Source organism: Mya arenaria, chromosome 13, assembly GCF_026914265.1.
Source record: "Mya arenaria isolate MELC-2E11 chromosome 13, ASM2691426v1".
NCBI lineage: Eukaryota > Metazoa > Mollusca > Bivalvia > Myida > Myidae > Mya > Mya arenaria.
Window position 1 is genome coordinate 7877629 of NC_069134.1, and position 72089 is coordinate 7949717.

The 72089-nt window shown below is 36.0% G+C and overlaps 3 protein-coding genes across 7 annotated transcripts; 2 read left to right on the forward strand and 1 right to left on the reverse strand.

The window, feature by feature from the left end:
• The first annotated feature begins 245 nt into the window (after positions 1–245).
• On the forward strand, positions 246–30026 carry LOC128213066 (transient receptor potential cation channel subfamily M member-like 2). 5 transcript variants are annotated; one of them, XM_052918579.1, is made up of 34 exons: positions 246–306; positions 2204–2336; positions 2554–2663; positions 3155–3320; positions 3654–3834; positions 5702–5865; positions 7098–7278; positions 8633–8691; positions 10499–10626; positions 13254–13450; positions 14762–14862; positions 15195–15329; positions 15648–15698; positions 16387–16498; positions 16768–16886; positions 17406–17506; positions 18364–18589; positions 20866–20984; positions 21162–21252; positions 21511–21639; positions 22198–22455; positions 22928–23102; positions 23482–23635; positions 24110–24309; positions 24791–24923; positions 25085–25169; positions 25396–25435; positions 25642–25883; positions 26194–26279; positions 27083–27280; positions 27484–27583; positions 27844–27978; positions 28168–28281; positions 28567–30026. In XM_052918579.1, the coding sequence occupies exons 2-34, from the start codon at positions 2283–2285 to the stop codon at positions 28681–28683; spliced, it is 4461 nt and encodes a 1486-aa protein (XP_052774539.1). In that variant the 5' UTR covers positions 246–306; positions 2204–2282; the 3' UTR covers positions 28684–30026. The 5 variants fall into 5 exon arrangements, with proteins under 5 accessions (XP_052774539.1, XP_052774542.1, XP_052774543.1 ...); XM_052918581.1 differs by lacking the exon at positions 246–306 and adding an exon at positions 335–366; XM_052918580.1 differs by lacking the exon at positions 246–306 and adding an exon at positions 474–490.
• A 685-nt stretch (positions 30027–30711) lies between these two features.
• Positions 30712–33957, forward strand: LOC128214910 (neuromedin-U receptor 2-like). The gene has a single exon (XM_052921616.1). It carries the CDS (start codon positions 30733–30735, stop codon positions 32017–32019), a length of 1287 nt encoding a protein of 428 aa, XP_052777576.1. The 5' UTR covers positions 30712–30732; the 3' UTR covers positions 32020–33957.
• A 2066-nt stretch (positions 33958–36023) lies between these two features.
• On the reverse strand, positions 36024–37190 carry LOC128213843 (uncharacterized). Its single transcript, XM_052919903.1, has one exon. The coding sequence runs from the start codon at positions 37188–37190 to the stop codon at positions 36024–36026; it is 1167 nt and encodes a 388-aa protein (XP_052775863.1).
• Between the last annotated feature and the right edge of the window lie 34899 nt (positions 37191–72089).

The window sequence follows — 72089 nt, forward strand, 5'->3', positions numbered from 1 at the left end:
CTAGTCAGTGCAGCTATAACATTTATATCAGTGATCTTTAGATATGCGTATGCATCTTGCTCAAGGCTCGGAGATGAAATTATTGAGACAAGCTTAAAAGTCTTCAAACACTTCCCGTTTCTTTCGACATTAGATGACTACTGTACATTCACAAAACGAAGCAGACCGACAGCCTTTCAACGCTTTGAGCGATTTGATTTATACTGTCAATTGCTGTTGTCATATCTCCATGTAAACACACAGAACATTACCGGAAGTCTACTTTCATTTTAGATTGATTTACCTGGTCCATGTCTATAATGACAGGTATGTTCATGTAGAAATGTATTTGATAGTTAATTAATATATGAATAACCACACAAACACGTACGTTAAGTTTTAAAACAAAAATGAGCTTTATAGTAAATATGATATTGGAAAATTCACGCATGGATAGTTTGTTTTGATCTAAACAGTATTGTGTACTATTTTATAGGCGATACTAGTGCAGGTAAGAATTGATTCTATTTGGATCGTACCGGGCTAAGGGCATTTCACAATGCAAACGAACAGTGGCTCAAATTTTGGAAATAAAATGTTAGAATTCTTGATAATGATGATGTGTTTTCACTATGACTTAATTAATTGTTCATTATTTCGTCACTAGTTAAGAATATATGCAATTAATAAACATTGTGCCGGTGTAACATTAAATTTTGATCCCGTTGAAAATTGACCACAAGGCCTTATATTTTTATAAGTTATTAAACAATTGACCCTGACATCATTTCAACATTTAGTTTTGATCAAAACAGTAGCTGAAAACTGATCAGCGTTAACTTTTAAACAGTAGTGGGTCATCATTGTTTAACTGCTACGAAATTTAGAATATATGAAGGAGGTCGACTGTCCGACCGTAGAAGAAAACACCTCGGTGCCTCTAGAAACAATTAATTAACCAGCGATTTCCGCAATCTTACTGGCTAGGTTCTGACCACACGCAATGGCGATCCGCAATGCACCTGCAATTTAATAGACCTGTTTTAAATGCACGGAGACCCACAAACCTTGGATTTCCAGAATGCATACGGACTTCAAAATACATGAGACATTTATATGAGCGGGGAATGGAACCAGTGAGTTCTAGCATGTTACCATCCGTTCAGGGGTTTGCTTTTAACACTTATGAATTTGCTCTATAAATTGAAAATACTTGCTTGTCACCAAATATGTATTTTAATAGACGAACTTATGTATTTTAAAGAATGTACAAAACAAGCATTGTGTGATTGGTGATTGACACATACTTTTGAAAATCTGATTCTTTAATAGAGGTCCACGTTATTGAAGTACTCTATGGAGTATCCTATTCTCTTAATTATTGGCTGGAAACTCGGATTTCCCTTACTTGTTGCAAATCTCCATCATTTCTACTTGTCATGTACGTTTACCATTCAAACTTATTCAATTTGTAAGTATTAAACGACCTGCCTTTTCAAGATGTTCGCTACGCGGACCAAGAAAAAATAGTTTGTTCTTCGAAAGATAATAATTGGATTGTAACAACACCGCTGTTTTTGTTTCACAATATTTCTACATGATTCCAAGTGAAAGTTTAAAATTTTAAGAGATCGGAAGTGGAACCTGGAGTGTCCACGACCTTCTGTGCAACGCCAGCTTCGGGGTCGGGCCATGTAATGCTTCAAATTGGCAGTGTCATAAACCGTTGCCGCCCCATCCACGCTCTTCAATTAAATTACAGAACACAGAACAGATTACAGAGAGTGCGATTTTTTTGTAAAATGATTTGAAAAATAAGCTTCAGATATTTTTTGAAAATTTGTTTGTCTTTTAAACAATATATTTTCTTTATCCATTGGAATTCAAAATTATACAATTCGTATCTGTATGCGCGAAAATTAAGCACCATCTGCGAGAGCTGAAGCTCTTTAAAATGATCACGATTCACTCTGTTCATGATTTTTCAAACGAATAAATATCTTTCTATTGAACGAATTTCTATTTTTTGCTGAACAAATCGTTTCAGGAGTTTTACGGGTATTTAAGCCACAGTGCAAACAGCAGATATATTCTTTGTTTATTGCACATGTCATGCTAATAAAACCTTTGCTTCTAACTTACTTACGTACGTGCTTAGTACTTAGTACTAACCAGTGTTATAAAACTGATAACAACTAATAATATAAAATGTATTTTTGACCAGGTAGTTGCTTGGTGGGATCATGGAATCCGAAGTGTTTTCAATCTCAATAGGGCTTGTGTTATGATGTGAAAGGCGAACAATGTCAAGCGCCAAAGTTGAGCCACTTACGTCCGCTAGTAAACCATTTCATAAGGTGATATTATATTTCGTTTAATCTGCATATTTTCATATACGTGCTATCCGTACTATTACGTGCGTTTTCTCAATTTTAAGTTTTATTATATGATATTTATTACTGCATTTGTTTTCTATTTAATTTCCGACAAAAATACCCATACCTTAAGCGTTGAAACAGTCGAAACATTATCACTTGTTTTTTTGTATGTTTATTTAATCTTTTACCGTTTAAGATTATAGCCCTACATGGACTTAACTATGAAACCCACTGGATACGTGGCAACATAAAAGAAAGGGAATGTTCTGTGTTTGTGGAAAGCCAGCTCAAACAGTCTTCTCAAGGGTACAGCATTCATATTCTGAATATATTCTGAATATATAAACAATTCACAAAGTGAAATATCACGCCTGTAATGTTGTGAGCATAGAAGCTCCGCCTGTATATGTTAATCAGTTACAGCCCGGCTAAGGCACGAGGTATTAGAGAGACAGTATGATTCAGACTATTGATGTTCTCACATGAAATACACTTGTAGAATACTAGTATATGTAGGAAAACTGAAGTGTCTTTATTACATATCTACAACAAAACACAACAATATCCAAATATATAACAAAACATTAGGAATTCTGGCGTGTTCAAAACTTTAGAACCTCCTATAAAGAAATACACAAAAAATCTGGAAAATACCATATCTTTAATGCATTTAACTAGTTATTATATGTGGAAAACGTGCAACTTTGTTTTATCAGATAAAATGGAAAAGATGTACAATATACTGTGTGTTATGTTTGTTGTCAATAATGAATATCGTAGTGAATTTACTTACAAAGGGAGCGGGTGTGTCAGTGTGGCTTAGCATATGCAGATCACGCCGAGGGAATAACGGAAGCCGGACCTGACACACTTAAGTACATACCCTTCGCGCACTCGAAATCAACACCCACCAGAGCCTTTGGCGATATTGACTTTGTCGAATATGGGGGCCATTTCAAAAAGGTAGTTTTATTTCTGTTTGTTTCAAAAAATGTACAATTATCTTAACAATATGTCTTTATAGCAGTGGCATAAATACGTAGTTCATCAATCTTCCATGTTATATTGTTTGTTTTAGTTCGAGATGTGCACATTGAAAAATAGAATCCATAGCGATATGATGAATAACGGACATGTGCATTTTGCAGAAAATTAGCGGTTGTATTTATTTTATCGCTTTAAATAAATAAATAAATGAATAGCGTTTTGTATTCCGGACGGCCGGGTGGGCTGTATACAGTACCATCGCCATTTACTCCAAGATATTTGCCATACAGTAAGAGTTACCTGTTTCAGTATGTTCGGCTAGATGTAGACACATCTCCGAAAGATGTCGTCTATTTGTTGACAGATGTGTGGGAACTCGGGAAGCCACGAGTACTCCTGTCGATCGCGGGCGGAGCGAAATTCTTCCGGTTGAGCAAACATCTCAGGGATGCCTTTTGTCAAGGCCTCATGCGATTTGTTCACACCACAGGTCAGGCCATGTTATTAACTTAGAGTATGACTTACGGGGCCTACCCTAGTCACCTGTAAAAACTGTAGGAAGATCTTTCTCACGGTTTGAGGTCTATTAAAACACGATTTGGTTTAAAATCAATGAGTTTTGCTTTACTTCAATTGTTCTAACTGATTTGGAAAGTTTAACACACACATACGCACGCACGCACGCACGCACGCACGCACGCACACACACACACACACACACTAAATTTATAGGATGTCTTCGATACTGATTAATCGGTTTAGGTGATACTAAAAAATCATATTCTATTTTGTTTGATGGACACCTGGGACCAATAAATTACTCCCAGATGGAAACAGAAGAGGAAATAGTGTCAAACTGGTGAAAAATGGTAAAATCTTAGATTTGGTAACATTTGCCACTGATACATTCTCGGCACCCCAGCGTATCATAACCTTTATGTCCTTTGCATGTTCTTCTTAGATCAAATGTATCATTATATGCGTACTTTCAAAAACAGTTAAAACAATAACGGAAAGCAAGAACAGTTGATTTCAATCCGACATGACTCGTCTATATGGCGATCTTAAGGCCGTGACAAAGCTCTATCTACAACATTTCCCCACATAGCTAGGGCAGGCTTCAACATTCTTATTTGATTACGTTGCACAGATAAAGATGTTAAAATTATAGATTTGTATAAGCCAATGTCAAACAAACAGGAGTTTAACGACACCTTTACTTCCAGACTAATGCAAAAGTTTATCATTATGCCCCCCCCCCCAATAAAAGGGGATACCTGTTGTTTTCTGTCTGTCCGACAGTCCGTCCGCCCGTCCGGGCCAACGTAGTGGTGCTGAGGGGTTGAATCGATTAGGGTTAGGAGTTTCTTTTATTGTGTTTTCTATTGGAAAACCACATAAAAATACTTAAAAAAAAGGAAAACCACATAAACAAGAAATGTTGGAATGTCCGTTTATCTGTCACAAATAGTGTCCAATCTGTATTTCTTGAACCGTTTGAAGGATAAACTCGCCACAAGTATTCACCATATTGAGACAATGTGAAGAGGGCATGTTACAACCATCTCGGTTCTAGGCCAATGTTACAGTTTGAGACCAATGGTCATATAACAATAATATGACTTTATTTCGCTCCTAATGTATCGAACCCCTTGAAGGAGTTTCAAATAACTCGTCACAGATGTTAACCATTTTCAGACGATGTGAAAAACACATGTTTCAACCAGCTAGATAAAATGTCAAGGTCACACCAAGAGAACAAAGGTCATACGGTTACATTTTGTTTCTGCTCAATATCTCTTGAGTCGTTTGATCGATTTTGAAATAACTCGCCAAAAAAGTCCACCATACTGGGACGATAAGCAGAGTAATATTACAGCCAACTTGGTTCAAGTACATTTCGTGTCCGCTCAATATCTCTTGTATCGCTTAAAGGATTTTGAAATAACTCTCCACAAGCGTCCAGTATATTGAGACGATTTGCAGAGCTCATGGTTTAACAAACTCGGTTCGAGGTCATGGTAACACTTAGAGGTCAAAGGTCATACGACTTCATTTCCTGTTCGCTCATTATTATTTAAACCGCTTTAAGGATTTTGAAATAACTCGTCACAAATGTTCACATTATTGAAACGATGAGCAGAGCGTGTGCCACAACAAGCTCGGTTTAAGGTCTAGGTCACACTGAGAGGTCAAAGGTCATATGACTACATTTCATGTCTGCTCCATATCTCTTGAACCTCTGGAAGGATTTGAAATAACTTGCCACAAAAGTTTACCATATTGAGACGATGTGAGACTGCAGGTTTTTGATTACAAAAAACAACCGTTTAATGTATATTGTTTTTGTTCTTTAGATTCATGGATATTTACTAGCGGCTTCCAAACTGGCGTTAATCAGTACGTTGGGGAGGCGGTACGAGATTATGGGATCATGACATCTCTGGAAAAATCCTTAGTTACCGTTGGCATCGCTCCCTGGGGATGCATACAAAGTGCGGACACACTGGTCAATAAAAAGGTAGCGTATTAACGGTCAAATAGTAGTTAAATGAAAATTTAAACAAGATCAACCCTAACGTATTTAGAGTTTCCTTCATGAGTAGGAGTGCTACTTGGCCTCGTACTGAGATGTGCAGTGGCGTTTTAAGCCTGCTCAAATTCCATGTAGTCATTACAAAAGCGGCATAGCCGCAAACAATTACCTACCGGATTCACCGGAGGGAACTATAGATTAACCATCCATCCGTCTGTCCTTCCGTCCAGATAACCGACATACCGAAACAATGTCTCAAGAAGTACGCACACTAAGTTAATAAAACTTGGTGTGTGTATAGAGAGCCATAAGAACCAAATATTGCTAACCCACGAAAGAAGAGAGAGAGAGATTAATATGAGGATTACCCTTATTTGGACAAACTATGCTGCTAAGGAAATGGGAATTATCAAGCTACCAAATAAGTAAAGATTATGCTATAGAACATATTTTGTCTGAAGTGAAAATGATCCATGATAACATCAAACAATTGTTAATTTGAGTACTGAGAAAAAATGTGTTGTTGCTATAGCGACATAAAGGTTTATTTTCTTTTATTTATACTACTAATTTCAGATATTTTTTTAACCGACTGGGGACTACTATATTGCTAGCAGTACTAAGTGACGTTATTATAGTAATACCTGCGGCGTACGGTCGGGTGGCATCCGCTCAAAAACTTAAGAAGTCAGTCCAATCATCACACCATTTGGCCAGAATGTGTATTGGCATAATATCTTTGACAGTTCGATAACCATCCATATCGCTCGGGTCATTCGAGAGTTTTCGTTATTTTATTACAGAAATTACATTAAATTGCCCGCTAAATAACTTTAGAAGCACCTAAAATCGGTCTTGTCCGATCAATTGATTTAGAAGACTGCTCCAATAATCACCAAATTTAGTCATTATGTGTATGGGCAGAATATCTTTGTAATGTATGATAAACAGATATGTCACCTTAGTCACTCCAGAGTTATGACCATTGAATTTGAAAAAAAAATAACGCTGTCTTTACAGGGTTCTCTGTCTATATTTGGCTTAACGTACAACCACTTATCACCGAACTTGGTGTCTTAAAATAACGACGGACGCATTTTGTAACAGTTGGCGCTCTTGTTACGGCATGTAATGCATCAATTACTTTAAGTTTCGCTAACTCTAAAGTATTATATGAAGCCATTGAATTATTATACAGATTCGTTATAATGTTGTAGTCTACGAGTGGGTTGTATCCAGCAAAGTACAGACAAGTAAAGTCAAGGAAGCGTGTACCTCTTGATCCAAATCATACACACTTTCTTCTTGTTGATGACGGGACAAATTTGAAGTATGGTGTCGACATAGAATTTCGTTCCAAGCTTGAGACATTAATTTCGGAAACAAAAACGGACGACTGTAAGTACATATGATATATTTTATCTTTAAGAAAAACATTGCACGGCCATCCTTGTTTGCTTTCATGTAAAAGCTAAAAATCGACGATGAGTCAGTTTGTGGTAGTAGTACTGAACTGTTTTGGTTGTCGTCTGCTATCTAGGGACGCCTTGTAGTGGCTGCCGTATTAGAAATGTAACCCCGTACAACTTTGCAAAACGAATACATGTATACTTTCTACCTGAATGATTTGTAACGTACTTTAACTCATTTATAAGTCTGCGTACCGAATTATGCCAATTTGCAGTTCCTGTGTGCCATGTATCATACTGAAGCTAACCAAATTATCCTTATCTAACAAGCCAATTAAATAATGCGAACAAATGGAGAGAGCCAACCTTATGACCTATATTTCCCCATTAATAAAACCAGCTAAAGAGGCAAGCAAATAGGGGATATTACGATAGGGCGATTTTCTGGTCACGTGAGACCGCAGATCGAGGTGGATTCGTGTTTACTCATCGAAAGAGAGGTGATGCAGGTCACCAGAAAACCATCCTATCGTAATATTCCATTGCTTATATACCTTACTATTTATTCCTTTATTATTATTTTTTTTCGATTCAATTTGATTAAAATTTACCGCCATCTGTCAAATGTACAAATATGGAATGACTTGCGCGTATGAATATTTTACATATTGAAGTCAAAGGAGGCTACTCCAGCCAAACAAATCGGAAGTTACAGAATTCACTTGTCGCAGCATGAACAGCAAGCATAAACAGTACTTATTTAACGAGTACAAACAAATCGTTACTTTCGGAAGACTTATTCACTGCCATTTCAAACCAGTGAATGTTCATATGAGTTTTTTGTCATTATATGCAGAACTGAGAGAAGTTCTTGAATCAATCGCTATTACTATCTATGACGCGAACTCGCCTTCTTCGTTGAATTTGGCGAGCTGCTCATGTTTATGATTATGTTTTTTTAGAATGGATCGAAAGTGTTCTCTGATTCGTGTTTATCCTCATGTATCGTTGAATACCATGCTCCTGAATATTTACATAAAACTGATGGCGTGCTGCATTTTCACTGTTGGATATGGAAAAAGAAATCGATAGGCATATAATAAATATAATAAAGATATTCAAAAGGATTTCGAAATGTTGTTGATGAACTTGTTAGGAAGGGTTGGCGATGCCTTGGACACTTTTGATAGAGAAGAGTTTCGTAGACGTTTAGAAAGTGTAACTCATTGTTTTCAAAGGTGCAAAAAGAAATTATTGTAGATGTTGCTGTTATCATGGATACAAGTGTGCGCGTAATATACATTATACAATTCTATCTTTGTATATTAATACTATATTTTCAGATTGTATGAATGTTCAGAATGTAACCATCTTAATGGAAGGAGGGCCACAATCACTAATGGTAAGATAACCATTTTTTGTTTTAAATCATAAAGTCAGTCGGAGCCACCTTTTGATGGCAGGTGAACGAAACCTGTGATTTTTTTTCAATTTTAACCACAGCTTCCTGAAATTTGGACTGCAGTTTCGGCCAGTCGAGCTATGCCAAATGGCGATAAGTGTCAATGGGTCAATGAATTCACGTCTAGTTCAATTAAATAAAATCGTGCTTTAAATGTTATTATTTATAATATAAACATAAATGCATCAATAAAAGTGTATTGTTGAATAAAAAGTTTTCACTGAAACACGAGAAAAGTATAAACGTTGAGACTTGTTTCTCTACAAGCTGCTGTCGGAACGACTGTCTTCGTGGTCGGCGATAAAACCTTCGCGTGAGGGGCTCCAACAGATGGCCCTGTAGCAATGGGGATATTTAGAAAAAAATAACATGCTAATAAATCTGAAAAATAAAAAATAAAAGGAAACAAATAATTTGTTGATTTCTGTGTAAAATCGTATTTTATTTCACTCGTGATGATATGTTTTTCTTAGTTCTGGCTTCTATAACTTTAATGTTGATATTTATTTTTTTGATGTTTACAACACATTAAAGTTATGGCGTAACCTTCATGGTAAAGTCGACCAGAATCAATTGATTGTAATGATGCAATGCAATCACATGACCATGATGACGTCGATGGATTCTATTTATAGTATCGAAATCACATTGTTCATTTAGTTGAATCTTATTGCAGTAAGGCTGAAAATACCTTTTGATAAGTAAAAACAATTGATTTATTCCAAATTTGTTATAAGTTATTTACTAATTATTCGAAATAGAAAAAATAACAGCAAAATAAACACTACATTTGTGAGGTCAAATGTAGGTCATATGGGTATTTTCTTAAAATCTTGGTGTCACGTGATTAAATTTGAACACAACTATGACCTAGTTAAGGAATGCTTGTAATAGTAAATGTAAATGTGTTTGTGAACTACATTTTACTTCATTTACCTGAGGATACAGTTATTTTGTATGTACAATGCATACAAGTGAAATAACAGCGTGACATAAAAATGTCACGAATTCTGGTAGGGTTTGGATACGGCGTTCTCTTCAGCGAACACATCCAAAATGGTAATATATAACATGTTCGCTGAAGTTCTTAAGCTATGTTTTTCTATGACACTCGTGAAATAAATACGATCTTACGCTGAAACCAACAAATCCTATGCAATAGCGCAACAAGCAACATTTTTTCAAATTTCTTCAAAACAAGGGTACTGTTTATTTAGCGACTCACAGATACTTGGAGGAAGTTTTGTGCATGCTTGTCACGGCCGGCCCCGGCATGCAGTATTCAGCTTTACGCGCGGACGAGAACCAGTCGAGTAAAACATGGCGGTGAATCTTTTACTCGGTTGTTTATAGAGTGAAATATTCTTTTAATTAAAGAAAGCGATGCAAATAAACATTACCTTATACATTCTAGATGTTTATCACGTCTTCTTCTCATGTTCATATATTAAACAATGATTAATTGATTCACCGCGATCCTCATGACTGGTTCTCGTCATCCGACGTCGGAGCCCAAGCTCAATCCGACAACTAAACCTGTACACCTCTAATATATAAAACGATACTATAGTTGAAGTAAATAAAGTCTTTAATAATTATCAATTCAGTCGTATATCAGTAAAATTGCTATGGACAATGTATAGGTGTTCAATGATTGTACTCGCGTTGTTTAAATACCATATAATTAATATAAAATGTTCGTATAAACACTATCTTATTGATTATCCAACTGATGCTACATTTTCAGAGTATGTTGTCTCAGTTAGAGTCTGGAAGACCGGTTGTAGTGGTCAAAGGGACGGGGAGAGCCACTGATTTAGTGACATATGCATACGAAAATGCGACTGAGGACCACACCGACCCCAACAAGACTATGTACGTAAATGCAGTTCATGACTGACGTTTAATTACCTTATATTTTTTATTTGAATGTCGCTTCTACAGTCCTGCTGGATTATCCCATACCTTACGATTAGTATCCATTGTTTTAGGGATACTAAGATATATTGCTTTGCTTACGTCTTTTAGCACACCAGGTCTTCTAAACTCATGTCTGTCAACCACACAGGGATTGGGATCGGATGCTTTATAAATTGATAATGCACTGCGTAATATCATATCGACGGAAAATCATCGTCCTTAAGAATAATTTTTAATATGATGTGCCTCCTTCGATTAATCACGTGTTTTATTGCACTGTTTAATGTTTCTAGCAAAATAATTACCTCATCATTCAGTTGTATTTAACTTCTTTTAATAATAGAACCAGTTACGAAATTGGAGAAAACAAAACAAGTGTGCCCGTTTGTCTCTTTCAAATTCACAATGACGGGCCTCATTTGTTATGTTAACAAGTTGACAGAGAAACTGTGTAAACTACCTGAAGATAATTATACCATTTAACAAAGAAATAGTACAATATGTACTTGGAAATATACAGTCGTTATTTATAAAAGAGACAATATCTTACCTGCACCAAAATCGCGTGCATAAACTAATCATTATAAATTTGTACCATAAAGGACAGTCATTTTTTCGTAATTCCACCTAAACGCTCGAAAATAAACATATACAGCTTTGCTTTACGACATTCAAAGAATGACTTCCATAAAAAGTGCATTTTTGATTTTTTAACTAAGAATTATTCGAAATGTTAAAAGAAGACGTAATCACTTGTGCATAGAAGGATTTATTTTATATATAGAAAACCGAAGTACTGATCTTGTCAGACGGATGATATCTTATCTTATAAAACAAAAAAGAAAATCTGCCTAAGAGGCTCAACAATACATTGTTTTCATTGAAAGGTATGTTTGTAAATTATCTGACAGATCTGAATTAAAAAGTCGATATTATAAAGTGACAATCTTGTAAATAACCGAAACTTAATAGTGTCAATTACAAACTTAAGCATTCATTTCAGCATATTTAGATCTTTCGCATTTTCATTTTGAATTTGTTAGATTTTTACATGTTTTTTTTTATAAATGTAGGATATCGTTACTTGACGCTTTTTCAAATTCTGTATATGTTAAATTCCGCGTCTAAACATTTATCCTTCGAGACCGATGTGTAGTTCTACCGACCGAGTTTATACACCGAGGAAAATATGATTTCACAGATCAGACAATGAAGAAGAAGAAGAAGATTTTATTAACTATAAGCTTACAGCCCATCAGTTACATATAATATAAACATGTACAGTATATAAACATTACCGATAGAACAACTTTCAAAATCAATCATAATGTATAAACAAAGTAAAGTTATATCACATTTGCTTAAAATACTGAAAAATAGTTAGTGGAGAAAAGTGTCTTATGTCTAAACTGACGCACTTCAAAGCCCTTATAGACAAAACAACATAGTTTTCTAATAGTAGTTACATTTTCGCTAGAAATCAGTTCGATGAATTTAGGAATATTTGGATTGCGCCAACAATATCGCTTAATGTATAAGATTCTTAATTAATGGTATAAAGGACATTCTAAGAGAAAATGGAATTCATCTTCAAGTGTATTACAACGTTGGCATTTTCGTTCATTTCTTGGATTTATTTGGGGCTTGTGCCATCTGCCCATTTCTATTTCTAATCTGTGTGATGCTACTCTTAGTCGTGTTAAAGCTGTTCTGAATTTATTGTTTTGTATGGTGTCTAAATATGACTGATAATTAAAATTTGCAAATAATATGTATGTTGACGCTCTTGATGACTCTCGTAATTCTTCATTCCATTTTTGCATGAAACAATCTCTAACCCTCATCTTAAAGGTGTGTATAAAATATTTTGTATTTACAACCCCTTGGGTAAGCCAAACTTCAGCGAATCCCATAGATTCTAACAGATTTTTAACTTTAATTGCCCAATTTCATATCCGTTGCGTTGTCTTTATGTCCAATGTCCAATGTCTTTATCGCACTACTGTTTTATAATTCCCTTTTCGACCCCGCCCCTGTTGTTTTACCGATTTCGTTCTGTATTTTGCGTCATCGAGAAATAAAAAACCGGAAGACACAATGGAACTTAAAACATATTAATGCCTTGGCTGCAATTGACCAGCCGACTTTATTTGATTAACGACGCTTAAATATATAAAAGTAAAAAATGGAAGTATAGCAATTAACGCGTTTGGTGTTTGTCAATTAAAAACCATATATACATTCACAAAACGAAGATATTAGTATTATATCTGGATCATAAACACAATTGAAATATACGACATTAATTTGCTTAATAGTTTCGTTAATGTTTTGATTTTACAATAGTCGATATAAACCATGAAGTGTAAATGTGTCATAACTGAGAACGGTTTGTAGTTTTGCTTTCGAATATGCTATAAGAAATTAGTACTATCAATGTAATATGAAATATCAAAATTATAGTATAATATTGACAGATGATTGATTATCTAAACGTTTTGTATCCATCCTTTTATCCAGGGTTAATTTCTAAGTTTATCGTTGTCCTTCACAATGCTTAATTACTTTCAACCGTTCTATAGACGCTGCATGGATGAAAGTGTCGTATCCACACTGAAATCGATGATTGGTTATGAGTACGGAGAAAAACAACTTGAACGATCCTTCAACTGCATCACAGAATGCCTTGCTTACTTCAACCTTATCACGATCTTTGATGTAGAGAATGCAAATGGACATAGAGAATTAGATGTTGCAATTGCTCACGCAATTCTTAAAGGTATTTTAATCATTTTTAAACAGTGCTGTTTTCGAAACAAAGCCTAATCTTATTTTATTTAGATTTTCATAATTTCTAAAATAATAAAACAATTAAGTGTTTGTATTTTGTACATACTGCATTTACATAGATTTACGATTCAATATATTTATGAAGTAGAGTAAACATTTAAAATTTTCTTGTTACATGATTTACTTAATTAGCATAATTGATCAATATATTAAATTTACTATATAGAAGTGGCTATAAGGCATGAGCTTGACTGTAATGGAGTTCCTGTATAGTCATAAATTGCACTGTTGTATTTTAATGCCCCCGAACGTACGTGCGTGTCAGACTCAGTTTCTCCCGTCCGGCCTGTTACTTTCTCTTGTACGGACAGCTTTTAAAATAACCTGAAACACGTGTTCGACATTCTAAGAAAACTTGTCGAGTGCTAGACCCGTGTCCCTACCTCTAAGGTCAAGTTCACACTTGCTGTTTGTTCAGAATGGAATGCTGCATATAAGGATTTAGAGAGTATGTTGTATCCGGCATGTAACTGTCTCTCTAATGGACAGATTTTAAAATAACTTGCAACACGTAAATTAAATCGACATTCCGAGAAGAGTTTTCGTGTGTACGAGACCCGTGCCTCTACCTCTATGGTGAAGTTCACACTTGCTGTTTGTTCACAATGGAATGCTTCATATAAGGATATAGAGTATATGTTGTCGTATCCGGGCTGTTACTTTTTCTCGAATGGACAGATTTTCAAATCACTTGCAACACATGTTCGACATTCTCAGAAAACAAACTTGTCGAGTGCTAGACCCGTGTCCCCACCTCTTAGGTCAAGTTCACATGCTGCATTTTGATGATATAGAGTATATATTGTCGTATCCGGGCTGTTACTTTCTCTTGGATTGACAGATTTTCAAATAAGTTGCAACACATGTTCGACATTCTAAGAAGACTTGTCGTGTACGAGATCCGTGTCCCGACATTTAAGATCAAGTTCACACGCTGCATATAAGGATATAGAGTATATGTTGTCGTATCCGGGCCGTTACTTTGTCTTGAATGGACATATTTCCTTTAGACATTTCAAGACAACGTGTCGCGGTGCACGACCCGTTTCCCCTTTTAACGACCTTTGAATCACACAAGAGTATCACTTCTGGGGGCATTCTTCACTTAAAGTGACAGCTCTTGTTTTATCATGCTTGCGAGTTTAATTAAGGCTTAAAGAACAGGGAAATGTCTCACATTTATGAATGATTTTGCTCTGTTACTGTACCGTTTTGTTAACAAAGTGTTTCACTTTTGAAGCTCAACCGGAAGTTGTTACTCGGTTTAAATTTGCCCTCATCATGGACAAATTAGACTTGATGGAAGATGATGTCTACAGCAGAGAGAACTGGCTTGATAATGTAAGTAACAATATCATTTGATAATTGTAGTGTATTGGTGAATGGGTTTGCCCATTTACATGTTTATTGTATGGGTACATTTTTGTGTTCCTTGTTTTTAAACGTTTCTTACAGTTGAACTATCTTTAATGCGTATACTTTATAAAGAATCTCATCAAACATACCATCATGAATAGTTCTGTCTTCATATTCAGTCTTTTACCTGTTTCTTTGCGAATAAATAAGTCGTATCTTGGTGGTGTCTTTCAGTTTTTATATTGCAGTTTTTGTTAAGGGTTTTGTTATTCAGATCATATGAAAATCCTCTGTTTGACGCTCTCGACATTTTGCAGTGGGACCAGCTGGATGAGGTGCTTTTGATGGCCATAGAATTGAACAGAGTTGAAGCCGTGAAGCTGTTTCTTGACCGTGGTATCAACATGGGAGACCGGCTTACCAGGGATAAACTTTTTAGGCTTTACAAAAATGTAAACACTAATGCCCTTTTCAATATTAATGATTAAAATCTGGAAAAAAGTCTGGAGCATTAAATATTGTTGTATTGATTTGTGAACATATGGTCTGTCATAAATCCTAGATGAATGATCAGAAAGTTTACGGTGGTTTTTAGTTTAAGATCTGCCATTTGTCTTTAAGATCTTAGTAAAAACTTTGCACATTCTAAAGAGGAAAGATTCTGACAGTATCTGGTATATGTAAATATTTTCTCTACTAAATGTTTGATGTTCATAGGCTACGCATTTTAAAAGGGTCCTCATACATTGGGTATTATACTTTGATTTAAGAAACCAGATGGTTTGCTGAAAACTATGCTCACAAGTTGCAAAAAAGACGATGTAAGTATATCCACTTGAAGGAACAGACAGTTCTTTTAAAGGATTTTATAAAACATGTATGTAGCTATAAATACATTTGATCCTTTATCAAAGAAGTACATCTCTTAAAGGGACTAGACATCAGATGATACTATGGCAAGAACAAAAGAAAATTGTCAAACACTTGTATAAATCTGATATCGTTATGTACAACGCGTTAAATCTTACTTACTGATCTATCACATCGCTTATGACACACGTGTCATTCACAGTTTGTGCCTGTTTATCCAAATCGAAATTTACTGGGTGTGTCTACCAAGTCCCAGTTAATTTAGAAATAGCGTCGGTATGTGTATCTGTATTAATCACGTGACTTTCACATGCTTAATATACACACAGTAAACTGGGAAATTATTATTTGCTATTTTTAAACATGTAAACTCAACTGAGTCGGCGACAACATTTTCTTGTAGGCATGAAAAATGATGTAATATCGGCCTCATACTAGCTCGTTCTGACAAACGTAGGCTTGTTTTATTGAAATAATGTATTTGCCGATTTTGGGACCATGATGTCCCGTCCCTGTAAAGTAGAATGGAATGCTTTTACTTTGAAATTCCTACAGTTGGCTGCTAGGTTTATAGCTTATTATGATATTATGATGACACATAAAATATATATATCTTTTAATAATGAATTATAATGGCAGGGGCGAGAAGGTATATCCTTAGATGATGTCGAAAAGCTGATACGGGAACTATCAGGGGACAAATTTGATGTGCTGGGACCGTACTTAGACAACCCACCAAGACACATGTTCGGTATAATCTTCATTATAAAGTATTATGACTTTGCAATGTTATCTTTTTAACAACTTTATTGTCTTTAACAAGAGGTGTGGTAAAAAACAAGAACATTTAAATGGTTGATTTTGAAATGTTTTATCATTTTTTCTTGATAATGAAATAAAATATGAAGCGTTGTACCGTATCCTCAGAAATACTGTCCATTACCACACAGCTCATGTTTTATCTGAGTATGGTATCAAGGTCGCACTCGCGAAAACTACTTTCAAACTTTGGCTTTGTAGAAGGGGAATGGGTTGATGACTTCCTGCCAGTGGAAAACAAACCGTATCTCCATCTGTTTTTGTGGTCTGTTCTTCTTGATAGGCAAGAACTTGCCAAACTGTTTTCGACAAACGAAGAGGTAAGTGAAGCAAGTTATACTCATGCCCACACAATTTTTTTTAAACCTTTTGCTTTGCTGGTGGACACTTCTTGCAGGCCAGATCTGCATTTCGGATTTCTGGTGATGGAAAAGCCGATAGTATTTCCGTTTTTGTGCAACAACGCACCATTAAATTACTTTGAATATTTAAATTAATGTAACTTTATTTTTAATGGCCTTTCTTAAATTACGATGAATTATTACATAATTCTAGGGCGGTATCTAAGGAGAAATATTTTACCTCAACATTGCATTCAAATTAAACCGGAATATTACACCAGTAAGCAGCAATACACACACGCGCGTTTCGATGTGGTAAACAATTGATGAAATATAAGGCACATGGAAGAAAAATAATCATTTGTGATCCAGATAAGAAAATCCGACCACCGGACTTAACATTTGGTGAGACTTTCCGGTCCGGGATAGTATACCATTTGTATATATAATTTCTCATTTTTTTCAATAAGATATAATACTTGTTTAATTCATGATTAGGGGCCAACGTTATCGGCACTGGTCGCCCAGACGATACTCCGGTCGATGTTGGAACGCACAAGCGATGGGCAGTTAAAGGCAACAATTGCAAGGCATATCGAGTATGTGTTATATATATTTGCTAGAATCTAAAACATTTTGACCGATATTCTTATAACTGTTCTCTAAATATATTATAATTATTATTGTTGTTGTTGTTGTTGTTGTTGTTGTTGTTGTTGTTGTTGTTGTTGTTGTTGTTGTTGTTGTTATTATTATTTTTATGCCCCCTTTTGAAAAAAGTGGGGTATATTGTTTTGCACATGTCGGTCGGTCGGTCTGTCTGTCTGTCGGTCGGTCGGAATACCAAATGGTTTCCGATCAATAACTTGAGAACGCTTTGACCGAGGGACCTCATACTTGGTATGTGTATTGGTCATCACCAGCAGATGAACCCTATTGATTTTGAGGTCAGTGGGTCAAAGGTCAAGGTCAGTGTGACCTTTACATGAAAAACGGTTTCCGATCAATAACTTGAGAACGCTTTGACCCAGGAACCTCATACTTGGTAGGTGTATTGGTCATGACCAGCAGATGAACCCTATTGATTTTGAGGTCAGTGGGTCAAAGGTCAAGGTCAGTGTGACCTTAACATGAAAAACGGTTTCCGATCAATAACTTGAGAACGCTTTGACCCAGGGACCTCATACTAGGTAGGCTTATTGGTCATGACCAGCAGATGAACCCTATTGATTTTGAGGTCAGTGGGTCAAAGGTCAAGGTCAGTGTGACTGTAAGCTGAAAAAAGGTTTTCTGATTGTCCATATTTTATTTAAGTGTCCAAATCCTACTAACAATTTGGCTCCCAAGGGGGCATAAATGTTTCACTAACATCTCTTGTCTAAAAATAATCCTCGTTTGTTTGTTTTTTTGTTGCGGTGTTGAGTATTTGTCATTAAAATATTTCAACACGTTACAGGGAGTGGTCACTGATTGCAAACGGTGTCCTGAACCTTGCTTTCTCGTCCAACGTTGAGCGAACTCAAGGGGTGTTACTGGCTTACAACTACCTTTACGGTTTTGACAACTGCATGTCTTACGCTTTGAGAAAAGAAAACAAGGATTTTCTCGCTCAACCCGCAGCTCAGATGGTTCTCAACGGGATGTGGCGTGGGAATATCAAGATCGACACACCGTTATGGCTGGTAAGAAAATAAACATCAATACATATATTGAATATGTCAATCATAACATAAACTTACTTTTGATAAAATATCTGGGTTTATAGTAAGTTAAACGTAAGTAGACCTACCGTTTGCAAACAAAGAAAACCGTATCCGCCAAAAAGTTTAACAAATCGCAATCGTAATGACATTCGGTTACATTTTACCGCCACAACAGCGGCGCTGAACAATGTACAGTCATATACATACAGCAGTAATGGGCCATAACCATAATAGACCAATTGAATACGCATTGGGACATCACCATGGTGATGACAAACCTGTATTTTAAGCTCGATATTTCGAGGAATAAGAAGACTATACCACTCGCACCGGCGTCGGCGTCGGCTTCTGAGTCGGCGACGGCGTCAGTTTAAAATATTAGGGCAAGTTGGCATTTCCACTTCCAATACCTTCCATTCATTCACTTAATACTGTACACATATGTTCAGGACCACCATACAACGAGGTTACATAACTCTGCATTATCCTAAATACAAATTATGGCCCCTGATTGACTTAAGGACTGAGATGTAAGTTTAAGGGCACTTTGTGACAAGTAAACGTTTTTGGGTAAGTTAGGATTTTTACTTATAACTTATATACCCTTCAGTCAATTGACTTAATACTTTACACACTTATTGACGACCGTCTTACAAAAAGGTTACATAACACCATTTCAGCCTAAATAAAAAAGTATGGCCCCTGGTTGACTCATTCAATACACTTTATACTTCACATGCTTGTTTACGGCCATTACACAATTAGTTACTAACATAACTCCATATTATCTAAATACAAAGTTTGGCCCTTGATTGACTTAAAAAGTTTGGTGAAATTTTTGGGCATCTTTTGGTTTTTAATACTCAGATATCAAATGATGTTCATTAAGAGCGTTTTTTGTAGATACCAAACCAGTTTCAGTTTCAGTTTCAGTTTCAATGGTTTTAGCAGTTTCGAAATCGGTTTTGGTAGTTTGTCTGAAGTAACAAATGCATGGTTTTGTATACAGTTTGCCCATTGTAAGGTATTGTTATCTAAAAGATTGAGTTTCAACAAACGTGGTTGATCACTTTCTACCATGTTGTTTTCAATGTTAACTAGTTTTCGGATGGAACAAAGCGATGAAATCGCCTCCGGTAGGGGTTTCGATAGCTTCAAAAACCGGTTTCGGTTTTCGTTAAAAAACGATTAAAACACTGGTTTTGGTTTTATTTGAAACTGTAACAGCAAATACACAGTTCGTGAAACCGATATAAAACCGAAACCAGTTTATTTACTACAAAAACGCCCTAAATGGCATTCAACTTTTCACAGTAGCCATCACACAATAAGGTTACACAACTTATATTACCTCAAATTATGACCCTTGATTGACTTTTTATTGCTTTTGACAGACACATTCTTATATTTTTAACCAAGGATTCACAAAGAGCATCCTGTTTATTTAAATAACGTACGTTGTTCTAGCGGGCCGATGGGATGAGGTGCATGTTATCGAATAATTTCAGTTAAGTTGTACATAGAGTGACCAAAACTTAGTATATATGAAGACTTTATGGAGACCTCTCGTGGAATTGCGTTTGGGGCCCTAAGAGTCAAGGTCAAGGTCAGTCTTACTAAAATATGTAACCGTTTGGTACTAAAAAACTTCAGTTAGGATTGACATATTGTGACCTACTTAGCATGTTTGAAAAGCTTATGGAGGACTTCCATGAGATTGCATTTGGGGCCGAAGGGTCAAGGTCAAGGTCAAGGTCACTGTTACAAAAATAGAAAAAACCCATTTGAATCTGAATCTCCCAATGAAGGTTAAATCTTTTCTGTCAATCATTGAAGACCTGGTCTCGTCGCATAGGAGTTTTTTATTCACTTTTGACAGAAACAGTTTACATCATTTTTGTATTAATTTCTTAGACAAAGCGGCATATAGTCGAGCCTGCTGTCCTACGACAGCTCTGGTTATGAAAACTGTTATTAACGATACTCATTTGTATAATGGTCCTATTTAGAACAGTTGACTTTCGAAGAAACAATACTAGCAACAAACACAATACTTTGCCATACGTTTTACTTCCGGATTTGAAAGACACACACGAACTAGAACAATAGTGATAATTATGTATGGAGCTATATGTTACATATTGTGTAATTCGATCACTCAATTCTTGCCGTATTGCATTATTTGTTCATTATGTTAACATATATCCGAATGTGTAATGCTTATAACTAGACATGACATAATTAATTTATTTCAGATATTTCTCTGCGTTCTGTGCCCGTTTCTGATGTTTCCACTGTTAACATTCGACAAGGTTGTAAATTATCGCGATAAACAAAGGATGAACATTCGGAAGATACGTGAAAAAGAAGGAAGGTTTGTAAGCATTTATATTGCGATACTATTAAACGTAGTATGTCTTCAAGTTTTCCATCTTTTGCAATATCTAAATTATTTTCTGTTTTGAAAGATGCAGGAGATATTAAGATACATATTATATATTTAATGTTAATGTAATTAATTATGCCTTAATAATGTTTTAAACATTTTCAGTTCAACATTAAAAAGAAAGAAAGGTGTTTCACCCCTGGAAAAGATTGAAAGCTTTTTTAGTTCTCCCGTGGTTATATTTCTTTACAATGTGGTAGGTAATTAACTTATATAAAAATGTATTATTTAAAATTATGCATAACTTTAAGTAAAATTTTAAGATTTAATTATTTTGTTATTCCATGTGGCTACCCTATGTGCTAGAAAAATAAAAGCGAGTCTTCGATTTTCAAGGTTATAGTTTAAAATCATGCTTTAAACAACACAATATGAGACTTAAACAGTGATAAAATTTAAAACCTGTAAATATTGCTCATTAGTACACATTTAGTCTCGTACCTTTAACTTTCAGTTGTCGTATATAGCGTTTCTGTGCCTCTACGCATACATTCTTGTTGTTGACTTCAACGCTGACGTGTCAAATGCCGAAATTGTTTTGATTGTGTGGGGTGTTTCGCTTTTAACAGAAGAAATTCGACAGGTATTACTTGATATAAGGCACCACCACTCAGTTTTGTGTTGCATAAAACGTGTTGGATCTCTATAGCAGTCTAATTTTCTTTTGTCTGTTGACTTGAGGTTGCATGGAATGGTTTAACTAAATTGCAGCACAAACTACTGAAGTTATCTGAATGGATTGCATGTGTTTGCACCGAAGGGTGGCATATAGTAATCGGACCTTCCGCCTGTCAATGCTGTCCGACTGTCAGCTTATCGGCTCTAATGGTTTCTGATTTATAACTGAAAAACAAATGCTTTGTACCAGGAAACGAACACTATGTAGGCAGGTTGGTCATGACCGTAAGATGACTCCTATCGATTTTGAGGTCAGTGGGTCAAATTTCAAGGTCGCGCTAAGCTTGTTTAACATTTACAAAGAAAGTGTCCAGTAAAAATCTTAGGTTTGTCGCGCATGACCTTAAGGCCACATTTTGGGGTCAATGTTGAACAAATATTAGTATCTCAGCCATGATGTTTTATCTGGTAATGGGGTTTTGAATTTGCATTCATTTGAAGTATTTTCTCCTATTAATTTCAGATTTTGATGAGACCTTCATCGGCATACTTAGATAAAGTAAAGTCCCACTATACAGACGTTTGGAATGTGACAGACACCATGGTGATTGTCATGTTCTTCATTGGCGTAATACTTCGGCTTGTTCCACGAAATGATGATACGCTTGATGCTGCCCGTGTTGTACTAGCAGTAACATTTGTTGGTTTTTTTCTGCGACTTTTGCACATTTGCTCGATCCACAAGCAGCTTGGTCCGAAAATGGTCATGATTGGAAATATGGTACATTACTTTTCTATAATTCACAATTTCTTTATTTTTTTTAGAAAAATGCGAACTTTTTTAAACAAACATTCGTTTTCTTTTGTTTCTGATTAAAACGTAAATGGCATTGCCTTTACTCTATGTTTGTTGTATGTGAATTAAAAATGATTAAAATATTAATCAGACGCCTGCAAACTTATTTAAGTAAATTTGAGAACTATAAGCAGTCAATATTTTGTCTCAACTCTCTTAAAATCAGTTGTTCTTTTTTGTTCGATATCAACTATAATGTATGTAGACTAGAGACACATTTTGTAGCATTGTTTTCTGGTTGAAAAAGAATTGAAATATTCTCGACAAACCATTAAAATTTATTTAGTTCTAAGACTGGTATAACCTCAAACAGAAATGCCTACTGAATACATTATTATTATTATTATTCTTATTATTATGATTATTATTATTGTTATTATTATTATTATTATTATAGATAGTTGATTTGCTGTATTTCCTGGTGATTTTGATGGTTTTCGTGATATCGTACGCGGTTGCTGCACAGTCGATTCTTTACCCCAATTCTCCATTGTCTTGGCGTACTGCCCGACAACTTGTCAGTAAATCCTACTGGAATATATATGGAGAGTTAGGATTAGAAGAGTTTGAAGGTAAATCTGTACTTTTCGTATATATATCTGTAAAGTATTTACTTTTTAATTATAAACAGTTCCTGGATAATGACTGTGGCCAAAATATACCAATTTTACCAAGAATCTCTCTCTCCAAAAAAATCAGAAACTACAGGGACGTGTACAGTAGCCTCAATTTCACTAGGATCATGTTTCAACGCACAAGGATTATGGTCAAATAAATATTACACAAGAAAAACAAAGCCATCAGACAAACAAGCATTACACACATCATCTTGTCGTTACTGGTCAATATTTTGGTAGCCCTCATCGAACGGCCGAAAAAAACTAATCAAGTACTGACGTGGGCTTCAAACCACTTTATGAGCTCTGGCATAACATTCCTTTTCTATTGTAGGCGAAGGTTGCACGGACGACAGGGCAGTGTGGATAAACGGGAGCCAACCTCGTTGTCCCACCGACCTCGGAAAGATTGTAGTTCCCATTTTGTTAGGGATCTACATGATCATCGCAAACGTTCTTCTTCTGAACCTTCTAATTGCCATGTTTAGGTAGGTTATTCACGTAGCTATCGTGTTATCTTCTACAAATGCAGTTTCAGTAGAGTCGCAAGAAACATAACTATTGCGTTGATTACATTAGGTATGCAAGTGGTATTCGAAGCAACAATATGGTAGATAACAAATCTGTAGAAAGTAACACAGAGCGTAACAGAATAAAAATAATGGGACATGACACATTATTTTTCATAATTTGCTACGTTGTATATAACAAATGATATGGTCACCCTGAGTTCGACGCCGAGCGTCGTTTACATGTTGTTTTTTCTTCTTGAAACGAAACTCTTTGGTCAATTTGAAACTGGCACAAGCGCTTGATTCTGTATATCCTTTGAATTTAAGTATTGCTTTAATTGACTTATTCATGTGTTGATGTAATTCAAAGCTTTGAACGTATCTTGCTTACTCTCAATGTACACAACTCGTTAAAAAAGCCTTTCACTGGAAGACTTGTTTTCACCCCAGCTATACCTTCTCGAAAGTGCAAGACAACACAGACAGACACTGGTGCTACCAACGGTGTTTACTTGTGGAAGAGTTCAGCAACAAACCCATTTATGTCCCTCCACTAATTATTCTGTCTCATCTGAAGTTGCTGCTAAAATACTTTCTGAGTGGGTGTTGTGATGGTAGTTGCTTATGGGGACCATACACAAATCGTTTTGGTAAGTGCGCCGTTGTGATTTTAATCTCAACAAACTTGAGCCGGTACAAGGGTCAACTCAGTGAACCCAAATACAAAACTTTATTCGTACTGACAAGCAAGTTAAACCGGTGTTTTGACGCTCGCTAATATTTTTAAACAGTTTCATGTTATCACATATGTATCCAAACTAGCAAAATCGAAAAGAAGAAAAAAGACAAATACTTGGGCAACAAAACAATCAGCAAAAATAATCGGTTTTCATTAAACTTAAACATTAAGGACTTCAGATATTACGTGAAAATAGAGCCGGCATATTATTGTCTATAAAGGGCTAGCCAGAGAATCCGATGGGCAATGGTTTGACTTATTTTTGAAGACTTGTGTCAATGAAAATTTGATAAAAGTACTGGCTTAACGGAAAAAAGATGTTATTAACCGTCGGATTGTTTGTAAACTGATTATTGTATTTGAGTTCTTAACATATAATGTGTATATGAAAGATTGGCCTGGACATAGACCTTACTATCGTGATGTATCAAGATGGGAGTCAATGATTGCGGAGGCTTATCAGCAACAGACACTGCAGCAAGAGGCGGAAAGTGCACAAGGCCGGGTGAAACAAACCAACACAACGTAAGCATGAGCTAAATGATAAGAAATTACACAAATTTTAACGTTTTTCATTAAAAACGTTTTCTTTCTTTATGATCAAAATGAAATGGTTTTCTTTAGTTTACGGCGCATATGTATTTGCAGTATTTGCTTGCTCAATATAATTGAGTTGTACATTTAAGGCTAGAAGAGGTGTTGCACAGATTAAAGGAGCTGAAACAAAATTCACAAGCAGCAGAACAGAAAATAAAGGACATGGAACTAAAGGTTGTTTATTTTTGTTTCCCGGTCTATTGGTTATGATATATTGTATAAAATCAAACGCGCAATGACTTTTTGCTTATCGTATAAAATATTGAAACAAACACCTTAAAAACAAACAAAAAGCAGGCAAGTATCAATTATGAAATTTCCTTCGCAAAATGCTTTCAGGTATATCTCTACGAATTTTAAATCTCAAAATAATGCTACAGTATTTTTGTTTTTCTTGCAGATGTCGTATTTGGTAACTTCAGATAAATATCATGCAATAGGTATGCTTTGTTTTGTCATTTTCAAATCGTAACCAAATAAAGTTTAGAATTGTCAAATTGTTCAGCTTGTACATTTTTTGAAAATGTTGAAACAAAATGCATCTTTCAATTACATATTTCATGGCGTTAAAATAGTTCAAAATTTGGTCAGCGTTAAATGAGGAAATTGTTTCAGCGCCATCCAGTGCATAAAATGTGTATTTTAGGGCAGGATAGTTATCAGAAAAAAAGAAAATCGGACGCCGCTATCACCATTGGGATACTATCTTCCGAAAGACAAAATGAAAATGCATGCGACCAACTTGCTGAAACAAGTAACACATCGGAAACGATTCCTGATAAATCAAACGCTGATCGAACGGAAACTCGTGTGGTTGGGATTGCATCGTGTTACCCTGGCACAAGTATCACTCGATTTCCGGTACCAGATGAGAAAATCAAATGGCAGGTAAGGCAACGGGTATTGTCAAAGTAACGTTTTTAATCTTAAAACGTAAATATAAAGACGAACATACTGTTTTTGTTGTACATTTTTAAAGACTGTCTGGTTTTGGTGTAACGAGTTATGCAGCAAAAAATATAATGATAATAATTAATGATGATAAAATATCACAGTTTTATTGTATTTGACTGCTGGACAGAGCATACAAATAAAAATGTGCATGTGTATTAAACGAAATGAAAAATGGTGCTTTTTTCGATAATGTTACTTTCGTTATGCTACTATTTCTTCTATGTTTATGCATTCTGAATATCAGGAACCCTTTGAAGATTATAATCCTGAAACGTACAATGCTGTGGACAGTTTGCCTGGAAGCGATGCTGAACCAGATCTGGATAAGATGTTGGTGCATTGTTGCCTTTTCTCTTCCTTCTTACAAATATTGGACAAAGTTTAATACGTCATTGTCACATTTATTACACTTTTAATTATATCGAGTTACGTGTTCCATGTTTTAGTGATGTTAACTTATGTTTCGTATGTTATTTCAAATGATTTCTCTTGACTTTTTAACATTTTGAACACAGAAAATTGCATTTATCGCAATTACAAAGTGCAACAAAACCGAAAGTTACTGTAAATATAATCTCAATTAAGTGCATTACGAAATTCGCATACCACGTTATTTTCTGTATATCTAGCTTTCAATGTTGCTTTACAGTCATTTTCATTTTTTAACTTTACCCGGTAATGCACCCAAAACACTTATTTTATCATTATTTTATTTTATTATTTAAGTCAAGAAACAAATCAGCCTAGTTAAACAGAATCACGAGAGCACCAGGACTTATATTACAGCATAAGATATTTTGCCAACTTAAACATACATTGATTACATCACGTGATAATGCCAATCGACCAAGTAGGCAACAATAAAGCTGTTAATGCTTACATGAAATTGTGGTCTTTAAAACAGTATTTGAGCAAATATCAACATTTGCTAAAGGGTTCAATCCTTTGGTATCTTAGTTTCATCACTATTTATGAGTTTACCCAAACACTTCTTTTTACTAAAACATCATGTTGAAATCGGGAACTTATCAAACACTAAATAAGAATATATCATAGGTATATTCTCACTTTTATTTTTATCTTATTATTAAATCGTACGTGGCGTGGCACTGAGGGTTTAAACCTTATTGTAGGCAACTGGATGAACGAAGAAAGGCATTGTCATTCAATGAGTATGATGCGAAGTTTGGTGTGAATCGGACAAGTGCAGTTGGATCAATTGAAGTTCGAGATGGCTTCCCATTAAACCCTATGGGTAGAACTGGTATACGAGGGAGAGGAGTGTTCTCAAGATGGGGGCCTAATCACTTTTCCCGGTCTATTGTTACAAGGTAAGATTTTAGAAATAATATTTAGATTAATACATTCAGCTGTTATGGACGATTTTTCAAAGGATGCGTGACGTCATTGTTTGCTGTCAATATAAATGTTTCTAAAACTAGCATTCAGGTATGCTTGTTTTACTACGGTATTAAATATAAATGAATAGAAAGTAAGTAAGTTATGCCACCTGACAAACTAATTTATTTCAAAGATGGAAGCTGCTGGATAATGGCGCGACCGAAACAGTTAATGGGAAACCTGTTCTTGAGGTCTTGGTTGTTTCAGGCTCCGGAAGGCACTGTTTACCTGAGGTAAAGAAAATATAAAAGTATATATTATATGAGTATATAAATCAATTACTTTAGTACGTTATCCAAGTAATTGTTGTTATATATCATACATTTTTTAGTTAGATGTTATGTGTGAATGGGTTTTGTGGTAAACGCCAACTTTTACATTGCTTGTCAGTAGAAAGCATATAATAGAACATTTCATAAATTGTTAATAATTTTTTTAGATATTTTGAGTAAGTTATATTCAAACGAGTCATACAATTCTATCTCGTGCACAGACGGATGCATCTAACTTACCCGACAGTGAAGGCGGTCATCTTCAGCTTGAAATACCAGATAGCTCACAAAATGATGTGTCACCGGGAAAGTCATTGAAGAAGAAATTGAAAAGGTTTCAAAAGAAAGGCGTAAAGGTATAGTTACTTTATCAACAATTCCTATTAAATCTTCGATGAAAATTGTTTTCGAAAAGTCGTTTAGTTCAGTGATAGCTATGTTCGAACAATTCAACATAGTCATTGGTTAATAAAATTGAAATGAACTTGTTTAAAATTCTGATGTGATCAGTCTCATCCTGATTGCACCTCTTTAAATAATTTTAGTTGTACGATGATTATCTTAATGACGAGCGGAATACAGATAACGCATGGGTTGAAATTGTAACACATCACTTCCATGACGCCAGAGGGGAACTTGCAAAGTATCTCGCATTGAAGGTTTGTTTTTCGACATTATGCACAACTTTCGATCTGAAATATGCGCTAAAATTGATTCGTTATATGAAAGTAAGACAATATGCATTCATTGTCTTTTCCCGAAAAATCGATGGGTTTACTTTTAATGTTCTCTTTTATTTTAGTTTTTAAATATCCATGGATGATTTGGGAAACTTTGACATATTGCAATGTAAGATATAACCTAACACGCATCTGTAATTAGCATTTACATATTTGGAATGTTGTTGTCTTATAATATTATTGGAGATTTTGTAAAAATTTCAGAACGAAGGCACCAATGGTAGCTGTTGGCTGCCGATCTCTCAGAAGACGCCTGTGAGTCTGTCAGATCTGTTTTTTATCCATTTGGCAGCACAGAAAATGGTGGCTTATTTCCAGTAAAACTGAACAAAACGAACTAACGGAACTCAATAAAGCAGCATAGAGAGTATGAGTGTAATTCCGGTACATATAAAGAGAACAAAGTATAAAATTTATCCCCCGACGAGATTAAACGGCGTTTTCCCGGTAGAACAACGGAGGGAAACAACGCCACATACATGGGAGCACAAATAAACAAAGAAAATGGGGCCTATTCCCAGTAGAATAACGAATGGAAACCACGCAACATATTTTGCAGCGCAGTTAATAGTGGCGAATTTCAGTAGATACATGAATGGACATGACGCGCGATGTCCGACAGCAATATTTTTTTACCACGATCATCCGGAGGAACGTAACTGTTTATATACGAACATCATTAAGAAACGACTTACTCCGAGCAGATATACAAATGAACACATTATCCTAGATAATGAGAGCCGTTTGAGACACTGTGCATTTCTTTATGGGACAATCATTTGTAACATTTTTTTATAAACATGTTTACGTTATGTATATTCTAGGTATTCAACACGGGTATTTGATATTTTAAATGTATGGTAAATGTACTCATCTTTCTTTTTTATATAGTGCTTAGTTCTCTGTATTGACACAATATAATACAATGTAAAACTATCTGAACACAGTCATATTTCGTTAATAATCGCATAAATGCATTTATGTATTTCCTCTTTTCTTTATTTTCGCAGCATCATATTCTCGCATCAACGTTTTGTATTTTTATTGCGTTTGCTCTCCAGTCACGTTTTTGTTTTCATATAATAATCAATTACACCGATAAATAATGTATTTTAGTCTTTTGCAAAAGTAATTTTGTGTATTCGATTGTACTATTTTGAAACACGGCAATGTTTTAAGTAAATCCTCATATAAGGCATTTGCGGGTCGTATTGATATTATCAAAATGAGATTAAAAAATTGTATCAAAATGCATCATTTACAAATAATTATTTACAACTTTTCATTTTACGAAACTTCTTTTTTAGTTTTATAGGCTTTAATAAAAGTAAAATAGTATGATAGTGGTTTTCTTTTTTATGAGTAACAGGATGTTTTTATTATCATCATCGATTTTGAATACCAGAACTAATTTAACGTGCTCGATGTACATAATTAGCTTTTATACGGTTGCTGGGTTTGCGTATGCATGTTTTGCGTCATGTTTAATGAACTGTATGATATAAATCTGGGTGTATCACATACGTTATTGAATCGTTCTCTAAATAATGAAAACCTTAAAAAAACCCAGATTTCATCATGCATTTTTTCTACGGAATTCAATTATCTTTATTTAACTTAGACAATGTTGTTTAATTCTTGAGACCGACTTTAAACATTACTTACTGTGATAATTTGTCTATGAATGTACTGTTTTCAGAAAAAGAATCACCCTGTCTCCTAAATTTCGTAGGATATTTTATTTATATGGCTTTTGTCTGACCTTTGAGTGTACGGAATAAGAAATGTTTTAATTGCTGTGCTAAGAACATGTGCTTACAATCATACCTTCCCCCTTCCCCGTCCACCAAATTCGCACGGTATGTTTTAATATATATGCTTACAGCACGCGTGCTGAAACATTCTGTGTGAATTGCGTCTAATTTGTTGAACAATCATGTCAAGGTCCAGTTAAGCGCATACAGTTTATTGGGGGTGTTCATTGACAGAAAAATTGACTGATAAACTTTACATTGCCAGATTAATTTCATGTATTGATTAACGGAATATTGTACTGAGAACATGTGTTAATTAAAAATCGAGTGTGTTGACTCCAAAATCTTTTTTACGAGAATAAATAAACCATTTGATTAATCTCGCGATCGCCTCATAAAAGTAGTGAAACATACTAAATTCGCTCATCCCAACAATCCGCATCCGGGTGATTTCCAATTTACGCCTCGCTGTGTTCAATACCATTAGTTTAAGCGTCACTTAATACACGAGATCCTTACTGATGTCATATATGAAATCTCGGGCCTACTTTTCAATATGATTCATTCGAGGAAAGGTATAAATGAAACACAAACCTTGGAACAAATACGGTGAAAGATGTCTAGAATGCCACCACCGGGATGTGCTCCGTATGAGGAATACCCTGATCCGTACTCTGAAACAGTGAAATATTTGTGGAAAATTATCCCACTTGTAGTAGTTATCATCGGATTGTGTGGTAACATTTTGACTGTCATCATTCTATTACGACAGAGAAGAAAAACATCGTCGACGGCACTTTTTCTGTTTACATTGGCAATATCAGATACGATCACCCTACTGAGTTCTCCTATACGTAATTGGTTGCTTCGTGGCATAGAAGAAAAAGACGTTCGAAATATGAGTGAACTTGGATGTAAGTTCTCGAACTTTTTTACGTACGCATCTGTGCAGTTTTCGTCGTGGATTCTGGTCGGTGTCACGTGTGAACGGCTCATTAGCGTCGTGTGGCCGCACCGGGTCCGGCTAGGATGCACTCCTCGCGCTGCGATCGTGACCATTTTTGCACTGCTGATTCCCATCCTGGGCCTGAATGCCCATATGTTTTACGGACATGGAAATTCCAGCTTAGTACCACGTGATGGGCCTTGTGAACCATTGTATATAGGGTACTCAAAGTTTTGGGACAAATACTGGCCGTGGATTGATTTTGCAGTTGCATATGCCGTCCCATTCCTTTTTTTGGCTGTGAGCAATACAGTCATCATATACAAAATGCATAAGACACATAGACAGAGACGGCGCATTAGTTCTGTTGGTAAACACGGGGTCGACAACAGTGCCCGAGATAAGAAGCTTGTGACAATTGTTTTGGTCATTTTGACTGTCAGCTTCTTCATCTGTCTGACACCCGTTCAAATCTTCTTTATCTACCAGCCGTATTGGAGGGAGAGAGTATTTGAAGAATACTTTTGTCAAGACTGGAAGCGATTCGCCGAGGAGACAGGGAAGTTTCAGCTCGTTTTCGCCATCGTTAATCTTCTATCTTACATAAATGCAGGGTTTAATTTCTTTCTGTACGTGATAAGTGGCTCCAAGTTCCGACATGAAGTTAAGGCCCTGTTTATGTGTACACCGAGTGGTGACGCCGTTTTTGGTTCGAGTACCTCAAGTAGTGCGCGCAGGCATCTTACACATGCCACATCAGTGCAGAGTAGATTATCATCGCAAAATAGTTTAAGCAGATCAAGTGATGACGCGGTCAAAGGGCATAATATAGACGTTCAACATGCAAAAAACTGTCGTTCAGAGGTAAAAACTTCAGCTCCAGAAGATGTTGTTGTCGATTATGGTGTGCAAAACAAAGGTTTTGATGTGAACGACAGTTTCAATACAAAGCTGTAACACAACTTTGATAGAAATGCTGCTTATATACTGAAAGTCAATGAAAACGCACCACTGTAGCAAGTTTTTGATAGGCTAAGATTCAAATACTGTCAAAAAACGTTTTAAAGCATGTACATTACTTCTTCCGTGCTCCGCCGACTTCGCATATATACTCCTCAAGTTTTGTGTCGGGAATTATCGAATAATTTAGTTACCATTTTGAAACATTATAATGCTAGCTTTGTTTCTTATCCATGATTTTTTTCGATATAGACTTCTTGATGAGGTTCATCACACGTGGGCCAGAATAATTTTATTCGAAAATAATTTTATATGGCGTTTCGCTAGGCAATGTCTTTACAAGGTTCTGAAATTCTTTTCGAAGGAACAATTCCTGCTACTGACGTGACGTCTTTAAACGTAATATTTTCTCTGTGTTGAATACATACTACATGTACCGACTCGGATTAAGCTGCGGTGCGTTTTCATTGGGTGTCAGTATATTTACTAAACAAAGCTTATTGATAAATGGCTGGACTAGCCTGAGATTGAGCGTTGACAAACTGGTCCAAATCCGAAGTGGTTCCTACTTAAATTTCACTGTCCTAGCCAATTAAGTTACAAAATTAACTATGACTATGTAGAGTATAGTTGTTGATCGTTAAATAGTTTATCGAATGAACCTTTAGTTGTATATGTGCAAAATTACCTTTTGGTGTTCACGAGGTGAAATATACTGCGATCTTACACTAAAACAAACCATTTTTACTATATGCTTAAAAGGGATATAAAATGACATTTAATTGTAGTTTTCAGAAAAGCGCGGCAAATTAAATAAAAAAAGAACGTAACATTATTTCGATATTGACGTCTTTGAAATTATGTCCCAGCCAATGGACTTTTATCTTTGATTTGGACGGGAAAGCAGACTAATGTTTTATCTTGTTTAAAACAGTGACATCTAGTATATATCTTTTAATAGCTAGATAACTAAAAACCACCTGAAAGCATATAATAAAGCATAAAGTTGACAATTGTTTTATATTTCTGTTGCCTTCTAATTTTTGTTTGAACTCGCGCCTTTACATTTTGCTACTGAGCTTGTTTCTGTAGTTTTTTTTCATAAATATTTGACTAGGTTTCGGGTGATATTTGGCCTGCTGGACCTGTCATTGCAGTTTCCATATGTTTTATTATTAATACTTCCATTCTGAACTAAACAATTTGAACAGAGATTTATCGTAACAAATATGTTCATTTTCCATTAACTGATTGATATGTTTTCAGTTCTGATTGGATCCATCATTAATTGGATTTCGCTTGACTTTAATTATTCAAAGTAGAGATATAACCGGGTGTATAAGGGTTGTATAAGGGTTGTTTAAAAAGACAATGTGTTATGCATGGCCATTTATATTGCCATTAAAACATGTTATTTATTTTTCATGATGGCAATGTTTTCACTACATTACTACTGTCAAAGCACAAGTTCAACATAGGTTTGTATGTTGCATGCACAGTTGAGCATGTACTCATTTAATGTTAGATTATCCAATCAAGACAATTCATATGAGCAAATTTTGCAATATTGTATCACTGGTAATTGCTGTCGTGAGTGAGGTACATTAACCGCTTCGCTACCTATAAAACTTGATAAATTTAATGTAAAATTACAGCGCTTTTACAACTGTTTTATTTTAGAAGGATCGGTTCACTTTCGTAACACTTAAAAACGTTTTATTACATCTATAGAGAGAAGTGATTTTGTCAGTTTGATCACTAGAAAAAGATTTGTTTATCCAAAAAACAAATGAGTGATTTTATGACCGAAGCCTTCAAAGATATATCTCCAAATATTCTGGTGAACGCAACAAGGCAATATATCGAACTATTATCAATTTTGTTCTTGCTGTCTTTTTATCATGTCGCATGTGTTCATAGATTTTGTGTCATATTTGTCATATCGCTATATTGTCTTGAAACATTAAATTTGATAAAACTGCGTATGTATTATTCTATTTGCCCCAAAATTTGCGAACTATTTCAGAACAGGATCATGTTTAGCTCACGGTGTAAATTGTGTAATGTTTTTCTTTTAAAAGTCTTGAGACTCTTTGAACAAATTTATACCATAACATAAATATTGTACTAAGCTTGGTCCTGTTAAAAGGAACATAATACTGTTCAAGCATCTGGGGCGTGGTGTTGTGGTAATACTGACGGGAAAACCCCCATCTAGTTTCCGACACGAAACATCGAATGCATCAAAGTTCTGCATAAACTGTATTCAGATCATGTTGACTTTTAAAATCAAATAAATGAATTAAAAGAAATAAAAATAATGTCTATGAAAATTGTCATTTTGTATGATACGTGATGCTTATATAGCTTGTTCCACCGTTCCAGTAAGAATTTTAAATGTTACATGCCTGGCGCAAAGGTGCTAAGACTATTTTCCTAACAAATGTTTATTCGAAAAAGAAAAATGATATTAATATCGCCTTGAAAATTCCGTTAACTGATGCCAGCAAGTGTTCTGATTATTCACATCAGACATTTATTTTGGTTTGTTTTTTCACCTGAATATATTTTTTAAGAAAAGTAAGCAACGAGAATATGGTGGATATTTCTGCTACACGGCTTGATATGGAACAGACTCTCACATGATAATTTTCATTGTTTTGGAATGTTGAATTTTACATGAGTTGAGAGTAGTTATAATAATTGATCTAGTCTATGTAACAGGAAGGAAATGTAAGCGGGTATTGAATATATAGCACTTATACTGTCTTGCTATAGAGCTAGCTTTGTGACGAACTACGCAAATATGCTTCGTGCATCTGGTGGGGATGAAAACCCATGGCCATTCGCTCTGCAGGCGTACTCTATGGCGAGACAGTATAAGTGCATCTATAATATCGAAGACATCGTTACAGAAATATTTGATACGAAGAAGGAATTGCTGTGTCGAAAAATTACCTAAATAATTTTATTCAAGATAATGAATTTTGAATTGTAAAAGTTGCCATTCCTATTCTCCTTATAAAATATTCGAATGCATTATATTGTTTTACTTTTGAGTAAATGAACTAAAGATTAAAGTTACAATTTATGGTTCCATCCTGCTACCGGACATCCATTCTATTACCGGACAAATCATTTTTGTTTTGAATTTTCTTCCTGTTACCTACCTTATGTTATTAAATAAAAGCCAAACTCAAAACTAGAACTTAATTCAAAAGTACAGAAAAAACATCCGTTGTCAATATTCTCATTATTTAAATCCGAAATATGGTTTGATTAAGGAGACAAAACATATGCGCTAACTTCTGTGTTCAATTCTGTTAATTAAATTATCTCCTGTTCCAAATGTTTACCAAACTTATACCTCTCTTTAATATTGTAAAAGAGATTGAAAGACGTCCATGTTTCATTTATTTTAATTACGAACACAATGTGTATTGAAAGTAAAATCGTCCGTCCACGTGAACGAAAATGAATATCCCAGTTCTTCCGTTTTCCACACCATCAACAACCCTGAACATCCCTTCGTCCAGCCAGGAAGGAATAAAGGACTAGCAGGAGTCGTGATGTTATCAGGATGCTTTTTACGGCACTTTGAGCATGTGTCTTGGTTAAAGTATTTTGTTGCATCACTTTCTGCCTCGTAAATTCAAGTCCTAAAATAAACATCATTTGCGATAACACTACCGGCCGATGTTGAATAGTTGAACAGTTTTGCCCATCGCTTTAACTACTACCCTCATCAAACTACTTTCCGGTGGTAACCCTGTTAAAAAGGAAGTTTCATAAAAGACGTGTAAACAACGTTTCTCCTGTATACTAGCTCGCTTAGTCCGGGCCAGATGTTTATAACTTAACTTTTTCTGAGTTTAAGAAAACATATGAGCACCAACCGTGCCATTTCCTTTCAATTATTGTATATGTGTAATTATTATTGTATTATTGTAATTTTTGGTTTAATGTTATGATGTTACTTATTCGACGAACGGTTATCGTACTTAATTTTTTTCTTCGTTTTCTTCATCTTTTTCTTCAACTAATTTTGGCCCGGAGCAGAACTTTGGCCTGACGTGCATGAATCGACAAGCAAACAGGGAGCCAAATCCACCATGTCTTCCAGCAGCATGTCCACTGTGAAGTCCTTTGCGAGTTGTGCCAATCGAAATGGGCATTTTAGTCATGACGCTTAAACCACCAATGGTCTTTCCGCCACTAGTCATACCGACGCCTAATCCATCCAATGCCAAATCGGCTGTGGTCATACCTGCTCCAATGCCGCCCGCCGCAATACCACCCGCTCGTCCCATGCTCATCCCGTTTCCAATTGGTATACCGCCTCCCATGATACCGCCCATTTCCGCTCTCATAACGCTGGACATTCCTGCCCTAAAACCAGTCCGTATTCCAGCCCCTATGCCGCCGCCCAATCTCGCTCCGACACCGCCACTAATTCCCACTTCCATACCATCTCTTATTCCCGCTTCAATACTGCCGCCCATTTCCGTTCCAATACCAGATTCCATTCCCGCTCCCATTTCTGTTCCCATACCGCCGCCCATTCCTGTTCCCATACCGCTGCCCATTCCCGCTTCCATACCGCCGCCCATTCCCGCTCCCATACTGGCGCCCATTCCCGTTCCCAAACCACCTCCCATTCCTGTTCCCATACCGCCGCCCATTCCCGCCCCCATACCAGCTCCCAAACTTCCTTCCCTTCCCGCTCCCATACCGCCGCCCTTACCGCCGCCCATTCCCTCTCCCATACCGCCGCCCATTCCCGCTCCCATACCACCTCCTATTCCTTTTCCCATACCGCCAACAATTCCCGCTCTCATATCGCCGCCCATTTCCGCTCCCATACCGAAGCCCATTCCCGATCCAAAACCACCTCCCATTACTTTTCCTATTCCACCGCCCAGTTCCGCTCCTATGCCGCCAACAATTCTCGCTCCGACACCGCCATCCATTCTCGCGTCCATACCATCTCTCCTTCCCGCTCCAATACCGCCGCCCATTCCCGATCCCATACCACCTCCCATTCCTGTTCCCATACCGCCAACAATTCCCGATCCCACACCACCTCCCATTCCAGCTCCTATACCGCTGCCTTTCCCCACACCATTACCACTGGTATTCGCCGGACCGCTTGAGAACATTTCATACATTCTTATGTCCTCATTTCTTCCAGTTCGCCTCCTTTCTTCAAAGGCCTGCCTGGTTCCCATACCAATGCCGTCACCAACGCCGGCAGACACACCTCCGTCAGCGCATTCCTCTCCCCCACAGAACCCGCCATGCACAGGGTAACCGTCTTGTCCTCCTCATGCACCGATCCACCCATCTTGCAGAGGTACCCCGCCGTCTGACCCGGAGGTCATAGTAAAATGACCGGACACAGTTGAAGATCCTCTTGTCGATTGATTTAATTCACCCGTCGACATTATACTAGACGATGCGCTGCCGGGCGACTGATATAATCCATTAAAGCCAGATTTTACATCGAAACCGTCTGACGTAAATGAGGTATGAGCTCCTCCGTGCCCGATCGTATCTAAGGCGCCGCTGGTACCTCCGGTGTTAGAGGAAATACTAGTTTCACCTACAAATCCAAACGTTCCGCTTTCAAACACAACCGTGGACTCGGCTCCGACAAGGAATGCTCCGCCAACATCGAGGGCTCCGACGAATCGGTCTGTACTGGATAACCCGGAGTAAGTAGGCCCACCCCTATATTGAGACGCTATGATTTGTGATCCGCTTCTATCAAAAGATGAGATACGGTTGCCTTGACCACTACAAACTGACGAAAGCTCCACCAAAATCCATAAACAAATCATGTCTTTTGTCTGAAAAGAAATACAGAAACTCTTAACTGATCATATGTATAAGATATGAAGATTGATTTTTCTTTTGGGAATTGCCAAGCATGACAATCCGTTTATTCATTGCAAATAATCACATAAACGAAAAAAAAAAGATATGAGGATTTATCAATAAAAATATCTTTGATAAAACAGTAAAAGCAATTCTATTATAATACATTTTAAACTGGTTGTCTGCACATTAGAATTTGTTCAGTTGACAACTTTATTGAACGTTTTGATCACATGCCACCAGACAGACAAGAACCACATTTAGAAACCATACACGTCAATGTCATTTGATATTCTTTTCATTGCTTCTTAATTATAATGCAATCTTATGTTGTTGTTTTCAATCAAAATATAGAAGTCTGAAATGGTTTCTAGCTAATACCTTTAAAGAAAACTAGATCCGTGTATAATATTAAAGAGTGTTTGGCAATTGATTTCAGGAAGTTTATAGTCTTGTATGTTTTTCAAGCTTGCTTCATGCGTGTTTGTCAGACTTTAGATCCATTTCAACTTAAAAGCAATAATGTAAGATTCAATATTTATCATATTTATTTCTCCAAGATTGTTGTCACCGAGTAATATTTTTTTAAGTTGGCATTGTGATAAGCTGTTTTACATTTTCAACAGTCTTACACTTTGATTTGATGGTGCCATAAATATTTTAGATACTTAAAACATCATTTAAAACACTCCTGAATAGTAGTATAGAGTAATAGCGCAAATAAATAGAAGAATCATAATACTAATAATGCCAATGTAGATACCGTTAGCATTTTTACCGTAAATGTGTACATGAGATTACATATGATAACGACAACGCCGACAACAACAACAGCAATAACAAAAATATTGCATGTGTATTACCAGTTTGATATCACAGTCAACTGAAAACTACTATTTCACCTATCCAGAGTCACCAAATATATACTTAATTATGATTCGAATCCGTATTAAAGAAATTTGATTGTTATTGAAATGTATTTGTTTGAGTACAAAAACCACAACAGAAACTCGTCAGGAGTTCGTGATCAAAACCTTGCTTGAGATAAATTATGATGAAGAGCTTCTTTTTAGATGACATGTTTCGTGTTTACTGGTACGTATTGCAAGAAAGAAAAAAATATTCTGTCCAATGGAGGGATCTGAAAGAGTACTTGCAACAAATTCACAAATATGTTAAACGTTTTTTTTTTGCTTTTGTGTTCTATGTCTTTGGCGTTTACCCAGTGCCATTAGACCGGATTTATGTTTAAACTTTTGGCTACTGAGCTTGTGTCTGTAGTTTTTCACATAAGAATTCATATTACATATTCTTATTACACTGCAGCCTTCATATTTAATCTTCAGATAACGAATCAATCGGTTTCGGTATGATGTACGAGGTATCCTAGGTATCCTAGGTGATAAGTGATGTGCAATCTTATTAATTCAAAACTAAGTTGTTGTGTACACCAAGTAAACTGACGAAGCATGTACTTCGTAGAATGTCGTTGGTCACATGGATGCTATAGTATAACATTTTGTCAATTTGTCTTTTTTGGCCATGTTATATCGTGGCGAACTATTTAGAAAACAACCAATGCAAACTCAAGGCTCAGATTGATATCTTTATGTAGGAAATTAGATTTAGAGTTAACCCTTAAGTATTTTAAAGATTCCATTTCATATTTCAGTATGAACGTGTGGAATGAAGTTATAGATGACAAAAGAAATATAAAGAGGTTAACAACCTTTAAACTTAAACACTACTCACATCCTTTAAATAAAGTATATCAGTGATTACGTTGCATATTTATGATATTTATCAACATATTCATGCAATGTAGACATTCATAATTAATTGTAATGGATCGAGTGTCTGTCGATGAGCGCATGCAATACATTGAATTAAATTGTTGTGTTTTAATTATAATGACATTATTATAATCATTAATATTATCAATCATGTGTTTCCCTTTGTGGTTTAGTGGTCAGAACTAAAATAGAGAGCAATGGTTCGAGTCCCGGCTTTGAACATGACTAGGAGGAAGACAAATCGGTCGACCCCAGTGTTATTACTACAATCGCTTTATTCACGATTAGATCGTTTACATCGAAAATTGCAAAAGAAGCTATAGTCAATTTTTCTTTATTCGACTTCCAATACATTGATACATGAGGATATATATAGAAATAGAAATATAACATAAGGACGAACGGGTCAAATGTATATATATATATATCGGATTTTTTTACATAACAAAGGCTATATTTGAGAAGGTATCTTGACCTTTTTACTATCTCATATTTTCCAAACATATACTGAAAATAGCTTTTCTCGTGAGAGTAACGCTGTGTTCGTATCCCGGATATAATCAAAGGTACAGTTGGCTTAAGTAACGGTGTGGACACTACAACTTTTGTACCATGATCTTTGCAGCCTTGAAAACTCGTATTAATGGAAAATATGTGGTTATACCACTGAGCAATTTTCAAATGTGTATGACGTCCGTTGCAGTCTTGTTTATGTCCCTTTAATGAAGGGCACTTGAAACATGTTATTTGTTGACGATGTTAAAACATTAGGATAACTTAGCGAGTCTAACCTATTGAAGTATTGCATGGTGTTTCATGGTACAATATGGGCAGTATCTGAACATACCACGTGGCAGTCGTAACTCAAAGAAAGCTGAAAAACACTGTATTCATGTGTTGTTGATAAGTTAGACAGCCTCTCATTGGTCAAGAGAACGATCGGCAACGCACAATAATGATCATACTAATTGGTTTTGGGTTTTCCCTATGAAGTGACACTTCTAAAAAAGTGATCAACACTTTGATTTTTGCTTTAAGAATATTCTCAAGGCCTTCTTCACTTTAACTATTGATTTTATTATTACATCAAGGCCTTCTTCACTTTCACTTTGCTTTTATAATAGCCTCAATGCCTTCTTCACTTTTGCTATTGCTTTTATTTTTACCTCAAGGCCTTCTTCAGTTTTACTTTTGCTTTTATTATAGCCTCAATGCCTTTTTCACTTTTACTATTACTTTTATTATTACCTCAAGACCTTCTTCACTTTGGCTTTTGCTTTTATTATTACCTCAATGCCTTATTCATTTTTACTATTGCTTTTATTATATCCTCAAGGCCTTCTCCATTTTTACTTTTGCTTTTATTTTAATGCCCTTTTCACGCTTACTATTGCTTTTATTATTACCTCAATGCCTTATTCATTTTTACTATTGCTTTTATTATATCCTCAAGGCCTTCTCCATTTTTACTTTTGCTTTTATTATAATGCCCTTTTCACTTTTACTATTACTTTTATTATTACCTCAAGACCTTCTTCACTTTGGCTTTTGCTTTTATTATTACCTCAATGCCTTATTCATTTTTACTATTGCTTTTATTATAGCCTCAAGGCCTTCGTCACTTTTGCTTTTGCTTTTATTATAATGCCCTTTTCACGCTTACTATTGCTTTTATTATAACCTCAAGACCTCTTCACCTTGGCTATTTCTTTTATTATAACCTCAATGCCTTATTCATTTTTACTATTGCTTTTATTATAGCCTTAAAGCCTTCTTCACTTTTACTTTTGCATTTATTATAGCTTCAAGGCCTTCTTCACTTTTACTTTTGCTTTTATTATAGCCCCAATGCCTTATTCAGTTTGATTATTGGTTTTAGCATTACCCCAAGCCTGCATCACGTTTGTTATTGCTTTGATTAATAGCTCAAGGATGGATTCACTTTGCTATTGTTGGATTATTGAGATTGTTCGAATATTTACAAGGGTCACTGACTTTATAAGTTTGCAATTTTGAACAATGGTACCAGTTAATAAAGCTCTATTTAACGCCGTTTTTGACAGTGGAATTATCCCACGCAGTAAGGTATTATAAGACCCATATACAACAATAAAGGGTTAAAAGAGGACCCGGTTAGTTATAGTCCAATATGTATCTTAAGCTGCCTCGGCAATTGCAAACTATTCTCTTCAGTTTCAACTGAAACACTAAAACCCGCATTAACTAACATTTTACCGACCGTTCCAATGCGGTACCTAACAATCCCTGATAAACACACCTAGTTTTTAGATAATATTTATGCACTATGCACTGTGTTGTTTGTGGAGTTTTGTGCTGATGGTCCTTGTTTCTCTCTAAAGATAAGCTATTTATAGCATTTATAGATTTTTCTCAAGCTTTGAATCAATCTGGCACGATGGTCTCTACCATAATCCCTATTTAACCAGATTAACGGGAATATTTTCAGGGCCATATTGTCTATATATGAAAACATCAAAGCATGTGTAAAAATATACAATAAAGAGTCATGTTATTTCAAAAGTACATTCGGAGTCAAAGAAGGCGATCAAAAAAGCCCGGCGCGATACTTTAGCCTATTCTTAAATGATACATACATACGCTCAAATATAAACACAATGCATACAGATCAAGAGTAAAACGATGACAAATTTCTTCAATCTGCTAATTTCACTGATACTGACGAGACGCTCCTTTTTGGACTTGAAAAGGATTTCTAAGATGTCGTCTTTTCTCCAGTAATCGAAACTTGAAATCAGCAAAACAGCATATAGCAACCGCACAGACAAGTCAATGCTTTTACTCTTATTAATAAAACATAATCTTGATATTCAAAAAGTCCTACAATTAAAACCTTTTGACAACACTTTCCTACCAATACTTACATACGGATTAGACATTTGGGGGGTTGTAAAAACTGATATCATTGAATAAAAACATAATGACTTTTTGCGGAGAATCACAAACCTAGGAGAAGTTCAACAATGTATATTCTTTAAGCAGAACTTGGAAGAACTCACTTAAATAAAATTATACGTTCGAAAGTGATAAAAATTTGGTAAAAACACTTAATTCCAAACTCTCTGAAATCGGTATCATCATGTTATCACTATATGCTTCACAAGCAGTTCAGAAAAAAACAACACAAACTAAACGATGTAGGCCTCTCTAATGAATTGCTCTAACAAGCATCTATAAACCTTAAGTCGATTGACAAATTAGTAAAACACACTCTTATTGACCAATTTAAACAGTCCTTGCATGCAATCATCAATAATACAAATAAAAGCGATTGGTTTAACCTAATCAAAGAATACACTGAACAAGCCTCCAACCTTAAGATCTTGAACAGAAATGATGCTGTTACTTAAATTAGGTTCAGATCTGCAAACCACAAACAAGCTGTTGAAAGAGGTTGATGACAAAGCACATCCTATGCTTAAACGAACGAAAGTGTGATTTCTGCTCATTAGACATTGACGATGAATTTCATACGTTACTTGTCTGTAAGAAATTGTAAACCAAATCAATAAATACATCTCACCATTATATTTTAACCGCCCTAACATTGTGAAATATAAGCAATTTATGACAAGCACAGATCAAGACACGCTCGAAAAATTATGTTAGTCAATTCGAATAATACTTAAATCATGTAACCGAATTTAACAATACTCGCATCATATCATAACAACTACAAATTAATCCTAATCTTCCCCAGTCGTCGATGGTCAAATTTACAACCCATTCATGTATTCGCACTAAACCCACGCAGAAAAGGAGAAACAAAAACCATCTCCACCCACTGGCGTTGCGCCTCGTTATCTCATCCATCGTCATTTATAACTGCAACCTTATTCACTTTCAAGTTATAACTCAACCTTAACCCGAATGTCTTGGAGTGTATGTATATAATCCAAACCGAACAAGAACACCCCTAACCTCCCCCGGAAATATCAGCTATTTCGTAGACAGGATAAAACAACAGTGGCCCTGCTAAGCTTAAATACACGCACAAATAAATGGTTATTATTTTATGTACTATTAAACACTCATTTCGAAGTCCTGTATCATATTACTAATTACCAACATGCGTTATATATATTGCAACGTGAATTAGTAATAAAACGAGTTTAGAGTGGGTTTAAACAGTATTTAATCATATGTTGTTAATATATCAGCATGTTACAAGTATACATGAAAAAGGATTGTAGAAATAGCTTAGAGCTAAGAGCTAAGACTCCATCTCTTATTTATGTTATTATAACATAGAAAAATATATGTGGTAAGGTTGATAGGTTGTCGGAAGTCACAAATGCATCGTTAAAGTAAAAGTTTTTATTCATAAGTGAAATTCACTTAAATAGGAAATAATCAGTAGAAAGGATAAAACGGAGAATAAGAGTAGGTATAAAGATTCTTTATGTGGAGTTTTGACCGGTTGTGGCAGAAATGGGAGATGCAGGAGAGATAGTGGTAGTAAGAAGTAGGATATGTGAACTGGTTTGGGCGCGTGTTTCGGGGACACTCCCGAGTAGGCCTTTATAATAGATAACGAAAACAAATTCGAGGCTGAGAGGAACTTATGAACATGGCGAAATAAGTTAAGGTTTGTTATGTTATCAGAATGAGCACTTCCGAATAAGAGTGATTGTAAATTAACAGGTAGAGGTGATTGGTAGTTTTGAAAGATAATCTGTCTCTGGTTGCGATATAGGTGACAGTGAAAGAAGTAGTGTTCGGTCGTTTCTATCTGCCCACACTGACAGTAGGGGTCTGGAATTATGTTATTTGAAAACAAGTGCTCCTTTAAAATACTACAATGGGTCCTTTTTCGAGTTTTGAGTTGAGTTGTGTTGACTGGTAGAGACTCCTTGTCCTTATTTAATTGCCCAATAAAATGTATTGACGTCATTAAATCATCCAAACATATTGTATCACAAAATTTACAACAACCTGGAAGATAAAATGATCATATCAGTGGGGTGTAAATCAATGTTTTAAGAGCAATTTATGTGGACCAGACAAAACCAATACTGCCTTATCTAAAAAACTATAGACTACAGTATTTTATCAAAAGTACACATTTTGTAAACAAGGAGTGCATTAGATGCGCAATAAGGTTTCAAGTTTGGTCTTAACAGTATTATACATTGACACGTTTAAAACCGACGATTATAAGTCCGACGTGGCAGATTTATGGCCTAGTGTTAACACACTTGACTGTCAATCCATGGTTCGCCGATCGAATCCCCGCCGCACAACTTAACAAATACTGATCGCCTTCCAGGAAAGACATCAAACGGGGGTCCCGTGTGACAGTGCTATGCACTTGTGTACGTTAGCGTACCAGGGTAGCTCTAACTAGGGTTACATTCTGACTGTGCACTATGCTGCAAAAAAACATAAAATGACTTATAATCGTATCGGGGCACTCGCCGAAAGGACACGGTCCGAAAGAAAGCATGAATAAGCTTTCACACCACCGACGCTATATCGCATCAATTAAATTAAAATAGTGGACTATTATTTGTATAATGGTATGCATTTTGCAACTAACCCAAATATTCTTTAACCAAAGTCTGGGATTTACCTTCGATGTGGATTTAGGGATTTGAATGCATTCACGGATTGGACTATTTTTTTTATACAAGTACCTGCTGTTGTCATAGCGCTATATCAATAAACAGAACTTTATCAGAAGTCTTCATTCGTTGTTAACGAGGTCTTGATATCTGTTAAATCTAGAAATATGTTTTAAAGGTGATGTATTATTGAGAAAATCAAGAAAGAAAAATGAAGGATGGAAAACTATAGTTTGTTTTAATCTATAAAGTCGAATTTCGTGCAGGTAAGAATACATTGTATTCCATCGTATCAATTTAATAATTTGTACAAGGTCTTCCGTCAAGGGCATTCAGCAGCGCAAAAGTTGATGGGGAAGGTCAAGCAATTTAAATGTTTCAAAATTAAAGGTTTTATTCAGTTTTGAGGAACTCTCTTTTCCTTATTAAAACATTATTTCGAAATTATTTTTGGTGTAATAATGAAATGAGTAAAAAGAATATAATTGTTTTTCTCGAAAAGCATTTCATTCAAAACAAATGTCTGCCATCGTCTTGTTATTTGTTGATGATGTATATTCGAATAATAAAGTGATTAAATAAAACCTTTAAAATATAATGAAATTCACTTTGGCTAGTCACAAACTATTGAACTTCAAAACTAAACAGAACATGCATTTTAAAAACAGTTAACGTTTTTGTCCTTCAAAGCAACGGCTGCATAAATAGTTAATACATATTGCTGAACTCGGAATAGAAAAACGTTGACAATCATCAGAACATTTTTTAAAGATGCCGCGTTAAGGCATAGTAAAATTCAGAGGATACACATGTATCAGATATACTATTAAGGTAGCACACCCCTAATGAAACCTCCACTTGAAACGCTTCAATTTTAATGCTTTAGCCTATGTTGTTACGCACAACACTACAGATCTTTTGAGATTTTCAAGGTATTGGTTCGAATCCAGCTAGAAGCACAAATATGTTTTTCTTTTTGTTTTCATTAGCTAACATTTTTTACAGAAGGTAATATTGTATTTTCATTTAAAAGTAATTAAATACATTTATACACATAAATATTAGCTTTTGTGAAGATTTTATAACTTGCAGGCACGGCTGAAATAGGTGGTTGGGAATTACAAACTTTATTTTGTTTTAAATGAGACTGTAAACAATTTTGATTACCGTTACTAACGGTTTAAGAAAATGCATAAACATCAGTTTTTAAACTTAAATATTAAAATCTGCGATCTATTCCTTTGTCAGAAGTCTTATATAACTGGTTTCCATGGATTTTCGCTAAAATTGGTTCGTTCCAAGACTAAAAATAAAGACTAACAATAAAAGGTCAAAACGTTCAATCTGTAGCTTTAAGCCTATATCGTATGCTTAGTATTTCCTACGTTACGTCGAAATTATTTTGATTAGATGAAAGTTGTTTTATACAATTTTTTTAATGATAAGAAAAGTAAAACCTCTGTTTAAAATCTTAGAGATATCACTGTTTTACTCAACTTACCCCATCGATAGTATTGCACTTAACATGAACAAATAAAACTGTGATATATTGAATCACTTATGTCTAAATGATTTCAATGCAATGGCGAATTCGTTATCTCTTGTGCACATTCGCTTCACAAATTAACTCATAAACTGACAAATTGGGACAGTGCAATTCAATGATATTCAGCATTTATACGGGCTTTAGACCAACCGAAGCTCGACAAAACCCTATTTGGACTTCATTCATGCGCAAACACAGTTGGCACTTCTTTCTTTTAAACATGCAACCACCATAACCCAATGAAAGACGTTAATGAGGGATATACCACCGAGCGACACAAACCCTATTGAGCGCGTTAATCCGAACATCCGAGCTAGACAAATCAGTGTTCGGTAGTTTTCGGCAACGCATAATCGGTAGCTTCAGTAAACAAATATTTACATATGAAATGGGCCTACCAGATGCAAAATATAGTGCCTCATTGAACCAAAAATTTATTTTCAAGCATGTTCATGAACAAAAAATAGGAATCCTATCTATAATCTCATCGGAATTGATGTTTTGTGAGATATACATATAGTTAGTTTTTTAATAAAAGACTTTCAAACGCAGTGATTTCCAATCAAAACAAAAGTCACTTTTTATTTTAATTGTCGTTGTGTTATGACGGATTTTAGAAATCACTTAAAACATTATTTCCCTAACACTATTCATTGCCTACCGATTTGATCTCGACCACTGCCTACACATAGTAGTACTGGCCACGTTACAGGTACTGTGTGATTATTTTGTAAGCACTACTTCGCGTTTGACAGTTGAGATGATCTTGAAAATAATGAAGTGTTGATTTTGTATTTGCATCACCATCTGATTCAGTGAGTGATTTATTAACTCGTTGGAACAAATGGAATGGTTGACTGCGGGCCACCAGCCTGAGTGGGAATGTGACTAAAACGTCAAATAATTAAAACACCTGCCAACCATCAGAATAACTGATTGAGAGATTAATACTAAAAAAGGGGAACAGTGTGATTTACATCCTCCCATGACAAAGAATCTGTGTGAAAGAATAAAAGTAAACGGTTTGACGGGGAGGGTGCGTGAGGGGTGTGTCTTCCCGCGAAGAAACACCGTGCCTGTGTGAGAGAATGTAATTGGAACATTGACGATGTAATGTGTGTGGTTAAGACCTGGCCGCCCGGTGCTCGATTGGTTTGGGCGCATTGCTGGTGTACGGCGGTCGTGGGTTGGAGGCCGACACTTGGCGCGTTTTATTCCACATGTCTTCTTAGATAGTGGCAGGTGTGAACGGCAGGAGTGAATTTGTCGGCAAAAAGGTAAAAGGGTGATGGGTTGTAGAATGTGTACGGTCGCCCTGTTAGGTCGATTGGGGTTGGCGCGATGCTGGTATTACAGCGGTCATGGGCTCGTGCCCCACACAAAGCATACTTATTCTTTCTGGTTTGCTTCAACTCCTCTTGTCATGCAACACTGTGTTTGTGTGACAGATTTTAACTAAAATATTTGATGGGGAGTATGGGTGGGATTCCCCCTTTTTGACAAGCAACGCAATGGCTGAGTGCGAGTTTGTGATTTAAAATATGAATGCTTCGGCCAACACCTTGGCTGTGTCAGAGATGACTGAAAGGATGAACAAGGTTGTCGTTACCTGTCAACTAACCCGCTGAGAAATTGAAATAAAAAGGTGAAAGACGGTTTTGTGTGGCAGGGCTTTCCCTCAATTTCAACACAGTGTCTGTGAGATAGACTGTAAGAACGCAGGAGAAAGATTGCCTTTCAAGCCACGCTTTGGCTAAGTCTGAGATTATTGATTGAGCACTAGGGGTATTAAAGATATAGTGACAAAAGGATGGTCGGGAGAGTATATAAACATATGTCAACACTTAGCTTGCCGGCGCTTAAGGGTTCTTGAATAATGATGTTTGTTCATTTTGTAATACCTACTAAATAGGGCCTCTTTTGATCTTAACCTGGCAAATAAGTCTTGGCAATTTAACAATTTGTCTCGCGACAGATTCAGGTTATAAGACAGAGATGTAAAATTAATTTGTTTTGTTTGAACTTTAATGCGCTATTCCCTGGTTAAGCAAACTTTCCACAATCGTTTCTACTCATAAATTTTGCAAATAATAATGATAATTATCAGCCCAAAAACTGTCAGTTTCAGGAAGCCTTTACTTATTATATTTTACAGCGTCTTCTACTTAACAACTGCTTTGTTTTAGTTTGGAACACATGTTTGTTTAATTTGAGAATGAGATTTACTCAGCAGTCAACTGTATTTCTAAACGAAAAGATTATCAATTGGGCGTAAATGCATAAACTTAAAAAGGTAAGGGACCAACAGGTCGAATTGTTTTTAGATTATACAGGACGAATGAACAATTCAATCATGAGAATTCGAGGAACCGTTTTGTACTAATAAGCAAGGACAATAGTTAAAAAAGGTGCACAGCTGCAATAAGGCTGCATGCCTCATCAAAGCTAAAAAAGAACGATTTTTAGTTGATTATATTCCCTCTGATAAATACCATCGCAAATAAATAGAATAATATAGAATTTCTTAGCTATACATGTATGAACAGAAAAATTAACAAACTGGATGTGTGAACGATGAAAGGTGGGGTTCATCGTATCAAAAAACAAATGTACGTGGACGGGTTTTATTTACGTTTTTATATCATTAGTGGTTGGAAAAGTCACGTTTAGAACGTCATTTACTATAGTTGTGCAGTGACCTTGACCCGGGTCCATATCTCAAAGGTCAAGGTCACAGGATACATTCATAAGTCAGAGTACATAATAAAAATTGTTGTTAATTGAAACTGTTAAACAAGTTGCACAAATTGATACTATGCTCACTCTGCCGAGCATTATCATTATGTGCAACAAGTTTAAAGATACACTCTTCCAACTAAGATTTTTCACAATAAATACGATTGTTTTAATATAACAAAACGAATGGGTAAATGTTGAAAACAGTGGTTTTTATGTAAGATAATGAGTTTAATTTGAGAGAATGGTGCAGAAAACACGATATTCCGACGTCGATAGTGGATCTCAGTAAATCTTTAAGCGCTCACCAATCATTTAATATTTTTGCGTTTTCAGTTATTAAATACACAGTTACAATCTCGTTATCAGTAATTAATAATTTCCATAAATGCGTTATTTAGTAAGTGGTTAAAGGTTTACCATTCAAAAGTAATGTTTGTTCTGATTTTCTGAATGTTCTGATTTTGAATAAGAGTGTCACTTTAATATCTTATTTTACACTGGATAGAAACGTGATAATATATTTATAGCATGTGTCTCTTCAAAAGCAGTAAAACAATGTTATGACGTCACCACAAAATATATGAGTATCACTTTATCGAAAATACTTAGGGCTTGCTACTTCATCGATGTTGTAATTCAATGACTTCTTCTGTTTTTTAGCCGAAATTACCTTGACATTGATCTAACCTACATTACACACAATCTGAAAAACTGTAACAAATATGGTTTTATAACATGTTCATATATCCAGGAATATTTAGGTCACCGATCAAAGAACTTGTGTTTCTTATTTTCCAACTCTTGACCAGTGGTAATGCACAACTTTGATCAGATTCAACGTACCAATCAGGCTCGGAGCAAACCAAATTGTCTAAAAACAGTGGCATTCTTTGGGCTGCCTTATTAAATCTGCCAATGGGAATCAATCCATTGCGTAAATCGGCCTAATGGTTTACAGTCAGAATAAAAGCTTTCAACGATCATTGCATTTGTTTACTCAGCGAGAGTAGCCCCCCCCCCCCTCTCCGCACGAATGACATCTCGTAAATTCTTGCGTTATTTAGTGCGATAAGCGCACGCGTGATCGGCATTTCGGCGTCACCAGGCGATTTTTGTAAACCGATGAAATAAACCTGTCCAAATCTGTTTTTATTTTTAACCGATAGTATCTAATTCCCCGGTCGCGGCTAAACTCTGAATGCAAGCATATACTTGCATTTATTTAGATTCAGTACGCGTTCATTTTAAACTTTTTACCTAAATATGTGTATTAAAATTATGATGACCCGTGATCGATCTCATTAATGTAGCATTAGTTCTGAAGCTCTGATTTAAATATTCGTAAAGTAAATTTTTCGACTTTAAAATAAAACATAAGTTGAAACATTTATTTGATAGCTTTCTTATTATTATCAATGTGATTTACCTTTTTCTCCCAAAAGGCATTCAAATAAGTCAATTTTTCGACTTTAAAATAAAACATAAGTTGAAACATTCATTTGATAGCTTTCTTCTTATTATCAATGTGATTTACCCTTTTTCTCCCAAAAGGCATTCAAATAAGTAGATCATGACTCAATGTTTAATATGTCAAATTATTTGTTTATAAACATTTTTTCTCTTTCCAAGAGTTAAATTAAATTCAACATGAATTTTAGAACGGATCTTGTTGCTGTCCTTTGGATCTGAAGGAAATTTCTTGAATGGCTACTTGAAGTTATTCATTTTGGTAAGATATGTATACATTCAAAGAACAAGAATTTGCTTAGCAATTTACTGTTCCATCTATTCTCAGAATATCTAATCGACACTTAACGGTAACGGTAATTATTCTCACAATGCATGTCGTAGAGACATTGATGTCAACGAGGATGTATACTCAATTGTGGGTACAGCGCTTTGAACGAATCTGTGACTTCCAAAATGTTGTTTGCCCCATCGTCCAGATCATCCTTCTCTGTCCTCTCAACAAAAACATAAACCACGACTTCCTAATGCGCCGGTAAACAGATATCGTCGGCAACTACCACTTTCATCACCTTTTTGTGGATTACCTTTCTGCAGGCACGGTATTTCAAACCAATTAGAAAAAATGAGGTTTTTGGTTAGAAGTAGGTCAGCCGGGCCCAAGGCACCACCAACCAAAACGTCTTAACCACTGCGAGCTTTTTTACCCAATACTAGTGGTCGCAGGGTAACCCTAACAGTACCTTTACCCCACTTTACCCGCCCCACGAAGAAGAGTAGACCCTCTCGACACCGGTCTTTCTTGGTCATTTATCTGGCTATATAACCGATGCGATATGACTATTGTCGTCGTCCCGGTGTCTATAGTGAACGCAACGAAAAATCATCAACCTCGCCTTGGATGTATATACGATCGCCAATGTCCATATACGTTTTCCAGCTCCTTTGGATTTCCGCCTCCGTGCTTGTATCAACTGCAAAATGAGGCCTCTCTTATGACAATTAAAGCGCTCAGCATGGTTGCTTCTACTGTGTGGCCAATTTTGCCTTGATACAGTCTTTCTAGAAGCTGCCGTTGGTCATCTGGTGACGCAGTTTTTCTCTCTTCATTCCGTTTTGCTATCTGGGCTTTGAGTATCAAAATCTTAACGTCCGATGCACATCATAGCTGCTCTTCGCTATCATCTGCCGTTAATTGAGCGCCAACGTCAAAAGTGATTCTGGCTGCATTTCGGCCCCTACCACCCCTCATTGCCGCTCTCTCTTGAATGCCTTTTGGGAGAAAAAGAAAACAAGAAATCAAACTGGAAACGCTGTTTTACATCTAAATAGCTCATAACATTACTTTTAGGTCATGTGACCTAGTTGTTCATCCCAGATGACCCATATTCGAAGTTGAGGTAGAAATCAACAAAACAACCTTTCTGACAAAATTCCAGGATATTTGGGCTGAAAATGTTACCTCTAGAGTATTAATAAGGTTTTTCCATATGTGGGCTCTGTGACCTAGTTTTTGACCCCAGATGACCCATACTCGAACTTGAGCTAGAAATCATTAAAACAACCTTTTTGACAAATTTCTAGGATATTTGGGCTGAAAATGTTACCTCTAAAGTGTTAACAAGGTTTTTCCATATTTGAACTCAGTGACTTAGTTTTTGATTCCAGATGACCCATATTCGAACTTGAGCTATAAATCAAAGAAACAACCTTTTTGATATATTTTTAGGATATTTGGGCTTAAAATGTTAACTCTCAAGTGTTTACAAGTTTTTTTTTCATATTTGGGCTCTGTGGACTAGTTATGACCCCCAGATGACCCATATTCGTTATTGAGCTAGAAACCATCGAAACAACTTTTCTAACAAATTTCCTGGATATTTGGGCTGAAAATGTTACCTCTAGAGTGTTAAATAGAGTTTTCTACTTTTGGATCATGTGACTTAAAAATGTGACCACTAGAGTGTTAACCATCTTAGTGTGGATGGAAGCTAAAAAGATATGTCGTGGGTGTGCTGCAAGTCAGTCCATCGATGGGACCATCGTGAGTTTTCTTGCATCGTAGTAGGGTTGCTTTTCAAGTGGTCAGGTTGTGCGACTGTCACACCACAGCCACGGTTACTTGTGTGACGCTCGCGCGTCCTTTTCGCGATTATATAGTGTGATCCGGTATGTTGCCTGAAATTTGCCCTCGAGGCTTTCAATGAGATCATCAAAGTTCTGTCTTAAATGTTTAGACTTGTCACTCTATTTGAATCAAAGTTTTGTATCCACGATGCTTAAAATGAGATCTAATAAGAGAAATGTAGTAACAGTGACATAATGTATGTGCTCAGGTAGAGCAGCCATCCCCAATCAGCGCCGACAGACAATCCTTATTTCGCCCGAGCTATTTATTCCATAAGAAAAGAATATATATTCCAAGATAACTCACGGTCTTATAATGTTATTCGAGCCTCTTATGAAATTAATATTCATGAGAAAATCTTGCAAGCCGTAATATTGTTTGACTAAATAGACTTTTCTGTTACCGCCGACAAGATACTTATTGCACTTCAAACGCAATGACGTCAACGGACAATCTTAAGATAGCTTCAACTTCAAACTTCAAAGTTTTTTGACAAATCGGCATAAAACAATACCTTTGGCCATTTAACATATTTAACATTGTACAGACGGCCGAATGATATTTCTTACAACAAAATTACATAAATAGTTATAAAGAGTTTATATTTGTAAAGAAAATATAGATAGATATTAAGCAAACGTTAAGAAGCAGGTATATTATCAAGTTGTTCTTGTCTATTTAGCATAGCATAATGAATATATTTAGAAACATTTCTAATTGTTTTCGATTTTTCACACGACATTAACTTAATAAACTTTTGAATAGTCGGGAATGGTACATTTATACAATATTTAAGTCTTAAATTACGTTAAAGTGGGCAGCATAAAATAAAATGGTGTTCGGATTCGGACTTTGATAAACATACCTAGTTTTTTATATATATAGTATGAATGCAGTGTGCTATTTGTGGAGTTTAGTGCTGTTCTTCTATGTTTCTTGTTTTTGATTTTATGTTAATGTCTTTGGCGTTTACCCATTGCCATTAAACTGGGTTTATGTTTAAACTTTTTGCTTCTGAGCTTGTTTCTGCAGCTTTTTGCATGAATTTCGACTAGTCTCAAAGTACAACATTAACCAAGTGTAGCATTTCTATCAATATTTAGATATCTGCCCGTTTCATTTTCCAAAGAGTGAGAACACAAACGTAATTTCGACATTTCTTTTCTATTATAGTCATTATTAATAACATCAAGATATTTTTCAAATTTAAGCTCATTTTAAATAGTCTATAAAAATCTAATTTTGATTGGCTAGCTACAGTTGTGTTCCACTCCTGTTTATACTAGTCATACAATCTTTGTTTAAACAGAGGTAAGTAATTAACATCATTATTGAAAGCTGTGAAATTATCAGTAAATCCCATGTTGTCTAACAATGTTTTTAAAGCAAAGGTCCAAGTATTATTTTTATTTAAGTGTTCAACTTGTAACTGTTCTGAATAAAACACACATATATATATAGGGTTATCAGTATTTTCATTATTTTCAACCAATACCTCAGTGCACGTTCCTTACATTTAGCAAACAATGGATATCTACCCAGTTCTCGGAGAACTGCTGCACTAGAAGTCTGAGGTTTGATACCCAGCAGGTGTCTGCAAAATTTAAGACGTGATCTATCAACTTTTTTATAATTATAAATGTCCCATATTTCAGAGCCATACATCAGAATGGGGGAAATGAGTGTATCAAATAATTTTAGTTTAGATTTAAAATCAAAATGAACTTTGCTAAATATAGACAATAGACTATGATAGGCTTTAAGTGCTTGTTTATGCAATGCTTGTACAACATATTTAATAGTCCCAGTGTAATGGAATTTAATTCAAAGATATGTAAACGAGTCAACAAGATCAATGATTTCACCGTTCATGGTCCACACAAACATGTGTCTGGATTTACGGTTTTAAAATATACACACTTTTGTCTTATTTACATTAATTTTCAAACCCCATTTATGAGAATAAGTATAAACATTATCTAAAAATGCTTGCAAGCTATTGGGTCCGTAGTGAAAAGAGCAATATCATCTGCAAACAACAACATATATACAGACAACAATTCTATATCTTCAGCGGTTAAGTTTTCAAAATCAATCGACTCACTAATATCATTGATAAATAAAATAAATAGTAATGGAGAATGTGGTTAATCTTGTTTTACACCAAGTGAAACATAAAAAAAATCAGATATTTCCATATTTCTACAGTTGCGTACACACGATTTGACATTCATAAATATTGATTTGATCACCCTTAATATTTTGCAACTCACACCAGATTTTGATTGTTGTATCCATAAAGCCTCATGATTAACTGTATCAAACGCCTTTTCATAATCAATAAAGGCACAATACAATTTTGATTTATTCATTAAAATCTTCTGAATAATACTATGCAATATAAAAATACAATCTGAAGTGCTGTGGGTATCTCTAAATCCAAATTGTGTGTCATTAAAATATTTCAAATTTCACACTAATCATTTATTCTATTACGAAGAGTAAGAGAAAATATTTTAGCCATTTTATTGACAAGAGTGATACCTCGATAATTGGAGGGATCGGTTCGATCTTCTTTCTTAAAGATTGGAACAATTATGCCCTTTGCCCAAGACTCAGGGTATTCACCTGTATCATAAATATGGTTAAATATTTTTTTTGCTATCAATACAAAAATCAGCAACATTGTTTGTGATATCAGCACTTTTATGTCTGTTTAACATAGATATAGTTTTGCATATTTCCTCAACAGAAAACGGACAATCTAGCATTTCAATATTCACTTCTAGGAGTGCTAGGATGCGGGGAATTAGATACAATCCTAAAATTATCAAAAAAATCATTGATTTCTACCTCAATACGATTAGCACTTTTCGCCGTTTTATATTTCTTAATACGTTTCCAGAATTTACGTGGATTCTGTTTACTTAACAATCTGCGAGCATTGAAAAATATAATCTTATTTTCAGCACTCGAGTTTCAATTAGATAATCGTTTACATCTTTAGAACTCATCTTTACATCGTTCACTGTTACCATTGAACCAGCAATGCATAAAGCATAGGCATAGATACGACGAACACCAGTAGAAAATGGCGAATGTTCAATTATGACTCACGGCGGCAGGTCGATGCTACGATGCTTAAAGTTTAGTAGAACTGTCTTGCGACGACGCCCGGTGGCCCACGATTAGCCCAGGTTTTATGTCGTGTCGTTGCACAGATGCATCGTAAGCTTGGCGTGACAAGACCTTAAGGCTCATATTTTTTTATTAAATTGTTTTGGGGTTAGGCTTTTTTATTATTTGCAAAAACTGTTATTGTCACCGTACTTCACAAGAACTACAATTTTGTTCAAAGTATTGAACTGAAGCTTCGTAATTATATTACCAGTGACCATACTTATGTGAGTTCGAGTTGCGGCCAGTAGGAATTATTTTAAGAGGAACGAAAGTAAAAGAAGGAAGTAAAACACTTTGAACATATCCGGGTTAATTTCTGCGATAGGCCGTCGAAGGCAGTGCCTTATTTCATATTTAATATTAATGTAATGGCAATACAGGTATGTTTCAAAGTTTACATTAAATTCAGAAATATTTAAAAAGTGCAAAATGTTATCATGAGATAACAATATATGTACCGAGGCTGTAGACCAATGTAAAAAACTCGTTCGTTATACACAAAAAACAATGCTAAAAGGTTTTTAAATTGACGATTCTGTTTACCATTTTTAACTCCCACCCAGTAATTACATTGAGTGTAGGCAAATCTTGACTTCACTTCAGGGGTTATATCATAGCAATTGGCCGCAGCGTAACCCCTACCTGTTTATGATGGAAAAGTTATACTTTGTTAAAGTACTTAAATATATATGTTTCTATTCCAGTTGATACAATTGTTTGTGAATTTCCAGGTTTTCCTTTGCTTAAATATAGAATGATCCTAAAAAGATAAATATCAACAATCATAAGCATATAAATAATAATCTATTTCATTAAATTAAGTTAAACTGTCTTAACATCGTAAACAATCTATACAGTATGCCGTACTGTTTTATATAATTAAATCGTGTGCAATGGCAGGTTAAATTAAATGGCTAAAACATACACATACGATAAATGATCTTAAAAAACAATGTACGCCAAACAAAACATCACATCAAAAAAGATCTCTTAAACCCCAATCTCTCTCTCGCGTTGTCCGTAGTATTTCCAAGCTGAAAATCAACTGTAAACCATACCGAGATGTGTTAGGTATGGAATTAGACTTAAAAGAGCACCTCAGAACCTACATTTATATTTAAATACAAAATGTTCACATGTCACGAAATTATGTAACAAAACGTAATAGATACAGCTGAATGAACCTATTAATCAATCCAAAGCATTGCAAACCCATTACAAATACAAAATATAACAAATGCAAACAAATACTGACCCTTGTGTATGAATTATCACTTTTAAACCATAAAGCAAGTAAAACGTGCCTGACTCGATGATTCAATTTCTGCGCACAATGAAAACCAGTGATTATTGGTCTGTAACAGTCATTATCAAAGGGATATTTTGCCTGTTTAACCAAGTAACTCTATTAACCAAAGTTATCGTTCTTAATAAAACTGCACATTGCTACATGTTTACCTTCTTTTGTAATTAAGTGAATATGAAAGCACTTTTTATGACGTTTATATGCATTTGATAGGTATTATTTTTCATTATTTATGCATAAATTGGTATGGATAATATCAATAAGGGTTTACAGTCGAGTTATAACAATCAAGTTAGGAAAATAGGAGTATTTACATGCAAACACACTTACAACATGCAAATAAAAGCCGTATTTGCCAATTTAAAAATAATAGTACACGTACCGAGCAAGATTAGGTACCAGAAATCAAAAATCACCAATTCACGATGTTGTTGTCATCGTCAGTAAAGCAATTATTCACTAATCAATTTTTCTAAGACACCAGCATAAAACCACAACCCAAAACTCGAAGTCAAGTTTGTTATTGGCAACAATGTTCGAGTAAACAAAAAAGAAACTTGATATGTGAATCATCTTTGAAAAAAATAGTAAAACGGTAAAATTAAAACAAAACTACTAAAACCTATAAAACCTGTCAAACAAAACGACTGAACTATATTAGCTTCAAGGCAAACTACATCAAGTGCAATTCTTTGACCTCGCAGTGTTCCATGACATGCAGACCTCGACTGTGACGATCCACTGTATGCAGATCCAATGGTGGTAATGTACCACCTGCATAGCATTAATGCGGTTTTCTATCATTTCAGAGCACAATGTGGCATACGACCACTGCAGAGCACACATGTGGCATAACACCACTGCGGAGCACAGATATGGCATAATACCATTTTTAGAGCACACATGTGACATAACACCATTTACGATCACAAATATAGCATGACAACATTTTCAGAGAACACATGTGGTATAACACCATTTGCAGTGAACAAATATGGCATTGCACCATTTGCAGAGAACAAATGTGGCGTAACACCATTTTCAGAGCCCAAATGTGGTATAACACCAATTGCAGAGCACAAATTTGGCATAACACCATTTTCAGAGCACACATGTGGCGTAACATCACTTGCAAAGTACACATGTGGCATAACACCATTTTCAGAGCACACATGTGGCATAACACCACTTGCAGAGCACACTTGTGGCATAACACCATTAGAAGAGCACAAATATGGCATAACACCACTGCAGAGCACACATGTGGCATAACACCATTTGAAGAGCACACATATGGCATAACACCACTTTCAGAGCACAAATGTAGCATAACACCACTGCAGAGCACACATGAGCATAACACCACTGCAGAGCACAAATGTGGTATAACACCACTGCAGAGCACAAATGTGACATAAAAACACTGCAGAGCACAGATTTGGCATAACACCATTACAGAGCACAATGAGGCATAACACCACTGTAGAGCACAAATGTGGCACAACACCACTGTAGAGCACATTTGTGGCATAACACCACTGTAGAGCACAAATGTGGCATAACACCATTTGAAGAGCACACATATAGCATAACACCACGTTCAGAGCACAAATGAGGCATAACACCACTGCAGAGCACACATGAGCATAACACCACTGCAGAGCCCAAATTTGGTATAACACCAATGCAGAGCACAAATGTGACACAACATCATTGCAGAGCACACTTGTGGCATAACACCACTTTCAGAGCACAAATGTGGCATAACACCACAGCAGAGCACAAATGTGGCACAACACCACTGTAGAGCACATTTGTGGCATAACATCACTGTAAAGCACAAATGTGGCATAACACCATTTGAAGAGCACACATATAGCATAACACCACTTTCAGAGCACAAATGAGGCATAACACCACTGCAGAGCACACATGAGCATAACACCACTGCAGAGCCCAAATTTGGTATAACACCACTGCAGAGCACAAATGTGACACAACATCACTGCAGAGCACACTTGTGGCACAACACCACTGCAGAACACCCTTGTGTCAGAACACCACTGCAAAGCACACATGTGGCATAACACCATTTGCAGAGCACAAATATGGTATAACACTATTGCAGAGCACAAATGTGACATAAAAACTCTGCATAGAACAGATTTGGCATAACATCATTACAGAGCACAATGAGGCATAACACCTCTGCAGAGCACAAATGTGGTACAACACCACTGAAGAGCACAATTCGGCATAACACCACTTAAGAGCACAATGTGGCATAACTCCACTGCAGAGCACACATTTTGCACAACACAACTGCAGAGCACACTTGTAACAGAACAACACTGTAGAGCACATTTGTAGCATAGAACCACTGCATAGCACAAATGTGGCATAACACTAATGCAGAGCACAATTTGGCATAACACCACTTAAGAGCACAATGTGGCATAACTCCTCTGCAGAGCACACATTTTGCACAACACAACTGCAGAGCACACTTGTAACAGAACTTGTCCGGTTAGCGCAGTGGTTAGCGCACTCGCTTCTCACCTAGGCGACCCGGGTTCGATTCCCGGCCTGGGCGCATGTGAGTTTGGTTTGTGGTCACCAAGCCGGACAAGTGGGTTTCCTCCGGGTTCTCCGGTTTCCGCCACACCACAAGACCACACTCTCGCGTAAAATCGTGCCAACGAGAGTGATTAATATAATGTTGTAATAACTTGTTTCACAATCGTTGTAAAATAAATATTTTTAAACTAAACAGATCAACACTGTAGAGCACATGTGTGGCATAGAACCACTACAGAGCACAAATGTGGCACAACACCACTGCAGATCACAATCATGGTATAACAACACTGCAGAGCACAGATGCGATATAATAACATAGCCGAGCACAATTCTGACACAACACCACTACAGAGCTCACATGTGGCATAACAACACTGCAAAGCACAAATGGAAAGACATAACACCCTTGCAGAGCACAACTTTGACAAAGCATCACTGCAGAACACAAATGTGGTATTTCAACACTACAGATCACACATGTGACAAAACACCAATGCAGAGCACAAAAGTTGTATGTGTGTTATACCCCTGCAGAGCACAAATGAGGCATAACAAAACTGCAGAGCAAATATGTGGCTTCACAACACTGCAGAGCACAATTATGACACCACTGCAGAGCTCAGATGTAGCATACCATCAATGCAGAGCAGAAATGTTGCATGACACCACTGCAGAACATAAATGTGGCATAACACTACTGCAGAGCACAAATGCGGCATAAGAAATTGTGGCATCATACCATCTGGAGTTTACACATGTGGCATAACACCACTGCACAGGAAAAATACGACAAACACCACTGCATAGCACTTATACGGCATAACACCGCTGCAGAGCAGAAATTTTGCATAACAGCACTGCAGAGCACAATCGTGGCATTACACAACATAGAGTACACAAATAGGACAAAACACCATTGCAGGGCAAAACTGTGGCATAAAAACACTGCAGAGCACAATCGTGGCATTACAACACATAGAGTACACAAATGGGACATAACACTATTGCAGAGCAGAAATGTGGCATAACAGCACTGCAGAGCACAATCGTGGCATTACACAACATAGAGTACACCAATGGGACATAATACCACTGCAGAGCAGAAATGTGGCATAACAACACTGTAGAGCACAATCGTGGCATTACACAACATAGTGTACACACATGGGACATAACACCACTGCAGAGCAGAAATGTGGCATAAAACACTGCAGAGAACAATCGTGGCATTACACAACATAGAGTACACAAATGGGACATAACACCACTGCAGAGCAGAAATGTGGCTTAAAACACTGCAGAGCACAATCGTGGCATTACACAACATAGAGTACACAAATGGGACATAACACCACTGCAGAGCAGAAATGTGGCATAACAACACTTTAGAGTACAATCGTGGCATTACACAACATAGAATACCCAAATGGGACATAACACCACTGCAGAGCAGAAATGTGGCATAACAGCACTGCAGAGCACAATCGTGGCATTACACAACATAGAGTACACAAATGGGACATAACATCATTGCAGAGCAGAGTTGTTGCATTACAACACTGCAGAGCACAATCGTGGCACTACACAACATAGAGTACACAAATGGGACATAACACCACTGCAGAGCAGAAATGTGGCATAACAGCACTGCAGAGCACAATCGTGGCATAACAAAACATAGTGTACACGAATGGGACATAGCACTGCTGCAGAGCAGAAATGTGGCATGACAACACTGCAGAGCACAATCGTGGCATTACACAACATAGTGTACACAAATTGGACATAACACTGCTGTAGAGCAGAAATGTGGCATAACAACACTGCAGAGCACAATCGTGGCATTACACAACATAGAGTACACAAATGGGACATAACACCATTGCAGAGCAGAGTTGTTGCATTACAACACTGCAGAGCACAATCGTGGCACTACACAACATAGAGTACACAAATGGGACATAACACCACTGCAGAGCAGAAATGTGGCATAACAACACTGCAGAGCACAGTCGTGGCATTACAACACATAGAGTACACAAATGGGACATAACATTATTGCAGAGCAGAAATGTGGCATAACACTGCAGAGCACAATCGTTGCATTACACAACATAGAGTACACAAATGGGACATAACACCACCGCAGAGCAGAAATGTGGCATAACAACACTGCAGAGCACAATCGTGGCATTACACAACATAGAGTACACAAATGGGACATAACATCATTGCAGAGCACAACGACATTACATAATCAAACATGATGTTTCATGACGTGATCATGCATTGATCAACACCCCAAGCAAGGGTTATCAGTCACAGCAGATTATCGCTTTCATTTATTAAAGATGTACATAATTGTATGTACATAGGTATCGTATATAAATAAAATACGACATCTAATAGGGTTAGCGCAGTTTTTGCAAATTTAAGAAACTTGAACGGTTATGTAATAACATTGTTAAAGGCCATATATTATATTTTTTCACATATCAGTTTATCATTATGAAAACAAATCATTAAAAACATATCAATTTCTTTCAGACTGAAAATCTTCAAGTGTTTCCTGACATAGCCGTCTATAATAGAAACAGATTTATATCGGCAATGGCTTGGTCACACCCAATCTGCTGTTTGATAAGCTAAGGTTGTGGCTGCGCCAAATCGATATTAAGACGCATTAAACCCCAATCTCTACATCTTTCTTTTAAAACAAATATCTCTTACAGCAGAATAAGACAGTCCTTTAGAACATATTGTTTGTTAGATCACTTAAAAACACTTGTCCCAGCAAGAGTATCTATATTAGGATATGCAAATATCGTTCTAAAATTCCTACGGGGCACGATAAGCAATTTTAGTTCTGGGTATAACTACACTTGTTTTGGATTTATCAACAAATGCCATTATTAAAAATCTTTATACGAGATGTTTGAAAAATCCCATTTTCTTCTTAAATACGAAACAAAACACAAGCCAGTACAAATACAACAGCTTATTTACAAATCACCAAGCAAGCAGATCTCAGAAGCAAAGCGTTGTAAAATATACAATTAACATCTGTAATTATTGGATCCTTTGCACAAAGGATTTTAAACAGATCTAATACATACATTTAAGCACATTGCTATCATTCATAATAATCACACCACAGTCTGAAAAGTTGCCAACTTATAGCTCTTGGTCGTGTTCGAACATTAACTTCCATTCAAACAAGCCTCTATAACTCATGAGAATAGGTCTAGTGCAAAACCATTTGTTTTTTTCACTCACTCCAGGTTAAGTTTTAAACAAGTCCGTCTCCGTTCGCTCCATGTCCTCCTAGACCCATGGGTCTGGCTCCCTACTGCACAAAGCTTCACATCCGTTTGCTGAGTTTCCAGTGCCCAAGCATTTATGGCAGACAAGGTCTTGCCCGAGCTTCTATCCAGCCACATATCGTTTTCCCTTGCGAAAGAAACTTCAAAATTACTATTAAAACATAAATATGATTTAACACCTTGAATAGAAAATATTTCAAAATGCTTTCACTTTGCTATCATTATTTTTAAACTCAAATAATATTTTAAAACGTAATAATCTGCATTGTATATCTTAAAGCCAGTAACCGCATTAAACCCTGATCATCACTGTGTACACATGTAATCAACAATCATGACAATGAGTCAAGAAATCATGAAAAGAGGTAATATCACAAACCATTTTAAACGCTGACATAACATACATCAGCTTTGTAATTGCTGGATGCAAGGTTGACAGGGTAGGTAGGCGTCTCTGACATCTTATACTTTTCAAGGCGTGCCTTGATGCGGTCCTCTGCACGGCGGATACGCTAATACCCTTATCTCGCTCTGTTTATATTCTTGTATGGTGTATCAACCTGCCGGGGGAAAAGTCTGCCTTTCAGATTAACATATTCCGGTGTTTTAATTAAGTTTTTGCATCAATCAAGAATTTCTCCGCCCTTAATGCATTTCTCACAGAAATGGCTTTGATAGCATTGACAGCAAAAACCGCAACTTCAGAATTAAACAAGAACTGTTTTCTGTTTGCTACTGACTTAAAGCAATGGAACTGTCATTGCTCACCTTTTAGGCACTTTCAGCTGCCTATTAAGTTCTTCCTAAAATAGTTTTTTAGATCATCGTAGTAACTGTCGAAATAACTCGTCAACAACTCGAATGTTTTAAATCACTTTTGGAATCAGTCTTTGTAATAACATACATGTGTTATGATGCCAATAATACCACAAGTGACGAATTATGCCCCGTATTTACCTATATACCGAGCCAAAGTACCTTGCACGAAAACAAGTGCACGAGAAACAATATTCCTGCCACAACCAAACTGGTTCGTTCTTAAAGCAATAATAATAAATGCAAACTATCTAAAATCGCAAATAATTTTATATTTACTTTATATTTCGAAAGATGATAATTGGAATTTAGCAACACTATTATTTTGTGTGCTTATTACACGATATTACTACATGATTCAAATCTTAATAGAACAAAATTGGAACCGACCTTCTTTGCTAAAGAGTCTCGTGTAATGCTTCAAACGGACACAGAATTACTAAACATTTTCTCGTCAAACACATTCAGAAATCGAATTACAGAGCAAAATTGCACTTTTACAATGTATAAGATTTTTTTCTTGTAGAATTTCTTTTTCCTATGAATTTAAAATTAAATACTTCGTATTTGAATGCGCGCGATTAAGCACACTTTTCGGGAGCCCACGGGATACTTTCTAACTAATGTCGCCGATTCGCCTTATTAATTACTTTTTTAATGCCATCCGAACGAATCATTGGCTTTTTGTGAATGAATCGGTATCATATTCCTGAACAAATCGTTTTACACTTTATCTGTGCTGATCCTTCTATTACGATATTTAGACTCATACCAGCATTTTTCTTATGACACATTAACTGACTTCCTTAATATGATAATTGTATATACGACTGCTCACTCACTCACTCACTCACTCACTCACTCACTCACTCACTCACTCACTCACTCACTCACTCACTCACTCACTCACTCACTCACTCACTCACTCACTCACTCACTCACTCACTCACTCACTCACTCACTCACTCACTCACTCACTCACTCACTCACTCACTCACTCACTCACTCACTCACTCACTCACTCACTCACTCACTCACTCACTCACTCACTCACTCACTCACTCACTCACTCACTCACTCACTCACTCACTCACTCACTCACTCACTCACTCACTCACTCACTCACTCACTCACTCACTCACTCACTCACTCACTCACTCACTCACTCACTCACTCAATCAATCAATCAATCACTCACTGTGAGAAGCAAAAGCATTAAACCTCATGACAAATTATAACACTGTCTTTAACAGGCTGTTGCTTGGTCGTTGCAATAATACAGAAGTGGTAACAATATGAATACGTGAGGTGTTGAGCTGTAAAGGAGAACAATGTCGACCGCCACAGTAAGCCCAGGCACATCTGATATTGAAACCTCCTCGAGACATCACAACACAAACAAGAGGAAATGTCACAAACAGTCTTCAAATTGGTAAAACATCCATATTCTGTATATATATATATCTGACATAGTGTGTGCAAAAATATCATATCTAGTTGTTAAATGTGAAAAAATGTGCAAACTTTTGAGTGGTGATGGATATCGTAGTGTATCTATTTTTAAAGGTAATGTGTGTTTCTTTGCAGCTCAGTATTTGAGGATGGCGACAAGAAAATGAGCGAATCTGAAACAACAACAAAACCAGAATTTCACGATATTGACTTTGTTGAATATGGTGGTCCATTGAAAAAGGTAATGCCACTTCTTTTTGATTTAAAAAAAAATGTACATCTTTCTTCAAATTGCTTCTTCATGGCGGTGTGCACATATGCATAGTCCATAAATCTTTCGTTACAGCTGAATGAAATCCGCTGCGATTGGACATCATTATAGAAATATGATATTTGCATTATGGGTCGTATTTTATTTCATCGTTATAAATAAAGGACTTGCGTTTTGGCGACCGTGGTCTGGCGGACTATTGAACTGCTTCAACGTCATTTCAACCATGCACTCCCAGATAATTGCCTTTACATACGAATACTCTGTTTCAGTTTGTTTCGCTACATGTCGATACAAAACCAAAGGTTGTCGTGGATATGTTGACGAAAGATTCGAAACTTGGGAAGCCACGAGTACTCCTTTCAATCATTGGTGGAACTAGATTCTCTCAGTTGAATAAAAGGCTCAAGACGGCCTTTTCCCAAGGTCTCATAAAATTTGTCAACACCACAGGTCAGTTTTTTTTATAAACTTGATTTGTGACTATTCCATTGTCATCTGGGCCTACCATTGTCACGTGTGAAAATGTTGTAGAAATAGTTTTCTAACGGTTGGAAGTCTATAAATCACAAGTCCTCTTTGGATTGACAGTTTGTATCTATAAATCTTCCTGAATGATCTCAAAAACATTTTTTTAATGTTTTGTGCATTGTAACGCCGCATTACAGCATCGCCGCATAAACGTGTTTTTTTTTTCGTTTATGCGGTAAATTTTCAACGCATAAAAAGGATTTTCTTATGTGGCAAAAAGGCACACTTTCGCCGCATAAAAAGCAATTAAAACACATACAAGAACAATAGTGTTTGATACAGTTTCATCAAGATCGGTCTTAGTTTTTTGTGTACACTTAACCAAGCTTTGAACTAGACATTTAGGGACGTAAATTCTGACAAAGATTTAGTATCGGTTTAAATGTGAACCAAACCAATTGATCTTTCTGCGAAAACGTTTGAAATGACGTTTAACCCGACTAAAGGCTGGAATAAATGTTACGACAAAGCACAACACCGTCATTTTGGACAACTGAAAACTGAATCGTCGTAAGACGTAACATAATATTCTCGCCTTTTTGTCAGACTGACGGGCATGTACCCTTGACAATGCGCACTTTCAACATGTACGTGAAGTTAGCGACCTAGCGGCCTAGCGGCCTAGCGGCGTGAAGTTAGCGGCCTAGCGGCTTGAAGTTAGCGGCCTAGCGGCCTGGCGGCCTAGCGGCCTTGCGGCCTAGCGGCGTGAAGTTGGCGGCCTAGCGGCATAGCGGCCTAAAATTGAATCCTATTTCAAAGCATGTATACATGCATTTTCTCCTAAAACAATGACATATTAACTGTTTTTATGCACAAATTAACACATTGAAGCTATTATGGCGGCCTAGCGGCCTTGCGGCCTAGCGGCGTGAAGTTGGCGGCCTAGCGGCATAGCGGCCTAAAATTGAATCCTATTTCAAAGCATTTATACATGCATTTTCTCCTAAAACAATGACATATTAACTGTTTTTATGCACAAATTAACACATTGAAGCTATTATCAACATATTTATTTTTCAAAAACGTCGATAAAGCAGTCAGCTATTTCAAAGCATTAAACATCCCTGTTCGTCTAAAACAATGATATATTTACTGTTTTTATGCACAAATTATCACTCTTAAGCAACTATCTTCTTTTTTTCATAAAATAATCGATCAAGCAGTTCAGCGGCCCAGTGGCGTGAAGTTAGCGGCCTGGCGGCCTAGCGGCCTAAAATTGGTTTCTATTATAAACCATTTATACATGCCTTTTTTTCTTAAAAAAATGACAAATTTATGGTTTCTATTCACAAATCACCATCCTTTAGCGAATGTCTGCATTTCGCCCAAAACTCGACCAAGCTGCCTAAAAAATCCATTATAGCGAATATCAGCATTTTCGTTTTTTGTATTTAGCAAAATTGTTAAACCATAGATTTATCATTGTTTTGGAAGAAAACGCATATATACATACTTTGAATAAGGAAACTATTTTAGGCCGCCAGACTTAAGAGTGATAATTTGGGCATAAAAACAGAAAATATATAAACACAAAATTAGAAGGAGAGGCATGTTCACATGCTTTGAAAAGCTGACTGCTTGTTCGACTTTTTGAAAAAAAATGTTGATAATCGCCTCAGAGTGATAGTGTGTGCTTAAAAAATCAGTTATAATTTCCTTTTTTTTTAAGAAAATTCATGTATACATGCTTTGAAAAAGGATAACATTTTAGGCCGCCAGGCCGCTAGGCCGCTAACTTCACGCCGCTAGGCCGCTAGGACGCTAGGCAGGTCGCTAACTTCACGTACGTCATTTCAAGATTGATTCAAGATTCAACTTATTAATTAAGTAACTTGAACACAAAGTGCTCCTCATTACATGATAGATATAATACATTCAATTAAACATATATACAACGATAACATGATAGGTTTGAATTCTCAGACATGAGAAAAGAACTGATGATTAATATTTTAACATTAGATTTTTTTACATTACACTAACATTTCACTTACACAAGGAGGATGGACTAACAACTAAATAGTTAATATTTATATAATAATTTTCATGATGAAAGCTAGATTTGTTTAAGATATATTATGGTATGCAATAAAAGCCAAAATGTATACCTTAATAAAGATCATGAAACAATATTTACAATGTTATGACGACGTTCAAATGTTTAAGAAACAAATTTGCACAAATTAAGCTGTTCGGAATAATTCGTATCTTGCATAAGATCAATAAATTTCATCATACTAGGCCTAACGATATATTTTCTTCTCAAATACATTCAACGTAAACCATCATATACGTCACAAACACAAACGAAATGAAACTCATCTTCAATGTCACCATTATTACATATGGTGCAATAACGTTCATGATGATCAATTCTGTTATTTCCATAACGTCCAGTTTCAATACGTAACTGGTGAGACGAGAGTCTCAATTTAGTTAGAGGAATTCGATACTTTGAAGAAAATTTATCCAGATAAATAGAGCGTTCGAAAGAAGTTTTAAAATGTTTGTAAGTACACAAGACTGGGCTGTTATGTATAGAATTATACCAAGATTGTTTAAATTGATCAATAAGGCGTTCTTTAAAAACTAAATAGAACGTATTCACATCGACACAGCTAGGGTTTATCCAAACATTTGAAAAACCAGTTGTGATATGCAACAGTTTTACATTACTAGCCCAATTAGTTTTCCCTTTCGCACAATCGGTTAAAAGATGATTATACAATGTACTAACGATAATATTATCGCTATTTAGTGTTTTACATCAAAATTTTATAATTCGTGTATGTCTTGTTATATACAAAGGATATCTTCCTAGTTCACCATAAATTGACACTGTCGATGTGGACTGTTTAACATGTAACAATAATTTACAAAACTTCAGATGAACCCTTTAAATTTCCTTATTTTTTCCAAATCCCCAAATTTCACAACCGTAATTAAGAACTGATGAGACAAATGCATCAAACAGTTGGCATACTGTACTTGGTTTTAAAGGCTTATTTTTAACATTTGAAAGAAGGACATTAAGAACCTTTAAACCTTTACCAGCAAGTGTCGATTGGTTCAATATAAAACTTCCTGTATAATTAAACACCGTTCCAAGATAATTGAAATTATCAACAACTTCTAAGTTACAGCCATTGTACATCCATTTTTCAACAATTATAACAGGGCCTCGTTTTCTAAACACAACTATTGGCCTCGTTTTCTAAACACAACTATTTTACTTTTATCTGGATTAACTTCTAATCCCCAACATTTACAATATGAATTCAACATATTTAAGCTTTTTTGCAAATCTTCCGGGGATTGTCCCATTATAACCATATCATCTGCAAATAACATAAGTATGAAAGATATTTCTTCTATAGAAATACCGGAGCCAATACTATCAAATAAATACAACTCCAGATCTTCTAAAAAATAAAGAAAACAATATCGGAGACAAGACTTCACCTTGCTTTAAGCCTATAGAACATTCAAATTAATCAGAAAATGAGCTACACTTCCTTACACGTGCTCTTATCTTAGAGTACATATCGCGGATAATTTTCAACGTTTTTCCACGAACACCTACATTATATAACTTAACCCAAAGACCATTTCTATAAATACTATCAAAGGCTTTCTTAAAATCTATAAATGCACAGGCTAGGCGTTTATTTTCATTCAAAAATTTACTTATGGCAGCATTCAGCACAAAAATTGCATCAACTGTTGAGCGACATTTTCTAAAACCGAATTAAGCATCACTTATAATATCGTTATTTTTAGCCCAATCTTTAATACGTTTATTAAGTATTCCTGTAAATATTTTAGAGAAACAACTGACGAGCGTAATACCTCTAGAGATAGAGGTCCGTCAGCGGTCTCAGGACGCCCACTTCCGGTCGCACCGGAACTCGCTGTCTGGAAAGGTTGATCGTGAGAGACGGGCTTGCCATCTATGTATAATGTGTCATAAGACAGCCAGGCGCGAGATCCCAGACGCTTGGCGGCCTTAAGAGCCGGTATTTATGCACGCCTGCGCGCAGCGATCTCTGGCGGAAATTGCTCATGAAAAAAAAATCAGTGTCTTTTAGTTGCTCACGCTGGCGCCTGACAAACTCGCGATCCTTAAAATACACAAACTTGGCGACAAGCTTTCTAGGGTGCACACTCGTTGGAGAAAAATTGCCCATTCTGTAGGCCCTTTCAAATTTTATAGCATCCACAAGATCAGTGGCATTTTTAAGCTGTGCAGTCATAAATTCCCGTAATTTAGCTTCACTCTGTTCCCATGTTTCACCCCTAGGCTCTGATATATTTCCAAACACAATATTGTTCCGTATGCTTTGAGATTTAAGGTAATTAAGTTCATCTTTTGTCTTATTTTCATCTTTGCGCATTATTTCCAGTTCGCTTTGAGTAGTCCCTACAGCAAACTCAAGGGCAGAAACCCTGTCGTCGATTTTAGCCACTTTATCATCTACTCTCTTGTTTTGGTCATGCAAAAAAACGTATAGCTTGTTGATGTCAATTTCAAGTTTACTGACCTTTTCATCGAGTTTATCAAGGGAATTCAATCGTTCGTCCATATGATTTATCTTGAGTTCGATCCTCTGTAGATAACTTATAATAGCCTCCGTCGGTGATCCCTTATCAATGGCTACTTTCGGTGCTTGTGCGAGGAGCGGTGTCAGTTCCGGTTTCAAACTGATAATAGGGTCATCATAAACTTCTTTCTTTCATTGATTGTGTTTTTATGCACTAGTCATTTGAACACTCAAAGAGTTTATTTTCCACTTCCATTTTGGCTCAACTTGCGTGGCAACTTTTCCCATATTTTCTTTAAAATGACAGTAATATGCAACTCCCTAATCCTAATCATCACCATAATCAACAACATCATCACAACCACCATCATCATCACCACAACCACTACCACCATCATCATCCCCACAACCACCATCATCATCATCATCATCATCATCATCATTATCATCATCATCATCATCATCATCATCATCATCATCATCATCATCATCATCATCATCATCATCATCATCATCAACGTCATCACCATCGTTTTTGTTGAATTATTTTTAGCTTTATAATGAATGGTAAATTTAATCCTCTTTATGCGGCAAAAAGGCACAGTTGCGCCCCATATAAGCAATTTCTGCTTTATGCGTCGAGCGTCGCCGCATAAACGTTTATGCGTTGAAAATCACCGCATAAACGAAAAAAAAACACGTTTATGCGGCGATGCTGTTATGCGGCGTTACAGTGCATGCATTATACGGGTTATTGATTACAAAATATTTTTAAGTTGACTTTTAAAAATGTATATATTTTTTAGATAATGAATATTAACTTTTACATAAGAGGCCACACTAAATTGATGTTTCGTTTCGCGGATTTACCGGTCCTATTTTTTTAAAAATGTATTTATTTATTTTGTGCGTTC

What these genes read in the sequence shown, in the direction of transcription:
- LOC128213066 (XM_052918579.1), top strand. Translation starts at nt 2,283, where the DNA reads ATGTCAAGCGCCAAAGTTGAGCCACTTACGTCCGCTAGTAAACCATTT. An exon ending in ATGGGGGCCATTTCAAAAAG is followed by an intron (nt 3,321 to 3,653) that starts GTAGTTTTATTT and finishes TACCTGTTTCAG; the next exon opens with TATGTTCGGCTAGATGTAGA. An exon ending in TAAAGGACATGGAACTAAAG is followed by an intron (nt 25,170 to 25,395) that starts GTTGTTTATTTT and finishes TTTTTCTTGCAG; the next exon opens with ATGTCGTATTTGGTAACTTC.
- LOC128214910 (XM_052921616.1), top strand. Translation starts at nt 30,733, where the DNA reads ATGTCTAGAATGCCACCACCGGGATGTGCTCCGTATGAGGAATACCCT.
- LOC128213843 (XM_052919903.1), bottom strand. Translation starts at nt 37,190, where the DNA reads ATGTATGAAATGTTCTCAAGCGGTCCGGCGAATACCAGTGGTAATGGT.